General features: G+C 35.4%; 3 protein-coding genes and 1 pseudogene across 3 annotated transcripts; all 4 read left to right on the top strand.

The window, feature by feature from the left end:
- The first annotated feature begins 1,502 nt into the window (after positions 1 to 1,502).
- LOC116142915 ((-)-germacrene D synthase-like) lies at positions 1,503 to 3,172 on the top strand. Its single transcript, XM_031428332.1, has 5 exons — positions 1,503 to 1,798; positions 1,890 to 2,108; positions 2,204 to 2,342; positions 2,448 to 2,696; positions 2,795 to 3,172. The coding sequence occupies exons 1-5, from the start codon at positions 1,767 to 1,769 to the stop codon at positions 3,086 to 3,088; spliced, it is 933 nt and encodes a 310-aa protein (XP_031284192.1). The 5' UTR covers positions 1,503 to 1,766; the 3' UTR covers positions 3,089 to 3,172.
- Positions 3,173 to 4,993: 1,821 nt separating this feature from the next.
- LOC116142925 (alpha-copaene synthase-like) lies at positions 4,994 to 34,551 on the top strand. The gene is given in 8 exon segments (XM_031428342.1): positions 4,994 to 5,035; positions 5,302 to 5,566; positions 26,166 to 26,338; positions 33,138 to 33,346; positions 33,447 to 33,665; positions 33,747 to 33,889; positions 33,933 to 34,135; positions 34,261 to 34,551. Coding segments are annotated over 8 exon segments (1,545 nt in total).
- Positions 34,552 to 39,626: 5,075 nt separating this feature from the next.
- LOC116142914 lies at positions 39,627 to 42,129 on the top strand (annotated as a pseudogene).
- Positions 42,130 to 51,424: 9,295 nt separating this feature from the next.
- Positions 51,425 to 53,521, top strand: LOC116142924 (alpha-copaene synthase-like). Its single transcript, XM_031428341.1, has 6 exons — positions 51,425 to 51,587; positions 51,683 to 52,058; positions 52,138 to 52,356; positions 52,506 to 52,644; positions 52,732 to 52,980; positions 53,076 to 53,521. The coding sequence occupies exons 1-6, from the start codon at positions 51,425 to 51,427 to the stop codon at positions 53,370 to 53,372; spliced, it is 1,443 nt and encodes a 480-aa protein (XP_031284201.1). The 3' UTR covers positions 53,373 to 53,521.
- The last annotated feature ends 2,272 nt before the right edge of the window (positions 53,522 to 55,793 follow it).

The raw sequence follows: 55,793 nt of genomic DNA, 5'->3' as shown, positions 1-55,793 counted from the left end.
GAAATTTGTAGTTCAATATGTTCCCTCCAAGTTACAAATTGCAGATATTTTAACAAAAGCTTTGTCCATTTCTCAATTTCTTACTTTAAAGCAGAAATTGAATGTTGTTGATCAAGGTACAAGCACCATTGTTTGATTAAGTTGCTTTGACTGAGTAATTTAGGGTTGGTAGTTATGAAGATGAAGATTGCTGGTGTTGAGTTCTTGAGTTGTGAAAGTTGCTGTTGCAGTTATAATTTTGCTATATAGTTGAAATTTTGCAGTTGTTTTTGGTTGAGGTTTTTTTTTTTTTTTGTTTTTTTTTTTTTGTTTTTTTTTTTTTTTTTGTAGTCAGTTGAGAAATTGCAGTTTTTCTGTTTTTTGTGAAGAAATCTGTCGATTGAGCAGATGTGAAGCAATTTAAACGTGTAGATGTCAAGCTGAAAAATGTACAGTTGTATGAAAATGCAGCTGTGAAGTTGTAAGACTGAGATATTAAAGAATGTTATTGATAAAGGTACAAGCAACATTAGTTGATCAAGTTGTTTTTGGCTAAGTAATTTTGAAGATGAAGGTTGGTAGTTCTGAAGATGAAGATTGCTTGTGTTAAGTTGACTTGCTGTGAAAGTTGCAGTTGCAGTTATAACTTTTGCTATGCAGTTGGAGTTTTGCAGTTACTTTGGTTAAGTAATTTTTTGGCTTATTGAGTCGCTGAAATTTCATTTGTGAAGAAATCTGCAGTAGAGCAGATGTAAAGCTGTATCACAGTGTAAATGTCAAGTTGTGAAATGTGAAGTTATATGAAAGTGCAGAAGTGAAACTGTGAAAATGAGAAATTGCAATTTGTTGTTGAAATTGCCAAAAAACAAAAACAAAAACAAAATAATAATAATAATAATAATAATAATAATAATAATAATTGCACATTGTTGTTGAGAAGTTTGTTGTTGAAATTGCAAAGAAATTGCAGATTGTTGTTGAACAGATGTTAAACTGTATGAAAAAGTGTTGCTGTGAAGTTGTGAAATTGTGTGAAACTGTGAAATCACAGTTGTGCTGTTATGAAGCAGAAATTGGCAAGTGATCGGCAAGTTAATCTCAATTGACTTGTAGCTGAGCAGATGTGAAAGTTGTATGAAAGTGCACAAGTGAAGCTGTGAAAATAAGAAATTGTATGAAAGTGCAGTTTGCAAATAACTGATCATCTTGTTATGAGGTGTTGGTATCTTGTTATGAGGTGTTGGTCTTAGTGACAAGTTTTATTTGACGGGGGCTGTTAAGACACATTTTATCAAGATGAAAGATGAAAATGTAAATGCAGTTTAGCTTGACAGGGGCTATTGGACAAACGGTATTTGTCCAAGCTGAAACTGCAAGTAGAGAGTAAAGTTTAGCTTGACTGGAGCTGTTAGACAAACGGTGACGTTTAAGAAAGGTTAAAGTGTCGTCGTTTTTTTATGTTGAAATAATCAGCTATTAAAGCTAACTTGTAACACTGTTCACTTTATCGAAATATTAAGAAAAGTTCTAATCTCTCTTTTCTCTCTGTTTTTGCTCTCAAATCCCTAACCTTCACATTCACTACCGCTCACCTTGAGTCCATTGCAGCCCAACTTAGCCCTCCAGTTGCAGCTCAAGTTAAGCATGCCTTAAATCGTCCAATTCGCAAGGGCGTACAGAGGATCGACGCTAGACATTACATGTGCATCTTTCAAGAAGATGCTTCCCACTTCCACAATGAAGTTCTATTAGCCTTTGCAAAGTTAGATTTTAACATATTATAAAAGATGCACCAGATTGAACTCAGTCATATTGCAAAGTAAGCTTTAAAATGACAGCAGTTCTACCATTTTTAAGCTTTAGATTCACTAAATTTATCTAATGACTTCTGTTTAATATTGTTATTTTAGGTGGTGGAAAGATTTAGACTTTGCCCATAAGCTACCTTTTACAAGAGACAGAGTGATAGAATGCTACTTTTGGATAGTGGGAGTGTATTTCGAGCCTGAATATCCTCTGGCTAGAAGGATATTAACCAAAGTGATTGCAATGACTTCTGTTATTAACGATGTCTATGATGTGTATGGTACAATTGAAGAACTTGAGCTTTTTACCGAAGCAATTGAAAGGTAATTATTCAATTCTTGACCTATACATATCCATTCTCTCTAATCATCCTATTAATTTACATTTATTCATATAAGATTGCATCTTCTTTTTTCAGGTGGGATGTCGGTGCCATGAATCAACTGCCTGGGTACATGAAACTGTGCTATTGGTCTCTCCTTGATGTTTACAGTGAAACTGAGAAAGACATGGCCGATCAAGGAAGATTATACCGCCTTCATTTTGCAAAAGAAGCGGTGAGTTTGATTTCATTTGACTAATTAGTTTAAATCAGAGTCAATTGGCATTCATTCTTACTTATACTACTAATTGAAAATTTTGATGATTTTTTGATTTCTTAGATGAAGACTTTAGTTAGAAATTACTTCTATGAAGCCAAATGGTGTCATCAAAATTATGTACCATCACTGGATGAGTACATGACTGTTGCATTAGTTACCTCTGGCTACTCAATGTTAGCCACAACATCATTTGTGGGAATGGGAAATATTGTAACCAAAGAAGCCTTTGAATGGTTATTCACAAATCCCAAGATGATAAACGCTTCCTCAGTAATCTGCAGACTCATGGATGACATGGTCTCCCATAAGGTAATTACATATTTCATTACTAGTATAGTTTATTCAAATATTGGTGTGAATTTTTCTTGAATTCCTTACTAACCAATAGGTGTTTTTCTATCATACAGTTTGAACAAAAGAGAGGCCATGTTGCCTCAAGCATTGAGTGTTTCATGATACAACATGGTGCAACCGAAGAAGAAGCACGCAATGAATTTCAAAAACAAGTGATAGATGCCTGGAAGGATATAAATGAAGAATGCCTTCGCCCAACTGCGGTGTCAATGCCTCTCCTTGACCGAATTCTCAATCTTTCTCGTGTGATAGATGTTATGTACAAGGATGAAGATGGCTACACTCATGCTCACGTTGTGCTTAAGGATTCTGTTGCTTCTCTGCTTATTAATCCTGTTCCATTATAAGCATGGAATTAAGACTCGATAATTTACTTTAAAGATAATTGGAATGATGCATTTCTCTCCTGTCAAACAAAACCATCTCTTCTTGAAATGTATTCTTCATTAAGCAGAAGCTATGCATCCCCTCTCCCGATGAATAGTAAGATGCTATAATAGTTCCTTTGTTATTAGCATTACAATATTGATTTTATATGATTCTGACTATTAGAGTCTTACACTGACTAGGTATACTCAAGCCTTTTGGTTTATAAAAAGGGGTAATCCTTCCATTCAACAAGGTCTTATTGGGTGAGGAGTTAAACCCACCTCAAATTCTATCATAGTATCAAAGCTTAGGTTCAGTTGAACTGAGTGCTTGATTAGCAGGTGAGGAGTCAATAACTACCTCTATCAATAGGCATGACTCAACATATGGGCTTGACTGTGAGGGAGAGTATTAGAGTCTCACACCGATTAGGCACGCTCAAGTCAATTGGGTTATAAAATGGGGTAATCCTTCATTCAACAAGACGTTATTGGATGAAAAGTCAAACCCACTTTAAATTCTTTCACTAAATAATGAGATACAAAACAAAGGAGTTTATGTTTTTTGTGTCACGTGATAGCACAATCAATTATCGGTAATATGGACAAAGTAAATATATAATTTATCTAAAAAAGTATACATAACTTTTGTTTAACATTTTTTATTTTATTTTTTAAAATCTATAATTTTCATCTTTCATATCATTATTTTTAACTGCTATATCGTCAAATACTTTTATAATAAATTTTTTTCCCTGATTTAAATACTTATTATTATTATAATTTTAATGGAAAGAAATATATATTTTTTTTTTAATTAGAAAACAACTTTTGGATTTTTTTATATTTATTATATCTAATTTTTTTGTTTAGTTTTATTTATAATCAAATAAGATAAAATGGTTTTTGTGTCTTTTCATCTTAATTGGTTTGTTAGATAACGAATTAGGTTAACAGCAGTTATCTTTTGCATGAAAATATCACCATATTATAATAATTGGACTTATAATGTCACTTATTTAAACATCTGGATTTAATTGTCAGTTACACTAATCTTGAAGGGTGTTTATGTTTTAAAGTCATATTGCCAACTGTTCTTGCACTAATCTCAATTCTCAGCCCGTCTGAAACTAAAATGTCCAGGAACTAACATTTAATTTATTGTTGATAATTATTCAATAATACATCAATGTTTTTCATTTGTGTAGTTCCACGGTCCCAGTGCCCCATGTATTTTATTCCGTTAAATAGATTTTGTGTGATTATGGTAACCACTTGTAAATAAAAAATTCATGATGCTTATGAAAATTATGGAAATTATTATCAACTTTAGCCATTTAAAGTATAATCTAGAAACCTGTTTCTAGACAGAAAATTAAGACTATATAAATTTAATTTCTTAACTTAAATGTTGACACAATTCTTTTCACTATTGATCTATTAATTACAATCAAATAGTTTTAGTAAAGAAGTTTAAAACAGTTATTTTTTACGCCACTTCAATATCTTTTAAATTATTAGATTATAATTCATAGATAATCATGGATGAGTATAAATAATTTAAATTGATATAACCTAGTAAATTGACTCCAAAAAAAAAAAAAAAAAATCACTTTAATTGAAAATTTTGTTCTTTTCCTTCCAAATACAGCAAATACAAACGTTTTTGCTGTTTAAAAGATTAAAATTTTCAAAAGCACAGATTTCGCAGATAATAAAGCTTCACCGGGCCTGGCATAGTTTTGCTGATACTATGACTACAGTAATTTTCAAATTTATATAGATGCCGAAACACGACTCTTTGATCACACAGGCCATTGAGACAAAAAATATACCAAAAAGGCGTTAAACTATAGCCCTGTTCGCCCAACAAGAGAACAAGATATGTCTGTTCCTGCTTCAGCCCTTATTACTACAACTGCCAACGTTAACCGTCCCAGAGCTAGATTTCATCCCAGCATTTGGCGGGATCAGTTTCTCTCATTTCCTTCTGACTCTATAATATATATCTAATCTTGTATACATAATTGTTTCATGCTACGTGACTGTTTTCATCTTTCACTTCTTAATTAATTAGTACTCCTCTTCTTCGTTTTATGATGTACACTGTTGTTTATTAATTAATTTGTGTATCAAAATTTTGTCATACACTGTTGTTTATTAATTAATTTGTGTATCAAAATTTTGTCTAGACGGTTGATCCTGCAACTCGACGAGAGCACCAAGGACTCAAACAAGAAACAAGGAGGATTTTAATCTCAACGACAAATAAGGATTTCCAGAAATTGTGCTTGATCGATGATATCCAGCGCTTAGGAGTGGCCTATCATTTTGAGAAAGAGGTAGAAGATGCATTAGAAGAAATTTATCATAATTACTACAACGATGGCAGCAATCTCAGCAGTATTGCTCTTCGATTTCAGTTACTTAGACAACAAGGGTACAAAGTTCCATGTGGTAACTAATTTAAATCTCTTTAATCTTATGCTTTCTTAATTGAACCAATGCTTTTAATTATTCATATATACGCACATGCATATGACTTCAAGTTTCATCAAGTGTGTTGATGCGTGATTTTGACACCAACGAAACGCACGTGTGAAATGCTGAGCTGGCTTAAAAGGCACACGTGAATGTAAGAGAAAATGAGAGTAAATGCAATGGGAACAGCTTTTAAAGTGGTTCGGATGCTAAGGAAGCAATTTCTACGTCTACTGATGTTTGTATTAATGATAGAGGTCAGGTCGCGTTAGCGGACTGACCTACAAATGATAGTACAAGAGAGAGAATGCTATATATTCTTGAAAGAGAATAGCTAATCAAAAGTAGAATAATCGAATCCCCCAAATGAGAGAGGAGCCCTTAATCTATAGTGGGACGGACTAAGGTTATCATTACTGAATCTGTGAGTTGGTGGGATTATCTGTACAAATCTTCCTTTACGTCCCATTGCCCACCTTCCAGAGTGATTTACGCGATTTGGCATAGGAATTTGGACATGTGGAAGCTTTCCAACTCCTGGCTGGTCTGGCACGCACCCACTGCACTGACAGGAGCATGCTGCTCCTTTCCTCACGTGACTCAGCTACAGGTATACCCATGCTCTGACTTTTGCATGCTGATTGGTCCTTACGTCAGCCCTGCATTCTTTAGGCATAACAGAAGTCCCCTAGTTTTTAAGGTTAAGGATTGAACCTTGGAAACTATAATTCATGCCGTGACTGGATGCTTTTGGGAAATTCTGGTGATTCCGACCTATTTCAAAATAGGTTGGGATATCGCTTTTTGTGAACATGAACTCGCATGGTCATATATCGCTTGTTAAGGATGAGCGACCTGACTTCGTCAAGCGTTACCTGTTGCACTTTCAATATGGATGCATTTAATGAAACAGCCTCTGCTCTGATAGACGTGTCATGTGTGTAATAAGTGCCAACCAGGCGCATTAAATGCGTGGTATGCTGACACGATACCCTTTATCAGAACATTAAATGCATAACATACTGAAACGACACCCCCTATCAGAGCATTAAATGCAAATTGGGGCGCAATTAATGTTGAGGGAGAGAGTGCGTCGCTTGAGTTTTTCAATGGAAAAGGATGACGGTTTGGTTTTTTGTAATCGTGACGCTTATTCTTTCTCACTAATCTGTGACACGTGGTCGTGATCAACAGTGAGACATTTTTCTGCTCAAACATCGTTTTGATTTCAAGAAAATCAAGTGTCGTTTCCTTTGCTATAAAAACTTAGACCCATCTCAGGCAATGTCACCACACTCGTCTTTTTCAGAGAGAGCAAGAGACTTTCGCAAGCTTGGAATTTTTGCCTTCTAAGCCAGTGTGTTTCTGATACCTGAAGCAGAAGGAGCCATTTTCATATTCCGAGAGGTAATTAAGAATCATTCTTTGCTTTTATTTTCTTATTGCCCTTGGTTGGTAAATGGCGTTAGTCTTCCGGTAGTTGACCAGTGACGAGACGCTTATGACATTCTATTAGAGTTTCCTCTAGGTTTTAGGGAGTTTGTTTCTGTTAGTGTACATTAGTGTATGCCCTAGAAACCATTCGTGTTGTCGGTTTCAGAGCATTTTGTCTTGTATCTATATATATCATAAATAATAGAAGAAAGAGTTCTTCAATTCATATATGTAAATTGCTTCCTTTATTCAGTCATGCATTTAAAATAAAGTATGTATATGAATTGTCCAGATGATTCATTTAATAGGTAAATGAATTATCGAAAAGGGTTCCCTACGGAAGCAATATAAATTTGGGCAACTATATTGCACAGTAGGCATACCGGATGCTTCCGAAAGATATCATGAGTTGATATAAGTACGGATGACGATGATAGTCATGTCACTGGGGCATTGGTATGGATTAACGGTTGGTGAACTGTTTTTCGAACGTGACCGAATAACGACAAATCACTTGGAAAAGCATGTAGTCAATGATTTATCGTTTGGTTATATCAGTGCACGATGTAGTCCTTTGACCTGAGACATTGTAGTCGGATCCGATATGGATGCGTATGGTTCATACGGTGTATAAGTACGAGACTAATCATGTTTCGTACAATAAAGCCTATTTGGTCATGCGTTGTTCATATGCGGAAACGAACGATGGTCAAGAGGGGATCCATTGACTCGGAAATATGGATCAGGAGTATCGTCTGACTCCATCCGATTCGAGTTCCTAGACGAACTCGAAAAGCGAAAACAAATCTCTGGCCAGAGTCTATTATTAGTCATCAAAAGTAAGTTTGTGATGACAAGTTTCGGACATATTGATCGATAATTCGGTAGAAGTCGAGTTTAGGATTTTGACGTTCCATGAATCCATACTCGATTAGATATCTCAATGGAGACTTTACCTGCATGTACGTATGATCTGAAATGGGTTCGATGAAGTATTTCTTCATCATGGTTTAGGGACTATGGCACATTGCTAGATGTTTACCATAGCGTTGGGCCTCCGACAGGTTTTCGGATTCATCCAGAACCGACCCACGGCTAATCCACGGTGGCCTACATGTCACACCAATAGCCTTGAGAAGTTAGAGAAGATGAGAGAGAGAAATGATTATCGAAGAGGGCTAGCACCTTCCAGGCTAATAACGGGATTTCTACGGTAATAGTTACATAGAAAACTATTTGTGACATTTTAAGGATTAAATGGTCAAGCAATAATTAATTATTAATTTTTTATTATATCTTAAAGTGTTAAGATTAAATCTTAAAGTGTTAAGATTAATGAGATGAACAAAAATAACCTTTAATAGTTAAAGGGTAAAAGGGTAACTTTATGGGTTGTCATTGTAAACTAGTTTAGTTTACATGGGCCCTTGAATAATATTGATTATTCAAAGGGTAGCATATAAATTCATGGGGTCCCTTTATAAATAAGATTTTATTGGGCTTTTAAGTGAAAAATAAAATTGCAAAATTGCCCAAGTAATATATAATGCAAAAGGTTGCTTTTTTGTTCATAACACACTTGTTCACTCAAAACAAAACCAAAACTCTCTCTAAAAGCCACGACCACTCTATAAACCTCTCAAGGTGTGGTTTAAAGTGTAGAGGTTTCATCCTTTTGAAGCTAATCTTCATCAATCCAAAGCAAAGGGTAGGTATATCTCATATCCAAGCTTTGCATGTAAACCGTTTTTTTTTAATCCATGCTTTCATTCTCCATCTCCACCCTCTTGCTATGCTGATCTTTCAAATGGATCAGAGCTAAAAGCTCCTTGCATGTCGAATTTATAAGCTAAAATGGCATTTTCCATGTGTTCATATGTTCATCAAACTTGGTTGAGTTTGCATGTTAGTGATATGGTTCAAAAATGTTTTTTTCATAGTAGTCTTTACATGCATGTCTCGGCCATACATAGATCGAGGTATAGTTCATTCTTCTTCTCATTCTTATATGTTTGAATGATGATAATGGTTATAATGAGCATGCCTTAGTATTGGATGAGTTGTTTGATGATAAGCATGTTTGATGCATGTGTATGTCTCGGCCATCTCTTGATCTTTGGAAAACATGTTTTTCTTCTTCTCTAATATGATTTAAAGCATGTTGGATGATGATTATTGCATGAAATGTGTGAAAACTACATGCATGCATTATGTCATTCGGCCATGACTAGTTTTGCCATAAAAATGTCATTTCATTCATGTATTGATGAATGATGTTTTAGGAAATGTTGCATATGATTCATTTAGAAAAATGTTCATGCATGTTTTCATCCTTACTTTGATAATGGTTTATGCTTGACATGCTAAATGTGTATCTTTAATTTGATTAAGTATATTTTTGCATGAAGTGTATGCAAATGTTGCAAGTGTTTAGTGGTGGAATTTGATGTTAGCATAAAGTTATGGATTATTCATTCATATGATGAATTATGATATTATATATGATTGTGGTAAATTTAATGTAGGATGTTTAATTTGATTAAATTATCTTATATGCATCATTGCATGGCATAAATTTTATATTTTTGAAATGTAATAATTTGGTTGTTTGAATGGTTTCAAAAATGATGATGCAAGATGGCATGATTGTCTTTGAAAAGATAAATATGTCATAAAAAGTATACTTTAGTTAAAGTAACTTGTGTCATAAATATTACTCTTGGAGTAATAAAACCCACTTATCTATGCCATGCATGACTTTTTTGAAAAGTATTGAAATGATGCTAACAATTAAATAGTATATCTTTGGGGGAATAGAACAAAAGTGTTTGTGTAATGATTCCTATAAATGTGTAATTGTTGCATGGCCCAAAGTTATAATTAAATTACCACATGAATAAATATAATATCTATTATATATGAGATATATTATAATATTTATATTCATGCCTTTAAATAATTGTTTATTATATTTGGTATGAATGTTTAATATTTATTTATGTGATGAATGAATATTAGATTAGAGGGTTGATCATGGGCGCCATTTGGTTTTCAAAATATTCAAAAGTGTTTGTATATTCTTTATTAAATGCTTGTAATAATTAAATTTTATTTATTTATTTTAATCGGCCTGCGTGCCTAAGATCCATATGTAGAATCGGCTAGACGGGAACCGAAGAACATCCGGATGATGATCCAATCGAAGATATAGTATTAGGGTAAATAGTTGTCTTTAGGATGTATTTTCGAAAAGCCCCATGGTCAAACCACATGCTTTAATTTATGCATATATTGATATGTATGAATGGATAATTAAACATGGCATACTAAAATGAATTAACTAAAGGTTAAACCTAAATCTCCCCAATTTAAAATTATAAATCCAAGTCTCCCTTGTGGGATAACTAAATTCTTTGATATAATTTTAATATCCCAAGATTTCTATTATGTGAGGGATACAATCTTTATATCATAGAATTAAGTTGATCTTGTTCTTGGATGGATATTTTCATCTTGACCAAGAATTCTATTATGGAGGACATGATGAAAATGCCATCCTAAGAAAGCACAATGGTTCGGATTTAACTAGCCTAGGGTACCAAGAATTCTATTATGTGGATCCGCAACTAAGACAAGGAATGAATCAAACCTTATATAGTGATATAAAAGGAAAAGAGTTTCCTACTTATTAGACTTAATTAACCAGAATTCTATTATGTGAGGTTAATTGAATTTGATAAGAAATTGATCCCCACTAAGAAATTAATCAACGAAAATTTCGGATCCTATTTAAGGGAGTGTAGGACTCGAATAAAATAGTGGGAGCTAATTTGATTATGCATTAAAAGGTTTAAAAGATTACAAACACTAATAAAATTACTTTTCTTTGCAGTTTCATCTTTGTGATAAATAATCGAAAAATGGCCAACATGTTCTCCTAAGGATAATGGACAATAACATGTTAACCGGACCCAACCAAGATTGGCTAAGAAATCTTAGAATTGTTCTAGATTTTGAAAGAATTGCTTATGTCCTAGAAGCACCTCTTCCACTTGATATTGGACCGGATGCTCCACAAGCTGAGCTTGATGCTCTTGAAAATGGAGAGAGGATAGTAGGAGGGCTAAAAATTACATGTTAGCCTCCATGAATAGAGAACTTCAACTAAGCATGAAGAGGTTTCAAATGCTTATGATATTCCTCAAGCTCTACAAGAGTTGTATAGCGAAAATCCAAGAGTGGTGGTATGAATTGTGTGCATCCCTCTTAGCATGAAGTTAGGGAAGGGGAACCTCCAGCTGATCATACTCTTAAAATGATCAATGGATTAGATCGACTAGATGGATATGGGGTGTCATGCCAGACCGCCTCAAAGTGAATTTGATTCTACAATCCCTTTCTCCAAGTTATAAACCGTTTATAACTACTACAATCTCAATAGGATTGAGAGAAACCTCTCTGAACTGCTAAATGAGCTTAAAGAATTTCACAGACAAATGTGAAAGGGAAAGGACATAAGGATGTCTTTGCCGCCTCCACTAGCAGGGCCAATAAAAAGCCCAAAGTGCTACCAAAGAGAGGTCCAAAAGTTGGACCCAAGAATAAGAGCTTCAAGAAGCCAGTGGCAAAGGCAGAGAAGGCCGATGCAAAGGGAAAATGTTTCCACTGTGGAAAAGATGGACACTGGAAGAGGAACGTCCTCAATATGAACAGTCTGAAGAAAGGCAAAGGAAAAGCAGGTACGAACCAATGTCTTATGATTGAATATGAATTAAGTGTTAATTCAGATAGTCATTCCTGGATATTAGATTCAGCAGCAACATCACTGTTTGTATGTCTTGCAGGTACTTCAGAATAGTTCTGAGGTGACAAAGGGCGAGTCATTTTGAGATGGCAAATGGGGCACGAGTTGCAGCTGAGGCCATGGGGACTTGCCCACTAAGACTACCTTCAGGACATGTTTTGAATTTGTTTAAAGTATTGTACTTTAAAAAGCCACTAGAAAAAATCATTTCTATTTCTGCTTTGTGTAAAGCAGGTTATTATGTACTGTTTAATGGAAATGATTGTTCAATACATTTTGGAAATGTTTTAGTTGGTAAAGCTGTGAATACAAATGGTTTGTATATCTTAGAATTGAATGACTATGCTTCAATCAATACCATTTCTAATAAAAGAACTCGATCTGAATCAAATCCTAAAATTCTATGGCATCATAGATTGGGTCATATAGGAGAGAGAAGATTAATACAGCTTGGAGAAAGTGGGATCCTAAACTCATTGGGTTTCTGAACCCTATCCAACCTGTGAATCATGTCTCCAGGAAGATGACCAAGTCTCCCTTTAGAGTAAGGACAGCGAGCTAAAGAACTTTTAGAACTCATACATACAGATGTGGTTGGACCATTTAGTACTTTAGCTAGGGGAGGATTTGAATACTCATTACCTTTACAGATGATATGTCACGATAGTTTTGTATTTAAATAATACAAATCGAATCCTTTGAAAAATTCAGAGAATTCAAGAATGAAGTAGAAAATCAAACTGGAAGAGTATTAAAATACTACGATTAGATCGTGGGGTGAATACTTGAGTACATAGTTTCAAGAGTTCTTAAAAAAATGGGATCATCTCACAATTGACTCCTCTTATACACCCCAGCCTAGTGGAGTGTCTGAAAGGAGAAATCGTACCTTATTGGATATGGTACGATCGATGGTGAGTTTTACAACTTACCAATGTCTCTGTAGGGGTACGCCTCCAGACCGCTGTGCACATCCTTAACAGGGTCCCGTCTAAAACTTCTAGAAAACACCGTATGAGATATGGTATGGAAAACGTCCAAGTCTGAATTATATGAAGATTTGGGCTGCCCAGCTTATGTTAAATTGGTTAAATCTATAAGCTGGATGTTAAATCCGAGAAGAGTCGGTTCATTGGATATCCTAAAGATAGTTTAGGATATTACTTTTACTTCCCAAGTGATCAAAGAGTTTGGATCAGTAGAAATGCACGCTTCCTCGAGAACGAGTTCTTGGAGGAAGGCGGCGTTGGAAGAAATATTGAACTTAAGGAAGAGTTCGAAGAGCCAAGAACAGAGATTGCTGAAGATGGAACTCCACTCAGCGAACCTCAGTATCAGATACTATGGTTCCAGTACGAAGTCTTCTAGATGTCGAAACCTCCGAGAGATATGGGTTCCTACATGAGCAAGATTTTGAATTCTACTTAGTGGGAGTAGATGATCATGGTGATGATCCTAGAAGCTACGAAAAGCAATACTGGATAGAGATTAGGAAAATGGCTGGAAGCAATGGATTCTGAGATAGAATCAATGCATGCCAATCAAGTATGGTCGCTTGTGGATCCACCTGAGGGAATAGTTCCTATAGGTTGTAAATGGGTCTACAAGAGAAAAGTTGGCAAGGATGGGGAGGTAGAGACCTTCAAAGCTCGACTGGTGGCGAAAGGTTATACTCAGAAACAAGGATTGGATTATGAGGAAACCTTCTCGCCTGTAGCTATGTTAAATCCATCCGTATAATGCTAGCCATCGCAGCATACCATGATTATATTTGGCAGATGGATGTCAAAACAGCTGTCCTCAATGGGTTTATTGAGGAAAACACTACATGGAACAACCGATAGGTTTTGTATCCTCTACTGAAAAACATAAGGTATGCAAATTGCATCAATCCATTTTGGATTGAAGCAAGCTTCAAGAAGCTGGAACATTCGATTTGACGACATATCAAATCGTTTGGTTTTGTCAAGAATCCGGATGAGCCCTGCGTATACAAATGGGTTAAAGATCATGCCATCACGTTTCTATATTATATGTATGACATACTTTTGATGGGAAATGATATAGGCATGATGACAGAGGTTAAGGTTTGGTTGTCCAAAACCTTCTCGATGAAAGACTTAGGAGAAGCGACATATGTCCTTGGCATTCGTTCTATAGAGATAGAACGAAAAGGGTAATTGGATTATCCCAAAAATTGTACATAGAGAAAATGCTAAAAAGATTTAGCATGGAGAACTCTAAGAGAGGTCTTTTGCCCTTCACTCACGGTCTTCATCTTTCTAAGGAGATGGGTCCAAGACCGATGAAGAGCGGCAGCGGATGCGTAATGTGCCTTATGCGTCTGCCGTAGGTAGCTTAATGTACGGATGCTATGTACAGACTGATATAGCTTATGCTGTAAGTGTTACGAGCAGATATCAGTCAACCCAGGGGAGAAACATTGGTCGGTTGTAAAATCGATCCTTAAGTACTTGAGAAAAACTAAGGATCTGAGTTATGGATGTTCCGAGTTAAACATTCAAGGATACTCAATTCTGATTTCCAATCAGATATTGATGATAGAAAGTCTACGTCAGGGTACATTTTTATATTAATGAGGTGCTGTTAGTTGGAAAAGTTCCAAACAGACAACCACAGCTGACTCCACGACAAGCTGAACATGCTGCTTCGGAAGCAGCGAGGAGGCTGTTTGGATGCGAAAGTTCGTAATTGAACTTGGTGTGGTTTCCGAACATGGCTTACCCAATAAGCATGTTCTGTGACAATACTGGAGCTATTGCACGGCAAAGGAACCAAGGGCACACCAAAAATCCAAACACATTCACGCAGTATCACATTTTAGAGAATTCGTTGGAGCTGGAGAGATTTTGATTCTGAAGACTCCTTCAGCAAAAATGTAGCTGATCCACTGACTAAGGCGATGACACTGAAGCAATTGGACCATCATCTTGAGAATGTATGAGATACAACATCAAATGGCTTAGTGCAAATGGGAGTTTGTTAGTGTATATTAGTGCATGCCCTAGAAACCATTCGTGTTGTCGTTTTTCAGAGCTTTTGTCTTGATCTATATATATCATAATAATAGAAGAAAGTTCTTCAATTCATATATGTAAATGCTTCCTTTATTCAGTCAGCATTTAAAATAAAGTATGTATATGAATTGTCCAGATGATTCATTAATAGGTAAATAGTTATCGAAAAGGGTTCCTTACGAGCATATAAATTTGGGCAACTATATTGTACAGTAGGCATACCGGATGCTTCCGAAAGATATCATGAGTTGATATAAGTACGGATGACGATGATAGTCATGTCACTAGGGCATTGGTATGGATTAACGGTTGGTGAACTGTTTTTCGAACGTGACCGAATAACGACAAATCACTTGGAAAAGCATGTAGTCAATGATTTATCGTTTGGTTATATCAGTGCACGATGTAGTCCTTTGACCTGAGACATTGTAGTCGGATCCGATATGGATGCGTATGGTTCATACGGTGTATAAGTACGAGACTAATCATGTTTCGTACAATAAAGCCTATTTGGTCATGCATTGTTCATATGCGGAAACGAACGATGGTCAAGAGGGGATCCATTGACTCGGAAATATAGGATCGGGAGTACCGCTGACTCCATCAGGATTCGAGTTCCTAGACGAACATCGATAAATGTCAGATGGCTAAATGAGCCCCCTGCTTGTCGTTTTTGCAGACCAGTAGAATGGACCCCTCAACGACCAGATACGAGGAAGGAACCGGTTCATCCTCGCAAGGTGCTCCGAATGTCACTCCTGAGGTCTACTCGGTACGTACTGAGGAAGAGCTCGAGAGGGTGATCAAACAGTATGGTATCGACATGGAAGTTTTTCGCGATAAGATTCGCTCATTGCGATACCCATCAAGTGGGATGGTCGCGATCTCCGAGGAGATCATCAAGGGTGAGGGGTTGATCCCCTTCCACCCTTTTGTCAGGTCGTTACTGGATCACTTCGGGATTACGCCGATGCAACTCACGCCGAACGCGTATGTGATTACTGTTGCCATGTACATCTCGTGTCATGAGAATGGGCTGGATGAGCTAACCGCGGCGGAGCTCGGCTACTCGTATTACTTGAAAAAGACCAAGGACAAGGATTCTTATTACTTGTCCAGGTGACCTACTATAGAAGCGGGGATACACAGTTACCCTAGCAACGCGGGGGCCTATGAAATGAAGTTTTTCTTCTTTTGTTATGACAGCCATTGCCGCTTTCAAGACTCGAGTAGGTTCTTTTCCTAACGACCTGTTTCTTTTTGGCAGTTAACAAGTCAACTGACTTAGGGCTGCTCTTCGATCCGGACATGATTGTAGCTTTCAGCTTCCTGCCCGAAGCTAGTCGCGATGTGAAGAAGCTCGTTACAACCACGAATCTGTGAAAATACGGTTTCTTCAACGCAAAAGAGTCCTTAGAGCTCGATCACGTAAGTCTTGCTAACTGGGTCTTTTCTGGTCATGTAATGAATTACTTTTGTTAACGATGCTTGAATGCAGCGACCATGCCTCCGAAGGAGTCAGAGCCGCCGCGACGAAGGCAATTCAATTTTCCATGAGGAAGGACCACTAGGGCGACTGATGCTGCTCCTACCAATCCCCCAGCTGGAGGTGCCATATTGGGCCCCCCAGTGCGACCTGCTGGAACTCTCAGCATCAACCTTCAGAGGATGCACCAATCCGACCTACAAAGGCTTCCCAGCCATCGGCTGTTCACCCAAGGCTAAAGACAACGGCTCAACGAGCAAAGAAAAAGAGAAGGAAAATTCATGTCAAAGAGTCAGAGACTGAATCCGAGGGCGATCAATCTGGGAGGTCGCAACTAGACATCAGGAGGAGGTTGGGTAAGGAACCGACGGGTGATGCGACTCCTGCTGAAGGCGGAAGAAGGAAACTCTAGTGCTAGACTTGCTGGGGAACCTGTCAGAGTATCTGCAGCTGATAGTCTACACCTTGCTGGAGTGTGGACTCTCGGAAGCATTCGAGCAGTTTGTAGGTTCCAGTGACATGGATCTAATGTCCACATCGCTCTAGCACTTAAGCAAGGTAAATGAACTATCCTCAGCGAGGACTTCCCTTAGTTCCTTTTGATAAACTAACTTGCTATTTTTTCTTGTTCGCAGGCCCTGCTTTCCATGCAACTATCCCTGGGGCTGGGAGCTGGAAAGTGGGAGGTTGCATTGAAGGAAGAGAACGAATAGCTCAAGCGAGGCCTGGAAGCTGCCGAAGTAGAAAGAAACCTATCCTCTAAGTCAGCGACCTGGTACCTGAGTGAAAGGGACGCGGCTCTTCGTACGGTGGACTTCCAAAAAGCTGAGCTTGAGAACATGGCGAGGAAGTAAAGGAGCTCCAAAGGACCATAGCCAGACTCTCCAAGGAGGTCGGAGAGAGGGACCAGGAGCTCAAAATGACCTCTCTGCGGGTCTTCCGAGGAAAACAAGAAAGGGATGCCTCCGAGAAGCAAAGGCAAGCTCTCGAGGCCAAACTCCAAGCAAGTCAGGGAAAAGTTGCTTCCCTGACTGAAGAGATGTAGAATCAGGCAGCGAAGGTCGATGAAAAGTTGTCGAATGGGTGATCGAGTCTATCTATGCCTTGCAGCCGAAGAGTCTGCGCATTGATATGTCTGACCTCCCAAAGGACTGGCGGGAAACTCTCATGTCCATGGCGTGGCAGGATGATGAAGCAGTAGCAGCCCAAAAATCTGATCAGACAGGGGGTTCAAGACACGCCTCGGAGAAGCCCCCAGCCAACCAGCCTTAGGATGATGAGGTCGGTCCTCCAGGAGTCAGATTAGGGCTAACAATTGTATCTTCTTGCCTGCTGTACTTTTTACATGAATGAAATATATTTTGCTTTTACAGTTTCTGTTCGCTTTATTACATAAGTTCACATTCTAAGTTCTTATAAGATTGGAACAAGTTTATGAGAACATGATAACACGTTTATACGAACAAAATTACATGCGAAGATTATTACAAGCGAACAGAACTTATTTACATTTACAAAGATCAAAAAATAACCTTTACAAGGAAAATTGAGTTTGGAATTACTGATAATATGGTCAAAGGTGTTCAGCATTCCAAGCTCGTGGTACTATAGAACTATTTAGCCTTTTTAGGTGGTAAGTCCCCAGTCTTATCACTTTGGTGATGCGGTATAGGCCTTCCCAGTTTGGTCCCAAAACACCTGCACTTGGTTCCCTAGTACCGAGAAAAACTTCCTTTAATACAAGGTCGCCAACGTGGAAGTCTCTTCGTCTGACCTTAGAATCGAAGAACTTTTTCGCGCATTGCTGATAGGCTGCTATTCTTAACGAAGCCTTGCTGCAATGTTCTTCAACTAGGTCCAAACTTGCACGCATAAGGGCATCATTGTCGGCTTTGTTGTATAGGTCCCTCCAAAGTGAACCAGTTCCTACCTCAACAGGGATCATCGCTTTGGAACTGTATGCTAGCGAAAAAGGGGTTTCTGAGGTAAAGGGTCTCGAAATTGTCCTGTATGCCCATAGGACTTCGGGGAGGTTGTCGGCCTAATTCCCCTTGGCTGTGCCAAGCTTTACCTTCAGAGTGTGCTTGATGGTTTTGTTGACTGCTTCAACTTGACCATTCGCTTGCGGTCTTGCGACTGAGGCAAATTTTTTGTGAATACCCAGCTCATCGCAAAATTGTTTGAACTCCTCATTGTCGAACTGTTTACCATTGTCTGAGATAAGGGTATGAGGAATCCCATAGCAGCACTTGATGTTCTTGAAGACGAAGTCCTTAAGCTTTTTGGTTGTGATCGCGGCCAGTGGTTCTGCCTCGACCCACTTGGTGAAGTAATCCACCGCGACCACGGCATACTTTAATCCCCCTGTACCAGCTTGGATGGGACCGATGAGATCGATTCCCCACATGGAGAATGGCCAAGGGCTGTCATGGTTATCTGTTAGTGGGAAGGAGCTCGCGGTATGTTCATGAACCACTGGCACTTGTCACACCTCTTGACAAAGTTGTAGGCGTCTTCTTGGATTAGGGGCCAGTAGTACCCTTGGCGAACAACTTTGTTAGCAAGGGATCATGCGGCGGTGTGATTACCGCAGATCCCTTCATGTATCTCCCTCATGATGTAGTCTGCTTCTTCGCTGTTTACAAATTAGAGGAGAGTGGCACTAAAACCCCGCCTATACCGCTAGTCTCTGATGAGGGTGTAACGAGCAGATCTTATTCGGATGGTCCTCGCTTCGACCTTATCGTTAGGCAAGGTCCCATCCTTGAGGTACTGGTTAATGGGGGTCATCCAGGAATCTGATTCTGTAACATTCACGGCCTATTCGATCAGGCTGATACTAGGGATTTCGATGAATCAAACAGGAATGCTCTCCGGTGCATCTGAGTCTAATGACGAGGCTATCCTTGCTAAGGCATCTGCCACAGAGTTGCTATCTCTAGGAATCTGTGTGATCGTAAAGGGCTTGAGTGGCTCGAGTGTGGCCTTTGCTGTTTTCAGGTAACTGATCATGTTTTCTTCCTTAGCTACTCCCCCAAAATCTGGTTGATGAACAGCATGGAGTCGCTATGGATACTGATCGCGGTTGCACCCATGTCTCTGGCCAACTGCAAACCAGCGAGCAGAGCTTCATACTCGGCCTCATTATTGGTTGCCTTGAATCCGAGCCAGAGAATGCCATGAATGCGAACCCCTTCGGGACTCAAAAGGAGAAGACCTACCCCGGCCCTCTTTCTGTTTGATGATCCATCGACGTAGAGGCTCCAGGTTGATAGATTTTGGATAGTTTCCTAAATGACTTCGCTGGGTTATTGCTCCAACTCATCCGTCAGATGATGTGAAAATTCTGATATGAAGTCAGCAACAGCCTGGCTTTTTATCACTGCTTTCGGTCTGTACTTCAGATCGAACTGACTTAATTCCATGGTCCATTTAAGTAATTTACTCGATGCCTCCGGCTTCTGGAGGACCTGCCTGAGTGGGTAATTAGTCATTACATGCATTGTATAGGCGTGGAAGTAAGGTCGCAACTTTCTTGAAGCTCACATAATACACTGGCCATTGGACTTTCTCCTCTTCCCGAACTAAGGCTGCACTGATTGCGAACTAAGAGACGGATAGGTATAGGAGGAGGATTTCTTGCGGGAGAGGCTTGGACAAGAGAGGTGGCTTCCCGAGGTGTTCTTTAATACTTCGGAATGCCTATTCGCACTTGGTAGTCCACTCAAACTTTTTATTGGCTTTTAGAACATTGAAGAATGGCAAACAGCAATCTGTTAACCTCCATATGAAACGACTCAGTGCCACTATTCGCCCATTAAGGCTCATGACTTGTTTTTTGCTGGTCGAACTTGCCATGTCGAGGAGACATTGAATTTTCTTGTGGTTGATCTCTATTCCCCGTTGGTTAACCATGCATCCCAGGAATTTTCCCGAGGATACTTCGAATGAGCACTTGAGGGGGTTTAGCTTAATTCTGTATAGTCAGAGGATATCAAACATCTCGGTGAGGTGCGCTATGTGATCTGAAGCGACATGGGATTTGACCAGCATGTCATCTACATAGACCGCCATTAACTTATCGATCTGTTCGGAGAACATCCGGTTAACCAACCGCTAGTAGGTCACACCAGCATTTTTAAGGCCGAAAGGCATAACTCTGTAGTAGTACAGTCTCCAATCTGTAACAAAGGATGTATGCTCTTCGTCCAACGAGTACATCAGAATTTGATTATATCCCGAGTACGCGTCCATAAAACTTAGCAGCTCCTGCCCCGATGTGGCATCCACGAGCTGGTCGATTCTTGGCAAGGGAAAGCTATCTTTTGGGCATGTTTTGTTGAGGTCGATGAAGTCGACACAGGTTTGCCATTTTCCATTGGGCTTCTTTACTAGAACAGGGTTGGCAATCCAGGTCGGGTAGAGTGCTTCTCGGATGGACTCATTTCGAAGGAGGTTATCTACCTCTAGCTTTAAGGCGGCATATCGCTCCGGATCCATTGCTCTTCTTTTTTGGCAAACTGGCTTGGCTTCGCTGTCAATGTTTTACGCATGGCAAATGATATTCGGGCTGATCCCGACCATATCTGCGTGCGACCAGGCGAACACATCGATATTTTTCATGAGGAAGTTGGTCAACTCGGAGGCGAGTTGGGGATTGAGATTGCTCCCAATCCTTAACACTCGGCTCAGTTCATCCAAGTCGACCAACACTTTGGACAGATCCCTAACTAGACTAGTAGAAGGGCTTTCTTGAATTCGAGGATCCATATTATCCTCGGCTGGACCAGGCTATGGCTCGATCCGGCTTATCACCATAGCCTGGCGGGGAATGCCACGCGAGATACCCTTCCCTTTGCACGCCATCTGCACTACTTTCATATAACAGTTGCGAGATACGCACTGAGATCTGCTGACTTCCCCTATCCCCATCGGGGTAGGGAACTTCATCTTCAGATGGTATATCGGAGTGATTGCCTTGAAGCTTCTTAGCAGAGGTCGCCCCAAGATACCATTAAAAGCGGATGGGCAATCCACTACCAAGAATTCAGTTACCTTGGTCACTTCATCAAAGTCACACAGCGTGACTGGAAGCAAGATCATTCCTTTGGAGATCAAGTGGTCCCTTGTAAAACTGTATAGAGGGAATGAGGCAGGTTTCAGGTCAGCCTCATCTAGGTTCATTCTTTCGAAAGTTGTCTGCAACAAGATGTTCACAGCACTTCCGTTATCCACCAACATTTTGTAGGTGTTATGGCGCCCTATCAGGGGTGTGATTACAAGAGCGTCATCATGGGGATGATGTAGTCGGACTGCATCCTTTTCAGAGAAAGGAATTTCCTCCTCCCTGCGAACCTTCAATGGTTGCCGTGACGTGCTCATCACATTGATAGGGTCGTGATGAGCTGCGCGAGCATACCTTTCCTAGGCGCCTCGAGAGTTCCCCGCAAAGTGCAATCCTTTGAAGATCATATTGAGGGTGCATACCCCTTTGCGATCACGTCGCTTCTTTCCAGGTTCCCCTTGACTTTTCTCTTGCGTAGGAGTGGAGTCATCAATATATTCCTTGAAATGCCCCTGCTTGATGAGGTCTTCGATTGAGACACTCATCGATGTGATGCCCATTATCCCGATGGTAACGATAGTACTTTTTACTGTTTCTAGCTGACGGGGGATTTTTCATGGGCTCAGGTTATTCGAGCAGGCTGGCTTCTTCTGATTTGTCAAGAATAGCGGATACAGACCCATTCAGAGGCGTATATTGATTTCTGTTGTGATCGCGATGAGGAACAGGAGCATAAGACTTTTTGGGCTCGTAGTGCGGTTTCTTTCCTTTTCTTGATCGTCAATAGCCCATCTGTGATCAACTCTCTTGTCCTCCTGACTAGACGCACTAACCGACGCGCTGTGGTCGCAGTGGCAAAGTGTCGGCACTGAACTTTTAGTACGGAGGTACTTCTCCGCAAGGTTATAGAAAGGGGTGAGGGAAACATCATCCTCAGCCTGTAGCTCTTTCCACAGGTCGGTCTATGGGTGAACTCCCACTATGATGAGAGTCCGAATAGACTCCTCGGGAGTGTGAGCTACCTTGTTAAGCTTGTTAGACCAGTCGTCACGGTCACAAAATTAAACCTAAATACCGTAGTTAGCAGTAAGCAGGATCGAATCCACAGGGAGCAAGACTAACAACCTAATATATTTTAAGTAGAGGAAATGAAATTGGCAATTGATTAAAGAAACTAAATAGACTAAATGCAAATAATGAAATAGTGCAATTAAAACTAATAAAGACTATAATAAAAATGTTGCCGTTACGGTTTTGGTTCGACACGAGACCGATTCACACAATTCTTCTCCACCCTCTACGATCCCCTAAACCTACAAGGCAAGGTAAATCAATGAAATGGCCTCCCTGCACTCTAGGTATAATCTATCCTGTCTCACCCGATCACTCAAGTTCTATTGGTTAAAGACTATCATTAAACGCCGAAAAACACTACAAGGCAATACCACTAGTTGGTACGCGATTAACAAATAGAATTTGTCAACACGTAAAATCCAATCAACCAACTTCACAATAAACGCAATAATAGTAGAAATTAAATTAAATCCGAACACAACTCAATTACAATCGATGCGAAGTAATGAAAAGCAATATTCATCATTTAATTATTTCAAACCAACGTTTATCATTCAGCAAGTTCTATGAAAACATTAAATCATAATGGACAACAATATTCATCACAAGTTATGCTCAAATCATATTAAAGTATCAAAATCAAACATGAAACGAAAACAAATATAATCTGAAGCACAATCTACCAAATGTCCTATAATCAGGCTCATCCAACTAGTTGAGAGTTGATGAGGAGAGTCGTGGAGTCAATCCCGATCTCGCCTATGCCGTAATAGACAACCGGGAACTTAGCCGCTCATGGTGGTGATGACGGAGGCCGAAACAGTGGAAACGAAGTTGACCATGGCAGAGAGGAGGTAACCGACAGCGATATGATGCAAAGAAGGGGCAAAAATGACCAACGGATAGCACAGAATACGAACAGCCGCACTTCACTAGAACACGTTAATTTTCCGACAGGTCTTCCAGAAAACGGTGGCAGAAATGGGATCCGAACGTACCGATGGAAAGCTCTGGTGATGGGGAGTTTAGATCAGGTCCTAGGGAGGTGAGAAGTCACCGGAAATTAGCAGGATCTGGGCTAGAAGATGAAGAGGCGCGGTGGCAAAATCGCGGATTCCAGCGGTTTTCGCGGTGGCTGAAGCTAGGAAAGTGTAGATCCGGCTGTGGGGAAGGGAGATCGACCCTTGGGGAGCTTAAACGTCACCGAAAAATAGCCAAATCTAGCCGGGAAGATGAAACATCACAGTGGTTGGAAGACAAAACATCGCGGCAGCCCTTGGTTCGCGGTGGTGGCTTGCGGTGGAGGCTCGCCAACGGAAGGTGAAGGGTCGCTGGCCTGGAAGATGAAACGTCGTCGGTCGACGACCAAATTTCGGTGGAAGGCTAGGGTTTTTGGGTTTGGGTTTGCGCCCTCTTTTCACGATGGTCACCTGGAAATTTATACCCATTATGGCAAATATCCATTTGGTCCCTGCATATTAAAATATGACAAAATTAGCCCCTTAAAACATGACATTTTACCCCCTAAACAGCATAAATGAGACAAAATCACCCTTAATCCATACACCACAACCTAATATCAACTCATATACTTTCCAAAATCATTTCAAACACGTTAAATTCATAAGAAAAATATTAGGAAGCGATTTTCGTGAATAAATTCATAAATTCTTTAATTGTCTCAATATACTTCAATTTAATCACACATGGGGTATTTTTATCACCAAAATAGAGCCACTTTCATGACTCTAACAAAGCTCTTTGTGGAATCGATCAATGTACGATTGGAGGGATTCATCCCTTTTTTGCCTTATATTGCTAAGGTAGCTCAAAGGCATTGAGAACTTTCGATTTGCTTGGAAATGCCTCAGGAATGTCGCACTCATTTGGGGCCACGAGCTGATCGATCCCACTGGGAGCGACATGAACCATCGTTTGGCGTGAGAGGCCAGAGTTACTGCCAAACAACGGCACTTCGCTAGATCTGAGACTTGGTGAAGCTCCATCAGGTCGTGGAATTCATATAAATGATCCTGCGGATCAAAATTTCCATCGAACACCCGCATGTTGGGCGTTCTAAATCTTGATGGGAGTGGGGCGGCTAACACTGCCGGAGAAAAAGGGGACGCGGATGCGATCTGCCCCTACTCTTTTTGCTGAGCTCTTAGTTGGTCTAGAGTTCACTATAACTCCTCAATCTGAGGCAATGGAGCTATATGGGGATTGCTTTCCCATGCGAGTCTGACCTTTGTAGTTGCGGTTGAGAAAAGTCCAAAGGTAGGATTCCGTTTCGCCTCGGCCAGCAACTCCAGCCACCCTCGACACATGCTGGCTAGAGACGTGTGATGGCGATGAATGGTGCGGGGAACTGTCATGACCTTCACGGTGGTACGAACCACCCCGTGAAGTGTGGGAACCTCCCGCACGATGACGATTAAGGTCGTTTTGCGGGCGGTGATAAGAATAGCCCTGTCTAGCACTTTTATGGGGGTGTGCATGCGACGTGGCATGGGACAGCTCGACTTGTGACTTTTCACCGAGTCTCAACGCCATGGGTATTCTACTCGGGGCGTGGTCAGTGTTCACTAGCCCTTTGGAGCCCTTAGGCCCATTCTTCCCCACTTGCTTGCCCTTTCTCCAACGCGCTGCAGTGCCTGCGGCATGGGCTATCTCCCTTTGCTGCGCTTTCACATGACCTATAGGCATTTTTGGCAGTTGCATCGCCCCAGCTGATTTGGTTGGCATGCTTTGGTCCAAACAGTCTAACCTTTGGTTGACCGTCTAGAGAGTGTTGTCAAACCTCTCCAGGTAGCTTCTAATGGTAGGGTCAAGTTGTGAACTTGATGGGATATCCCCCACGGCATTTTTCAGAACAAAAGGTATTTTGGAAGAGGTGTCCCCCTGGACTTGGGGAATCCCCTCAACACCGTGGTTGGTTCGCTTAAGTTCAGGTTGGTGGGCCATTTGCTGTTATAGGACCAGTAAGTTAGAGATTCTCCTGATGAAGGATGAACACTAAATTAGGCCCTCCTTCTAGTGCCAAACTGTTGATGCGTGATTTTGACACCAACGAAACACACATGTGAAATATTGAGCTGGCTCAGAAGGCACACGTGAATGTAAGAGAAAATGATAGTAAATGCAATGGGAACAGCTTTTAAAGTGGTTCGGATGCTAAGGAAGCAAGTCCTACGTCCGCTGATATTTGTATTAATGATAGAGGTCAAGTCGCGTTAGCAAACTAACCTACAAATGATAGTACAAGAGAGAGAATGATATATATTCTTGAGAGAGAATAGGTAATCAAAAGTAGAATAATCGAATCCCCCAAATGAGAGAGGAGCCCTCAATTTATAATGGGACGGATTAAGGTTATCATTACTGAATCTGTGAGTTTGTGGGATTATCCATACAAATCTTTCTTTACATCCCATTGCCCACCATCCAGAGTGATTTACGCGATTTGGCACAGGAATTTGGACATGTGGAAGCTTTCCAGCTCCTGGCTAGTCTGGCATGCACCCACTGCACTGACAGGAGTATGCTGCTCCTTTCCTCACGTGACTCAGCTGCGGGTATACCCATGCTCTTACTTTTGCATGTTGACTGGACCTTACGTCAGCCCTGCATTCTTTAGGCATAACAAAGTGTTTGATTGTAAATTAATTAAGCAGATGTGTTTGAAAAATTCAAAGATGAAAAAGGAAAATTCAAGACATCCTTAATTAATGATATTTCGGGCATGCTAAATCTGTATGAATTTGCACATCTTGGCATACGAGGTGAGAATGTCCTCGATGAAGCTATAGCTTTCACTAAAGCTCACCTTGAGCCAATTGTTACTCAAGTAAGTCCTGAGTGTTGGACAAATGTCAAAGTGCAAAGTCATTGAAGGAAACGCTGCCATTTTAGCTCAACTAATAAACATTCAAAACACTGTCGTTTAGAGTACTAAAGTCTACTGAAATTGTATATGTAACACAGTAGCTCATTTTTCTTTGTTATTAACGAAAAAGTGAAGTAAGAAGGAATGTAAGTTTTCCTCTGTTCTTACTCTCTATTTACAGTTCTCTGTTCTTTAGTTGTAATCTCACATGGTATTAGAGTTGTGACTTGCGTCAGTGGAGAATTTTAGAAAATCTTCTGGTGTGCTCAACGACTCAAATGAGATATTGAAGCAACAAGCAAATCAAGCTACTCCAGCTCTTGCTACTAGCCTTCAGGTCATAAATCCGAAGCTAACTCAAAGTAATTATCATTTTTGGAGCTCTCAGGTGTTGTCCACAGTTGGCTCTCACGAGCTTGAAGATCATCTACTTGGTAGGGTTTCTTGTCCCTCACCTCTTATAATTTTTTATTCAGCAATTGATCATGATTTAGGTCAAACTAGTGGAGAAGTTAGGGTAAGTAGTGTTTCAATTAATGAGTAAGTGAATCTTACTTATATAATGTGGAAAAGAACTGATAAGTTCTTAGTTAGTTGGTTATTGGCATCGATTTCAGAAAGCATGTTTAGGTATGTGTCAAACTATAGAAGCTCCACTGAGATATGGTTTGCGTTAGAACATGAGTTCATTATTGATTCAAAACCTAGAGTGTTACATCTCAAGAATTTACTTCAGACAACACAAAAAGGAAATTTAAATGCAGAAGATTATGTCAAAAAGATGAAGGAAATTTCAGAGAGTATGTCTACTAGTGGACTGATAATCACTTATGAGGATTTACTGCAGTACATCTTAGATGGACTTGGTCCTGAGTTTGATGCTGTTGTAGTGAACTTAACCTCAAGAATTGAGTCAAAATTTGATTTTGTTACATTGCAAGAAGCTAGATTTTTACTGCAAAAATATGAACTTAGGCTTGAAAAGTTCAATGTTGTTGATCTATGCAATTGTTCAGCTCACGTAGCTTCTACTGGCAACTCTATTGGTGATTCAAATAGTTCAAACAATGTGCCAAACATTCCCTCCAAACCAGACCTAGTTAGCCAACAATCTGACAAAATGACAGGACCATGTTATATAGTAGCTCCCACTCTGATGTCTCTTGGCAATCCTCATTATCCTCCATATCCCATAATACATAGCTCTCAAACTATCCCTCAAACCTACAATCAGCCTTTGTATAACAACAGACCACCTTATTTTGGGGGAGTATCATATGGTAGAGGAAAAGGACACAGTGCTGGAAAAGGAAAACTAATTTGTCAATTATGCAGTAAAGCAAGGCATTCAACTGGGCAATGTTATCATAAGTATAACTTTGCTTTTACTAGAATGCCTTAGAATCCCATTAGCTACCCATCACAACCATTTAGTCCATATCATGAACGATTATCATCTCAGCCACATATCAATCAGCATTCATACAACCATCATCAATACAACAATGGTGGCAATCATTATCCATCCAGCACTCCTCAGTTTAATGGTCCTGCAGGAGATTCTTATTATCCATTAGCTTATCCACAACTAGCTTATAATACTCAAGTTGGTACTCAACATGGGAACTTCAAAAATGGCACAAATCATTCTGACAATGTGGCTGCTACTGCTTATAATTTTCCTAGTCAACATATAACTGGTCAGAATCAAGCACATTTTTTTGGCTATGAGGTCTAATTTTCACTCAGCACAACCTTTTCAATCTTCTTTAGTGCGGTCCTCTTCACAAGCACAACAGCAATTTGCAATGGCTACGTCTCTTACACCCACTAATCTAATGTGGTATATGGATTCAGGGCAACTGACCATGTAACTTCAGACCTCAATCATCTCAATGTCAGCAAAAACTATAGTGGAGTGGATCAACTTCAGGTTGGAAATGGTGAGTACCTCAATATTTCTCATACTAGTCATTCTTTTTTGCCTAGTACTTTTCATTCTAAATCTTTGCATCTAAAGAACATTCTTTGTGTCCCTAAGATTATAAAAAACCTATGAAGCATCTCTAAATTTACTAAAGATAACAACGTCCTTGTTGAATTTGATGCTCACTGTTGTGTTGTCAAGGACAAATTCACAAGGGCAATACTACTGCAAGGGGATCTTATAATGAGCATGTACTAGCTGAATTTCTCTTCCAACAAACCTTCCACTCATGTTTCTTCCCCAAATAATTTTTCTTCCTATATAGCCTCTATTAGCTCTATTCAGCCACTTGTTTCTCAACTGTCAAATACTTGTAATGACATTAGGTATTCAATCCAGTTAAATGAAGGTCAGTCCAATAATACTAGTCAGTTCTATGATAAAGGTCAGTCATCTTTAGGTCAGATTTTTTCTGATTTCAGTGACAATATTGATCAGGTCTCTCATATTTTAAATAATAGCAATTGTACATCTTCGGTTACTGAAAATTGTAAGTGTACTACTTGCTTGAAAAATAATGAAATTTCTGATTCTGACAATAGTTCTGTATCTAAAACAGTTTTTATATCTTATAATTTTGATCAGAAACACAATAATACTGGTGTTCATTGTTTAATTGCCAACACACAATCTGATGAATACATGCTTTGGCATAAACGGTTAGGTCATCCTCATTCACAAACTCAACATCAAATTTTAACTGATTTGCATTTAAAATTTCCATAAAAAATTAGGACCTTTGTCAGTTCTAGTGTTACCTACTATGATGCTTGCCAATTAGGTAAATTACATCAGTCTAGTTTTCTAGCATCCCAATCTCATGCCATAGCCCCATTAGAACTGATTCATAGTGATGTTTGAGGCCCTGCCCCTTGTACCTCAGTAGAAGGTTTTAAATACTATGTGCAATTTTTGGATGATTATAGTAGATTTACATGGTTGTTTCCTCTTAAGACCAAAACTGAAGCCAGATCAGTTTTTATCAAATTTCAGCATCTTACTGAAAGGCAATTTGGATGTAAACTAAAATCCCTATAGTCTAATCAAGGTGAGGAATACAAAGCCCTTTTACCATACTTAGTTGATCAAAGTATTCAGGTTAGACAGTCTTGTGCTTATGCTCACTAACAAAATAGTAGGAGTGAGAGGAAACATAGACACATTGTAGAGTCTGGTCTTACACTTTTAGCCCATGCATTTATGCCACTACAATACTGGTGGCTAGTATTTGAAACTGTTGTTTACTTAATAAATAGACTGCCTACTCCTGTCCTAAATAATGTATGTCCTTATAAAAGTTTTTTAATCAAACTCCTATCTATGAAGGCTTAAAAGTTTTTGGTTGTTCCTGTTTTCTTTACACTAGGCATTATAATAGGCACAAATTTGATTTCCATACCACAAAGTGTGTGTTTGTTGGTTACAGCTTAGTACACAAAGGTTATAAATGTCTAAAACCTGATGGAACAGTAATTACCATCCCTAATGTACAATTCAATGAATGTGAATTTCCTTTTTCAATCAATAATATGTTCTCTTTCCCACATACAAATTTAAACTCTTCATCTCAGACTAGTGTTGACACTTGTACAAGTCCACAAGTTTTACATTTTCCTTGTGGTTCTAATCCTAGTCATTATCACCCTTCAGCTCCCCTTGGTTCTCCTGCAGTAATTGACTTTACTGATCAGCCTTCTTTAGACAATGCAGCAGTAGGTAAGACTTCTCAATTCGTTGTGTCTTCTCCACACACTATACCAGCTTCTACAATACCAATTTCTTCCTTAAATACTCCTACTATATCTCATTTTGATCACGATCAAACGACAATAGATACTCTCCCTATTTTTCCTGCAAACCACAATCAAACCACAGTAGATACCCTTCCTATTATTCCTGCAGATTGCTTTTTCTCACCATGTCAACTTGTTGTTGATCTCACTTCATCACAAGTGGCTGCTGACTTAGATGACAGTCATCTTGGTGAGACCCTTTGTTCCAATACAGTATCATCATATCAAGTTGCTGCTGAACCAACTGATAAGTTAGTTTGTGAGAATATTCATCCAATGGTGCCCAGGTCTAAGTCAGCTGCCTAGTCCCATATGGTTTCTTGTAGTCAAACTGGTGATGATAATCATTTTGCACTTCACATTGGTGGGTCTGGCAGTACTGAAACTGCTGAAACAGAACCTGGTACAGTCTCTGAAGTACTTCAGAGCAGCAATTGGAAAGCTGCCATGCAGAGTGAGTATGATGCACTTATAGCTAATAACACTTAGACACTTGTTGATCCTACTTCTGACATGAACATAGTGGGAAACAAATGGTTTTTCACCAAATTTAATGCTGATGGAATCCTACAGAAATATAAGGCCCGGTTAGTTGCAAAGGGTTTTCAGCAAACTCTCAGTCTTGATTATTTTGAGACTTTTAGTCCTTTCATTAAGCCAGCTAATATACGTATTGTTCTCACTCTAGCTGTGACAGATGGATGGGATATTCAACAGATAGATGTTAACAATGCATTTCTCAATGGAGTTTTAACTGAAACAGTCTTCATGAAGCAGCCACCTGGTTTTGAGAGTTTTGTTTTTCCTAATGCAGTTTGCAAGCTAAACAAAGCACTTTATGGTCTCAAGCAGGCTCTAAGAGCTTGGTTTGATCGATTGAAGGCTTTTTTACAACTTAAAGGCATTCAAAACTCAATATCAGATTCAAGTTTGTTTATCCTAAAGCAAGACACTGGTTCTATTTATGTTTTAGTATATGTCGATGACATACTGATCACAGGTTCTGATAAGATCTTTATTAAGCAGTTGATGAAAGATCTCAATGATAATTTTGCCTTAAAGACACTTGGCTCACTCAAATATTTTCTGGGCTTGGAAGCAACAAGAGATTCAGCAGGTATTCACTTAAAACAGTCTAAGTATGCTTCAGATTTGTTAGTTCGAACCAAAATGATGGAGGCACATGCATGCTCAACTCCAATGACTGTTGGTATCAAACTTAGCTCAATTGACAGTGAGTTGTTTCAGAATCCCAGCGTGTACAAAAGTACTATAGGAGCACTACAATACTTAACTCTTACAAGACCAAATATCAACTACACTCTAAAAAAGTTAAGTTGGTTTTTACAAGCACCTACTGATTTTCAATGGCAAACCTGTACGAGGGTGATAAGGTCCATTAAAGATACTCTGGATTTTGGCCTATGTTCAAACCAGCAAGCACTCTTCATGTTGAGTGCTATGCTGATGCTGATTAGGGAGGAAGTACAGAGGATCGAAGATCTACTAGTGGCTTTTGTGTGTACTTAGGACCAAACTTAATTCAGTGGAGTTCTAGGAAACATAAAGTTGCTGCTTTTTCCTCCACTGAAGACGAATATAAAGCCCTTGTTCACACAGCCACAGAGATAGCCTGGCTTGAAAATATGTTTACTGAGCTTGGTCTAACCTTTCACACTATACCAGTAATCTGGTGTGATAATGTTAGTGCTGGTGCTCTTGCATCTAATCCTGTATTTCATGCTTGAACCAAACATATTGAGATTGATGCTCATTATGTTCGAGAACAAGTCCTAGCAAAAAAGCTAGCCATCCAATATGTGCCCTCCAAGCTACAAATTGCGGATCTTCTTACAAAAGCACTCTCAGTTTCTCAGTTTACTGAGTTAAGAGCCAAACTGAATGTGGTGTCATTAGGAAATGTTAGTTGATCTGGAGTGTTATCTCTGATTGTTCTGTTCTGATGATTGGTCTGAATTATTGATCTGCAGTGCTTGTTCTGGAGTGTTATCCCTGATTGTTCTGGAGTTCTGATGATTGGTGTGGGTTATTGATCTGCAGTGCTTGTTCTGGAGTTATTTCTGGTTTTTCTGTTTTTTTTTTTTTTTTTTTTTTTTTTGGTGTTCTTTGAAGAATCTAATAATAGATTATGTTGGTGCTCTTTGAAGGTTCTGATCAGATTTTTTTTTAGTTGGTGGATATGTTCTGGTATTACTGGTGGATGTGTTCTGGTATTGAAGATCAGATGTTTTTTTTCCAGTTCAGTTGATTGATGTTGGTTCAATCCAAACATTTGGTTTGTCTTGCAGTTTTGTTATTGCAGACTTGATACAGATTTGAAGTTGAAGTTTCTTGTGTTGTTCTGCTTCTGCAGTTTTGAAGTTTCAGATTTGAAGTTTTCTTTACTGAGAAAATGCAGTTCAGCTATTTGGTTCTTTACTGAGAAAATGCAGATTTGAAGTTGAAGTTTCTTGTGTTGTTCTGCTTCTGCAGATTTGAAGTTTCAGATTTGAAGTCTTCTTTAGTGAGAAAATGCAGCTCAGCTATTTGGTTCTTTAGTGAGAAAATGCAGTCCAGCCGTTTGGTTCAATGCAGTTAGTTCTTTAGTTTGAACAATGGGATGAATTAAATGTAGCTGAGTTAAATTGCGTGATGATCAAATGCAGCTGAGCTAAGTTGCACTTTTCAGCAACTTATGCAGTCCATTTTTCCAGCAGCTTGTGCAGTCCAGTTTGAGGGGCAATGTTGGACAAATGTCAAAGTGCAAAGTCATTGAAGGAAATGCTGCCGTTTTAGCTCAAATAATAAACATTCAAAACACTGTCGTTTAGAGTACTAAAGTCTACTGAATTACGAAATTGTATATGTAAAACAGTTGCTCACTCTTCTTTGTTATTAAAGAAAAAGTGAAGTAAAAGGAATGTGTGTTTTCCTCAGTTCTTACTCTCTCTTTCTCTGTTTACAGTACTCTGTTCTTCAGTTGTAATCTCACACTGAGCTGGCAGAACAAATAACTCATGCTTTGAACAGGCCTATCCGTAAAGGCTTACCAAGGTTAGAGACAAGACATTCCGTTGAGATCTACTCAAAAGATATTAATCCACAGATTAAAACACTACTAAAGTTTGCAAAATTAGATTTTAACATGTTACAGCTACAATATCAGAAAGAGGTTAGTAGCATCGCCAGGCAAGTTCAACTTCTTAAACTATTGCAAGCTCACAAAATAGTTTCTTCGATCTTATTAAATCTTAAGGATTATTAATAATGAGATATACTTGCATCCCAGGTGGTGGAAAGGTTTAGATGTTGAAACAAATTTGCCATATGATAGAGATAGAGTGGTAGAACTATATTTCTGGATAGTGGGAGTGTACTTTGAGCGCCAATACTCCTTAGCAAGAAGGATAATGACCAAAGTAATCTCTATGACGTCCATTTTAGATGATACTTACGATGCCTATGGAACCTATGAAGAACTTGAGCGGTTTACTGATGCTATCAAAAGGTCAATTTTAGAAATATTAACTACACTCTTTTAATCAGGACTAGAATTTCCTTTTCTTATAATTCATCACTTGATTTTCAGGTGGGATACGAGCACTGTAGATGTACTTCCAGAGTACATGAAACTGATTTATCAAGCACTTTTAGACGTTTACAGTGAAGCGGAGGAGGAGATTTCGAAGGAAAGGAGATCATTTTGTATGGACTGTGCAATAGAAGAGGCCAGCCATTTCTATATTTAATCACTTTAATTTATACATATAAGCAGACTTCACTTTAATTAATACACTGGAGGAGTATTTGCAGATTTCACTTGTTACCACTCCATTTAAAATGCTGGCAATTGCTTCTTTCCTCGGCATGGGACAGATGGCTAACAAATCGGCCTTCGATTGGATCGCCAATGACCCTAAAATTGTTACAGCTTCAACAATTATAAGCAGACTCATGGATGATATAGTGTCCCATGAGGTGCAATTAATGCTGAATATTTTACATCCTTCAGCCCCATAATGATAAATAGTACACCACTTGAAAAAAAAAGATCTTAATTACAAAATTTCTTATTCAAATATTATGCATATCTAAATTTGCAGTTTGAGCAAAAGAGAGAACATGTTGCCTCAGCAGTGGAGTGCTACATGAAACAGCATGGCGTTACTGAGGAAGAAGTAAGAAAATTGTTCCGAAAAGAAATTTCAAATGCATGGAAAGATATAAATCAAGAGTTCCTTAAACCAACAGCAGTTCCAGTTCCCCTCCTTGGGCGTATTCTCAATCTTTCACGGTCTATGGATGTTATACACAAGGAGGAAGATACCTACACTAATTCTTACAAGCTGAAAGACGACGTCGCTTCCGTACTTGTGAACCCAGTTCCCCTATGAGCAGCTCTCCCTGCTCCAGCCTCCATACTCATCCTGCTACTGTGCTACTAATTAAAGTTCAAGTTTTTATTCTGCCAATTAAAACACTTTATGAATAAACTTTTCTTCGGTCTCATCCTCACTCCCCATAGTGTTGGCAAATGGATCAGTTAAGTTAAAAACCCAATTCAACCGGTAAGTAATTTAGCTTAACCCAATTTTGAAGTTTGGAAGTTGTAGATTGGGTTAAATGGTTTAGCATCGTTACATTCTTCATTTTTTTTTTTTTTTTAAATATAAAATTTCGTATATACTAGATTAAAAATGCACATAATATTCATTGTCTATAAATTAAAGGCCCTAAATAAATTTTAATGAAAATATAATTGTACTAAAATTATTCCATATATAAAACAGAAAAACCATACTGTATATACAAAATTATCAAAAAGAATTATTCATATAAAAAAAAAAAGAATTTTACAAGTTTTTCAAGCTTTTGAAACTTTTAAACATCCTGAAATTCCAATATTAGAATCTATTTATTTAATTTAATTATAGGGGTTTGATCTAGACCCTGTGAGATTTAATTAAATAACAAATTTCTCTCTAAAATTTTAAAAATAACATTAATTCCCTTACTATTAGTATACCATTAAAATTTATAATATGATAGGTTAATGAAGATTTATCTGATTGGCCATTTTCCATTTATTTTATCACAAGAGGAGGATTTTTTTTATTTAATTATACCTAAAAGACATTATTTGTTATTAACCCTTAATTATTGTGTTTCCTTTATTACTAAATAAATTTCTTGAAAATTTTAAGAAACTATTTTAAAACTCTTTACCTTTGGTTGTACCACCTTTGTCTAATACTTTTAGTTTAAACAAACCATTTCAAAAATTGACAACGATGAAATACCTAATCCTTAGGCTTTGAAAGTCCAATGATCTACGAGTAAGCCCTTTCTTAACTAATTAAGCTTGTTAATATTATAGTTAAAAAAAGAGGTTCTCATGTTGTAAAATTTATGTAACCAATATTAAAATAAATGGACTAAAATTAAAAATGAAGAATAATGGGACTAGAATTCTATTTTCCTTCTCTTTTAGATGTCTCTGGAATCAGTACAACAAACTGGAAGAAGGGATGGAGGGCCGCACACCATAGCAATAGAATGGCATGCAACAGTGTTAGAAGAAGGCAAGAGAGGCAACTAAGTAGCTGAAGTATGCCAAAAAGAGAAAGAGAAAGAAAGTCTTTTAGCTTATGAATTGTATTTTTCACTTGTGTATTTCTCTGTACAGAAGTTGTCAATTTATACAAGAATTATGTACTATGTAAGGAAAGAACTAATTACACAATCATAGGATTAATTGTAGGATCACATCAATCAAGGAGAAGATTGTGTGATCTATCTTTTCTAATTGTTCTTGTAATTGAGCTAAACATTTATTCACATATCAACATTCCCCCTCAAGTTGGAGGTTCATATATGTCATTAACTCCGAGCTTGTTCTAAAGATATGAATGTTGTTTGTGACTTAGAGGTTTTGTGAAGATGTCAGCTGGCTGATCTATGGTTTGAATGTACTTAGTCTTGATCATCCCTTCTTGTATTTTGTCTCTGATAAAGTAGCAGTCAATTTCTATGTGTTTTGTTCTCATTTGCTGCTTAATTCAACCGGTCTTTCTATCTGAATATCTAGATCTTTTAACAACCCAAGAATCTAGGTGATCTTGCATATGGTTTTGGTCATTACTCTATATTCGGCTTCTGCTAATGAAAGAGAGACCGTTGATTGTTTTTTTGTCCTCCATGAGATCAACGATCCCTCGAGTTTGATGCAGAAACCAGTGAGGGATCTTCTTATCATAGGGCATGATCGCCAATCTAAATCACAATATGCCTCTAGACTCAAGTTTTCCCCTCGAGGCAAGAGAAGTCCTAGCCATGGGCATCCTTTCAAGTATTTGAGGACTTTAATTGCTGCTTTCATATGTGATTGTTTTGATGCATGCATAAACTGGCTGAGAATCTGGACTTCATAACAGATATCTAGTCGTGTCATCGTCAAGTAAATGAGACAATCAACCAGACGTTAATAACTAGAACTATCTTCAAGTAGTGGGTCTGTTTTTGAATCTTAAGCGATAAGCTTCATGTTTTGTTTCACGGGAATAATACTTGGTCTACAAGCTGATAACACTGAAACTGAGATTAGTTCTAGTATGTATTTATGTTGACTGAGAGATGTTCCTACTGAGGATCTTGCAATTTCCATGCCCATAAAATATTTTGGTGCTCCCAGATCCTTGATGTGAAACGACTTGTGCAATTGCTCTTTTAATGCCTTGGTGGCAATTTCATCATTTCTTGTGATAAGAATATCATTGACATGTATTATAAGACTAATGAAAGATTTATCTTGATGTCAAGTGAAAAGAGCATAGTCATGTTTAGACTGTATGAAGCCTATGGTAGTAAAAGCCTCTGTAAATTGGGTCTTGAGGATTGGGCTGTGAGCCTGGTTGACCAGTTGGGCCTTGAGAATTGGGCCATGGGCCTGGTGGCTATGTGGTCAATTAAGGAGTGGGTTGTAGGCCTGTTTGAGTGGGTTATGTGATTTGCGGCTCTGGTTGAATGGGTTGTGTGTTTCATTGGTTGTTTGGCTAATTGGGATTCATTTTGGTTGTTTGTTGGTTTTGACTAATTGTTGTGGGTTTGCACTAATCCAACTGCCTTTTGTAGGTGAAGCAACCTGGAGGCTTGAGAGGATGTAGGCAAGAAGAAGAGAACAAAAACTTGAAATGCAAAGAAGATGTGAACAAGAAGAAGAGAGGCAGAAGGTTGATTAAGCAACCATCTCTGATACTATGTCAGAAGAAGACAAGAGAGGCAACCAAGTAGCCGAAGTATGCGAAAAACAGAAAGAGAAAGAAACCCTTTTAGCTTATGAATTGTATTTTTCACTTGTGTATTTCTCTATACAGAAGTTGTCAATTTATACAAGAATTATGTCCTATGTAAAGAAGGAACTAATTACACAATCATATGACACATCAATCAAGGAGAAGATTGCTTGATCTGTCTTTTGTAACTGTTCATGTAATTGAGCTAAACCTTTATTCACATATCAACGATTAGAATGCAGGTGTCAGAGTAGTGGAGATCCACAAGAACTAAAAATTAAGAACCGTGTTGCAAACAATGATCTTCAAACATTTTTATTTTATTGCAGGATAATGAGTTTTTGAATGAAAAATGAGTTTGTTGATGATTCCATAGCCACTTCACCATGTTTCTCTTCAAAAATATTCCAGCCTTAGACTATTTGTAAAAGTAGTTCAATTTTTTATATTCTGATAGTTCCAAATTTTCTGAATATTATAAGTCTTGAGTAATCAGTATCCTACTCCTCATTATTGGAGTTCACAGTTCACATCCTTCGAAGCTTCATCGTTTTCTTTATTACAGTACTTGGCAGTGGAAGAATCTTTTTTATTTGGGCTAGTTAAAATGCCTTTATTTTAAAATTCTCGTTCTTTAGAATGATAGGATCAACTGTTGGGCTGCTACTAGTCAGGTTTCCTTATGATAAATTTTCTCACAACCTTTAATTACAAATCTTGAAGGTTTTAATTGATAGGACACGATTGTACAATTCGTATTAAGTTAAAATTTCCCAGTTTTTAAAATTAAATATTAGTTAAAAAACAGAACATTTTTTGGTTAATTGGCATTATTTGTCGAAGTATAGGTTTTCCAGATGGTTATATATTAAATCATTAGTGACTAACTGGTGACCACAAAATGGGTTGGTTGATGATTATAGATTAAATTATTTAACCACCTCGTGTTAAGAATGATTTTCATAGTTTTTGTTAGCATAGTGAATTATTGACTAGAAAATGGGTTTCCTCGTGCTCTATTTAATTAAATAATCAAGGGTATTACACTTAATTACATAAATATCATTGCTTCTCCATTCAAGATTGAAATGTAGAATATTATATTTTTTGGTTAATTTTTTTAGAGAATTTAGTGTTTAAAGATGTATTAAATGCTCGAAAATATGTTTAATATTACTGTTATTATTATTAAAAGTTGTGTTAATTCAAATTGGGTTGAAAATTCATTTTTCCAAAAAAATTGATGAAGAAACTGAAAATTTTGAATAAACTCGAGTCACTCGAGCTAGTCACTTAAGTCACTTGAGTACAATCACTCGACTAGGGTATATAATATTAATCTAACTTAAGTTAACTATTTTGATATTTTATGTGTTATATCAACATTTTTCATATAATCTTTAACGTAACATATCAGTATTACCTATATAAAATATAAAAGATCCACTCAAGCAGGGTTAGTATCATTATACCCCACTCGACTAAACTCAAGCGACTTGAGATTTTACAATTTTTATGGAAATCATTTATTCCGATTCAAGTTTCAAGAAGTGAAATTTTTTTTTTTTTTTCCCTTAAATATACAATATTTTACTTATATTAAATACATAGGAACATAACATACACCCCTAAGCATATACAAATAATAGTAAGTCTAAAAACATCAAGGAGAATAAAGAAGAGAAAAAGGAGAAAAGAGGTGAAAGAAAGCGAAGTGAATTGAAAGAGGAGTAAAATCACCCATAATTTATCTCAAAGGTCTTATTTACAAAGACAATTAGAGATGTATTATTTTTTAATTTGACTCTTAAAATAGTCATATAAATTGTAATTATTTTTTCAAGTGAATATACAGATTAATATATCTAAAATAAAACTAATGATTAAAACTTTCATACCATAAACACAGCATGTCATGTTAACTTAAACGTGGGAGATCGTTTTATGAAATTTTCTTAATTCTAATTATATAATTTAAACCTAAAATCCATTGTATTTTAAAGAACTAGCTTACTCTTGGCCACCGAGGCCTATAGGTGGCCAAAGGGAAAAAGATTTAAATGAAAAACATGTTTCTTACTATTCTCTGCTACGTCTATATAACATGAGCTTGAAGACTCTATGATCTCACCATCTCTTCAAGCACAAAGCTATATTCAGCATTCTACACCATTTATTGTTTTTTCTTGAAAACAAATTTATAATGTCTCTTCACGTTTCAGCCGTTCCTTCTTCAGTCAAAAACAATGCTAAGGAAGAAACTAAACGTCGCTCGGCAGATTATCATCCTAGCATCTGGGGGCACCATTTCCTCTCATATGCTACTGATTCTATGGTAAATTGTTTCTTCTAATTTAATTTCCATGTACTTAGTGACTGCTTATGAGAAAAAAATGCTTTTGAGCAGGTACAAAAATAGCTAATTAAATAATTATGTAATAAATTTCATTTGAGTAATATTATATATACAAACTATTCTTTGCAAACTGATATGATAATCTTACATATTTGACGAGTAAATTTTACAAATTACCCCTGAGTTATCTGGAACCTAACTCTCTTCAATAACAACTAAGTCTTACATGTTTTCTCACCAATTTATTTTGCTTGTTCAGGAAAGTGATGATGATAACGCAAAACTACTGAAGCTGAAGGAGGAACTTAAAAGCATGCTAATGGATGACGCAAATAAGTCTCTGCAAAAACTTGACTTGGTTAATGTAATCCAACGCTTAGGGGTCTCTTATCATTTTGAAAGTGAGGTTAATGAAATCTTAGAAGACGTCTATAAGGCTCACAATGAAAGTGATTCGGGAGATGACACTGATGACTTGTATTCCATCTCTCTTAAATTCCGCTTGCTTAGACAACATGGTTATAAAATCTCATGCGGTATATATTATATATTCTTTATCCTCGGAAATTACTTTTTTTTTTTATTTTGTAAATAAATTCCTTAATTACGTTATGTAGATGTGGTGTGTTGTGTCGTGAATAAGCAGATGTGTTCAACGAATTCAAGGACAATAATGGCAGCTTCAAGGCATCTCTTGCAGAAGATGTTCGAGGAATGTTAAGCTTGTACGAAGCCTCAAATCTCAGGGTTCATGGAGAAAATATACTAGATGAAGCCCTTACTTTCACTACCAATCACCTTGAGTCGCGGGTAGCAACTCAACCCAGCTCTCCACTTGCAGGGCAAGTTAAGCATGCCTTAACTCGACCTCTTCGCAAGAGTTTACCAAGGCTGGAGGCAAGATATTACATGAGTATCTATCACGAAGAAGCTTCGCACAATGAAGTTATATTAACTTTTGCAAAGTTAGATTTCAACATATTACAGAAGTTGCATCAGAAGGAACTCAGTGCTATTACAAAGTAAGTTAATAAAATTTAATCATGATTAATTTCAAGCAGTTTTTCATTCTACTGAACTATCTAATGGTATAGCATTTCCCATTAGATACATGGTATAGCAAATTTTACATTCTCCATGATTAACTTAATTCTCCATTTATGTGATTAGGTGGTGGAAGGATTTAAACTTCGCCCAGGAGCTACCTTTTGCAAGAGACAGAATTGTTGAGTGTTACTTCTGGATATTGGGAGTGTATTTTGAGCCGGAATATTTAATGGGTAGAAGATTTTTAACCAAAGTGATCTCCATAACTTCCATTATAGACGATATCTATGATGTGTATGGTACAATTGATGAACTTGAGCTGTTGACCTCAGCAGTTGAGAGGTAATTTGTTCATAATCTTGATGACCTTCAGTCATCCAAAATTTATCATTATCCTTTTTTGGTTTAATAAGCTAGCCATTTCTCTGTTTCAGGTGGAATATCAGTGCCATAGATCAACTGCCTGACTACATGAAACTATGTTATAAGGCTCTTCTTGATATTTACAGTGAAATTGAACAGAAATGGCGGATCAAGGAAAATTATACCGCCTTGATTTTGCAAAAGAAGCGGTGATGCTTTCATTTCAAGCCTTTAATTTGTGTAGTTTAAAACCACTTACTATTGGATTCTTAGTACTGTACTAATAATTTCGAATTGGATTTTTGGTTTCACAGATGAAGAGTATAGTTAGAAATTATCACCTGAAGCCAAATGGTGTCATAAAATATTTTCCAACACTGATGAGTACATGAGTGTAGCATTGGTTACCAGTGCGTACCAATTGTTAACCACACATCTTTTGTAGGAATGGAGATGTTGCAACCAAAGAAGCCTTTGAATGGTTTTCGCTACCCAAGGTTTTGAAGGCTGCCTCAATAATTTGCAGACTCTGGATGACATAGTGGGTCACAGGTACATACTGAACTAAATTAATTAATTAATTAGAAATGATCAATATATATTTTTAACGATTGACTTTGCATATAAATGGATAGCTGAGCAAAAGAAGGACATGTTGCCTCAGCATTGAATGTTACATGAAGGACCATGGTGTTTCGGAAAAGAGACACATAAAGTGTTTCGTGAGCAATTGCAATGCATGGAAAGATATAAATGAAGCTTTCCTTAAATCAACTGCTTTTCCACTGCCTCTGCTTGAACGGATTAATTTTACACGTGTATAGACCTTCTCTACAAAGATGATGACTGCTACACCATTCTTATTTGACAAAAGACATGTTGCCTCATTGCTCAGGGACCCCGTACAGCTCTAAGTTTACTACTATTCATCAATTATCTTCTACACGAATCTACTGTGTTTTCAAGCAATAATAAAATAAACTTGTTCTGTTTAAAACATTTATATATAATGCTATCATCAAGCATCCAGTTATTTAATTTCTACTGTTAGCTAGTTGACCATTTGCTCTGCCTATAAATACCTCTTTACAAGAGATATATTCCAAGTATAAACTAATTGCAATACAATAAAGATTAGCTCACAATCTAATCTCACTAACTCTTTCTCACAACCCTTACATATAAAGACATAGTCAAAAATAAAACGTAAGGGAGTCAAAGTTGGAAGAATAATACAATTTTAAATTAAAATAAACACAAATTTTATATTTATAAAATTCTCATTAACTAATACATTTATAATTATCCTTGATGAGATTTCATCTTTTGAAAGTATTGTATAATGATTTTATTATCAATACTATCAAATACATATTTTTCTATATACACAACAATACATTATTACTTAATAAAGAAAAATACAACAAAATAAGTTAGATACTCAATATAAACCAAACAATAACAATAATCTATGTATACAATAATAATTATTAATATAAGTGAAATCACAACTACTATACAAATTTATAAAGCTAATAAGTTAAAGTACTCTAACGACACATACACACACAAGTATATCTCTTTCTTTTTTTAATTTTTAAATACTTTAACAAAAATTAAATTAAAGTAAATTGAAATAGATTTTAATATAATATTTTTTTTTAAATTGATCTTACATTATATAAATGGGCTTAAATGGAATTGATATGTGTATAAAAATTAACCAAATACTTGTACAATTAAATCCACTTTTTCATAATACTTGTAAAACAATTAAAGTTAACTCTCATTTGAATCAAACATTTTTTTTATAACAAATATAAAAATGGATAAAATAATGTAGTCCCTTTAACCCATCTTCTCCATATAAAAAAAAAAATAAAAAAAAACATAAAACCGTCCAAAATTGATAAAACAATGTGGTCTCAAGGCCAACTTCAAAATAACTTTAAAAATTATCTTCTTGCTTCCTCTAACTTCAATATATCATAACAAATAAATAAAAAATGGATACAATTTGCGGTCCAAATGGCAATTTCATCTTCTTAAATCTTAATCTATATTTTAACCTTAAACTTTCAAAATAAAAGAATACAAATATAAAATGTATTACCTAAAAAATTGAAGAAAAAAGGGGCTTGTTGGCTTGATAGGGGGGAGAAAACCATACTTGTATTTTGGCATTTTACTTTTAATATAAGAACAATTTTTTTAAAACTTAGCAAAAAAAATTAAAACTCAAGGAGGGTCCCCCCCTCCCTCCGTCCCTGCCTATGTAACAACTACCGGATTTTTATTTGAATTTTGAATTTGAGAAATTCAAAGCAAAAATCTAGGAGCTAACCAGTAGGTTGTGAGAAAAAAAATGTGAAATTGAGTTGTAAATGTAATATTGTCCATTGCATAATAAACATGTAATATTTTCAGTCATTTCAAAGCCATGGACAATAATGTATACATATATACATTATTACCCTCAGCATATCTGAATCACAAATAAAGAATATTGTATTGTTGTATAAACCTTTATTTTCTTGGAATCTTACCATGTGGCTTAAAAGGATATATGGGCCAAGAGCCCAAGATATATAGAATTTCACCAACACGTCACTTTATTTCTAAGTACAGACCAATAATAAGAAAACATATGTTTATCAAGGGAATCATCACCCTCTAAATATTTTTATCTTTTAAGAGATTGATTAAAGGGATATCTTCTGATGAAATCAACACCTTATAATATCTATACAGAAACACTTTAACAGGCAAAAGCAAATTAATTAAAATATATGTACATTACATGCAACAAATTGGTTACTAAATAGTAAAAACAAATACAAATACAAATAAATAAATAGAACAGTGGGTTAGGTAGAAGGGGACAAGTGGAAGTGAGATTTCGTAAAAGGAAGGACAATAATAAAAGGAATAAACTAATAAAAGAGTAAAGAGTGGCAACTCATTGTTATTTCCTTCTTCCGTTCTTTTGTTTTCGAATGTAAACGCACAAATCCTTCTCACACACATTTTATAATTACAATTTATAAAGGGCAGGCTAAACACTCTCGTCTCATACTGCTTTTGTCTTGTTATAAGTCTATGACTATAGCGTAAATGACTTTTTTCCACTTCATAATAGTTTAGTGATATTTTCTATTTATAAATTTTTTAATATCACTTTATTACTAAATTATATTTATTTCTGATTCGGTATCGTATAATCCACATACCACCATTCTCTTCATTGATCATCACTCACCAAAACCCCTCAAACCCATTATGTCGACCTCGTTAATCATCAGCAATTGAGCAATTAAAGTTTGCGTAGCCGCTCCTCCCGAATCAAATTCGATCAATCCCAACTCAAAATCCAACCTTCCACCACTAAAAAACTTACCGACCTCCCTCTCAAAAGCGCTAATAGTCTTAACCGAGGTTACTCTTTATTCGCTGTTGAATATAAATTTAATAGTAAAATTGTATTTAAAAGTTTGTAGATGAAAAGTATCATTAAATCTTTTTTTTTGGGGGGGGGGGGGGGAGGGGGAGTATTAAATAAAGTTGGATTTAATTAGAATTTTATATAATAATAATATGGATCAAGTTGAATGCGGGTGTCCTGAGGACAGACCCATATATATATATATGTGGTGTGTGTGTGTGTGTGTGTGTGTGTGTGTGTGTTGGTGTCATATTCCCAATTCTTTCCATAATTAAAACGTTTTCTTTCAACATGAGGATGATTGTAAACATTATGTTAATTACCTGCATTGTATATATTATCAATGTACTTTATTTGGACCCATGATTTATTTATTATGTGGAGTAATTATAATTTAACCATTGCATTGCAAGTCTCTATCACCATACTTATCTGCTTACATATGAAAATTTAGTGATATCAGCACTGTATTGGATTTGTTCAGTCATTCATCATGTTGATGATATAATTATAAAATGTTAGTGCATTTTGCTTTAAGGTAATCGGCCTAAATCTTCTCCAAAATCCAAATTTCTATATGCTATCTTTTACATTATAAAATCAGGTATATATCATCAACATGTAATTCTCCTGCAATAAACGGAAGCCCCGCTTCAGAATTAACCCAGGCGTTGTGTTAATTTGTTCCAGTGTGAAATGGCTTAAAATTTGAATGTGCAAAATTTTTGAGTTTATGTACACATAATATAGAATTTAAGATTGAGAATTTCCTGAAAAAAAAGATATTGACAATTACATGAAAGATAAGTGATTGAAGCAAATTATAGGTAAGGGACTTCAATGATGAGAAATTTGATTTTTTTTTTTTTTTTTTTTTTTGGAAGAATAAAGCACATGTAAAAGCCCCCGACTTGTATATTTACTCTATTGGGTTATTTATTATAAGGTAAGCTATCCTTACAAAAAGTTTACAAAATAGCTTACAAAGTGAAGGAAAAAACAAAAGAAAAACGGAAAAAGAGAAAGAGAGAGAGAGAGAAATGATGAAGATGAAGGGTAGAGATTAACTTTGTATGCCTCTTTGTAAGCTTCTTGTAAGAATAGCAACTCCTTATTATAAAGCCTTATGTGTTTGATCTTTTTGTAGTTAGTGGTCGGTTGGTTTCAGAATTGAGAGTCTAATCATGTGTGCGTGTCTTGGTTATAGTAAGTGCTACCGGTTTCAAAATTATGACCTTCACCCTCGCGTGTTTTTTTTTTTTTTTTTTTTTTTTTATAAGCACCTGCTAGTTTCAGAAATGTCATCAATTCAACCTTTAAATTTATCAATAATTTCATAATTTCAACCATTAAACAATACATTAGACTTCTCCTCTTATTACCGGATGAAAATCCTTTAACCATTAGGGTTATATACAAAGAGATCTTATGTTCAAGTTACAGAAGAAATTATCATATTTGTTAGTCTTTTAACATTGTTAGAAAATTTTGGATATTGATAGATTAAATTTTAACAATAAAAATAACGCCACTAATTTCGTTCAAACTTGAACAAAATAACTTAACACTCCATTAAAAAGTGGGTTTAAGGTCGATTTCCGGAAACAGCGGGTGCTCACTAAAAAAAGTCAAACCAGTTAGATATTGGCAAGTTGCAGGCATGTGTCCCATCATTATTTAGTACTTCGAATAATTAAAAAAGTTTGAGCACCTTTACATATGTTAGAGCACGTTTGCTTTACATATTGCTTTACATATTTAGAGTTAGGGGTGAGCGGTTTCGGGTATCCTGTACTTTTTTGAAAAATCAGATCGGAACCGCACAATATAGGTTTCCAAAAAAGGAACCGAAACCGGAACCGTATATATACAGGTTCTTCATTCAAGAACGGAACCTAAAATGCAGGTTCCGGTTCCTTTCCAGGGTATCCTGTAAAAAATCAATTACCCCCTATTAGTTTAAAAAATAACAAAAACACCTTATAAGTTTACAAATACACCCCTACAAATTTTTATTCATTCATTTGCAATGAACTCAAACCTGTAATCTCTAAGCAACGCTTGAATTCAACCAATTCATCACAATTCACATAAAATTCGTCAATCAAAACCAACACAAACAATTATTCATCACAATTCACATAAATACTCACCAAAATCATTTAAATAAACAACAATTCTTAATACTAATTACTAACATTGCCATTTGCTAGGGGTCTATTTGATAAGTAATAAATATTAATGTTTATAAATTTATCAATTTAATGATAATGGTAATTGGGTATTTAAAAATATCAAATATAATTTAGTAAATTAATATTAGAAACAAGTAATGTTATATTAAATAAGTGATCATACTACAAGTAAATTGTAATGTTATATTAATTAAGTGATCATACTACAATGTAATTGTAATGTTATAATTAATAAGTATATATTATTTAATTAAAATGTAATATTATAATAATTAAATTGTTAATCATTTAATTAGTATTATAATATTGTTTATAATAAAATGTTATAATTATTAAATAATCATACCATAATTTATATATAAGTTATAATAATAAATTATAATAATTCGATTAATATTGTGCAAATTAGTAAATTACTAATGTATATTAATGTCATAATCATTAAGTAATCATTTAATTATGTAAATTATATTAATTATATGATCACACTATATAGTATAATGTAATGTATAATGAATTAAGTAATCATACTACAAATCTATAATATATTATAATAATTAAATTTCAAATCATTTAAAATACTAATGTTATAATGGAATGTTATAATTGATTAAGTAATTAATTACAAATATTAAAGAATGTAAATAATTAAATTTTTAATCGTTTAATTAAAAGTAATAGTATAGTAAATTACTAAGTTTATAATGTAATGTTATAAATTCATAACTAATTAAGTAATTATGTAATCATTTAACTATATAATGCTATAATTAAGTAAGTTTATAATATAATGTAATATAATAATAATAATTTAATGAGTAATTATTTAACTATAATGTAATGCTTAATTAATGTTATAAGGTAATGTTATAAATAATAAATTTCTTATCATTTAATTAAGTATTGTGCTAATGATGTAGTAAATTAGTATTACTAATATTTAAAATTAATATCATAACTATAATCAATAATCATTAATTAGTAATGTTTAATTAATTATATGATCATAATAAATAGTATAAGTATGTTATAATGAATTAAATAATCATACTACAAATCTATAATTTAATATTAATTAATTAAATTCAAATCAGTAATTTAAATACTAGTTTATAATGGAATGTTATAATTGATTAAGTAATATTACAAATATATAAAGTAATGTTATAATTAATTAAATTTTTAATCGTTTAATTAAGTAAATATAGTATAGTAGATTACTAATGTTTATAATGTAAGTTTAAATTCAACTAATTAAGTATTATGTAATCATTTAACTATATAATGTTATAATAAGTAAGTGATCATATATAATGTAAATAATAATATTAAATTAATTGAGTAATTATTTAACTTAATGTAATGCTTAATTAATGTTTATAAGGTAATCTTATATTAATAAATTTCTTCATTTAATTAAGTATTGGCTAAGTTTATGTAGTAATTAGTAATTACTAATGTTTAAAATATAATATCATAACTCAAATCAATTAAGTAATTATTTAATTATGTAATGTTATATTAATTATATGATCATACTATAAATAGTATAATGTAATGTTATAATGAATTAAGTAATCATACTACAAATCTATAATTTAATATTATAATAATTAATTTCAAATCATTTAATTAATATACTAATGTTTATAATGGAATGTTATAATTGATTAAGTAATCATATTATAAATATATAAGTAATTTTAAATTAATTAAATTTTTAATCGTTAATTAAGTAATGTATAGTTAGTAAATTACTAATGTTTATAATGTAATGTTATAAATTCATAACTAATTAAGTAATTATGTAATCATTTAACTATATAATGCTATAATTAAGTAAGTAATCATAATATAATATAATATAATAATAATAATTTAATTGAGTAATTATTTAACTATATATAATGCTTAATTAATGTTTATAATGAAATGTTTATAAGAATGTTATAATAATTAATTTCTTATCATTCAATTAAGTATTGTGCTAATGTTATATAGTAAATTACTAATACTAATGTTTAAAATATAATATCATAACTCATAATCAATTAAGAATATTTTAATATGTAATGTTATATATTATATGATACTATAATAGTATATGTAATGTTCTAATGAATTAATATCATACTATAAATCTATAATTTATATTATAATTAATTAAATTTCAAATCATTTGATTAATTACTAATGTTTATAATAGAATGTTATAATTGTAAGTAATATATTATAAATATATAAGTAATGTTATAATAATTAATTTTTAATCGTTTAATTAAGTAATGTAATAATATAGTAAATTAGTAAATTACTAATGTTTATAATGTAATGTATAAATTCAAACTAATTATGTAATTATGTAATCATTTAACATGATTGCTATAATTAAGTAAGTGATCATAATATATAATGTAATATGATAATATATAATTTAATGAGTATATTTAACTATAATGTAATGTTTAATTAATGTTATAATGAATGTTTTAAGGTAATGTTATAATAATTAAATTTCTTATCATTTAATTAAGTATTGTGCTAATGTTTATGTAGCAAATTAGTAATTACTAATGTTTAAAAAATAATATCATAACTCATAATCAATTAAGTAATATTTAATTATGTAATGTTATAATTAATTATAATCATACTATAATGTAATGTTATAGTGAATTAACTATTAATAATATACTATAAATTTTAATGTAATATTATAATTAATTAAATTTTTAATCTTAATTAAGTTTGCACAAATGTTTATAATAAAGTCAATTAATTAAGTGTAATCAATTAATGTAATGCTATAATTAATTATACTTAAATCATAAGTAATGTTATAAAATTATAATTAATTAAGTAATCATTTACATATAAGTAATGTTATAATTGATTAAGTATGATATTTAACTAGAATTAAATTTATTAAGTTTATCAATTTAATATATAATATTAATTATTAATTTATTATAAATATAACTTAGAACTTGTAATTGAAGTAAATAACTAAATTATTTACTCAATCAAATATACTATTTTATTCAAAAATAATTCTTATAATAACATTAAAAATGTAAAACACTTTAATTGGATCAAATTCCAATTATTCACTTAATTAATCAAAACTTTAATATTAAGTATTATAAATATTAAAGCTTTTAATATGGTGTAATTTATATGTAATAAGTATATTGTATTCGTATATTTATTTAATTAGGTTATTCTAAAAATTTAACTTTTCTATTTTAAATTTTTTTTATGTAATAATAGAAACTCCCCATTATTTACTTTCACAAATTTTATTATAGTCAGGTTCAAAAATGGTTCTAAACAGGTTCCAAAAACAGTTCCAAAACAGGTTCTAAAAAGGTTCCAAACAGGGTACCCTACAGGTCCAAACAGGGTACCCTTTTACAGGTTCCGGTTCCGGTTCCGATTCCTCCGGGGGTAAGAACGGAACCGGAACCGCACAGTAGTGGTTCCAAAATTGGAACCGGAACCACCCGCACAGTGCAGGTTCTGGGTAGGTCGATTCCGATTTCGATTCTTACCCTCGATTCAGTTCTATCCGTTACCGTGCTCACCCCTAGTCAGAGCACTGACATATTGCTTTGATGAAAACAAAAGTTTATTAGTCATAGCGGTTAATATCCGTGCAACCTTCTAAATTTCCTATAAATACCTCAACAAACATTATCACAAAACCCTTAGGCACAAAAACCAAACTCATTAAATGCACCTCATTTTTCCAAAAAAAATCATTAAACTCATTAAGCTCCATCATTTTACATAATAACCCTACTCAATATTCATATAGATATTGGCAATTTGCATGTATGTGTCACCCAAGATTAGTATTACTTCAATAATTCAAAAAGTTAGAGCATGTTTTACATATTTACTTTGATGCGAACAATATTATTAGTATATTACTGTTGCATGATGTGAACTTTTCTCTATTCTTTCCTTTGTCCATAGATGACGATTTTTCTTTGATGACTAGTTATCCATGCAACCTTCGAAATCCTATATATATACCTCATAAACATTACTCTTCGCTCACACAACCCCTTAAGCACAAAAATCAAACTCTTTAGCTCACCTTATTTCTAACAAATTGCAAGAGAAGAAGAAATTAATGGATGCTCATGCAGAAGTTTAGCAGTCGTTGCTACAAATAATATTAACCGTCCTACAACTACATATCATCCAGCATTTGGGGGAGTCATTTCCTCTCATATGCTTCTGATTTTGTGGTATACTAATTCATCATTTAGTCTTGAGTATTGAAATATTGGTTTTTATGATCTTTCTAGTATCAAATTAATATGTTGCTATTAGTTTACCAAGTTAAAGTAGATAAGATCAGTATTTGTATTAATTCATGGTTCATTTAGTTATGAAGTTACTTAATCTTTGTTTTATGTTCGTACTTTTTTCCTTTTTTTTTTTTAATTTCTCTGTCAAATTCTTGTTTAGACCATGAGCTACAACTGAACAAGAATTCCAAAGACTGAAACAAGAGGTTAGAAGGATGTTAATCTCAACCACCGATAAGACTTTTCAGAAATTATGCTTGATGATGTTGTCCAACGCTTGGGAGTAGATTATCATTTCGAGAAAGAGATGAGAGCATTAGAAGAACTATATCATGAACACTGCGCTGATGATAGGAATCTATGCAATGGTCTCTGCGATTTCGGTTGCTTAGACAGCAAGGATACATGTTCCTGTGGTTATATACTTTCATATATATATATATATATATATTAATTTTTGCCTGAATTGAACCTATGCTCTTTGGATAATAAAATTTTCATCATTAAACAGATATATTTATCAAATTTAAAGATGAACGAGGAAAGTTCAAGGAATCCTTAATCAATGATGTATCGGGCATGCTAAGTCTGTATGAGGCTGCGCATATTGGCATACGTGGAGAGGATGTCCTGGATGAAGCTATAGCTTTCACAAAAGCTCACCTTGAGTCAATGGTTACTCAAGTAAGTGCTGAGCTTGCAGAACAAATAACTCGTGCCTTGAACAGGCCCATCCGCAAAGGATTACCAAGAATGGAGGCAAGGCATTACATCAATATCTACTCAGGAGATGCGAATCCACAGAATCGAACAATACTGAAGTTTGCTACATTAGATTTCAACATGTTACAGGTACAGCACCAGAAGGAGCTAAGCAGTATCACCAAGTAAGTTCTTAAACTACTTCAAAACACCAAAGGTTTATGGAATTAATTACTAGAAATTAAGCATTGACTTGCATCCCAGGTGGTGGAAAAGTTTAGATGTTGAAACAAAGCTGCCATATGCCAGAGACAGAATTGTAGAACTCTATTTCTGGATAATGGGTGTGTACTTTGAGCCTCAATATGCCTTAGCAAGAAGGATTCTGACCAAAGTAATAGCCATTGCATCCCTTCTAGACGATACTTACGATGCCTATGGCACCCGTGAAGAACTTGAGCTTTTTACTGATGCTATCAAAAGGTCAAATATTAGAGAAAAATATTCTTCATATACAATAGTTATAACTTTTACCTTTTAATTAATCACTATTTTCTTTCTAGCTAATCAACTCCTAACTAATTTCCACTTATATAAGAATAAGAATGGCAATGTTTTTACTTGATATTCAGGTGGGACAATAGTACTATAGATGTACTTCCAGAATACATGAAACTGATTTATCAGGCACTCTTAGACGTTTACACTGAAGCTGAGGAGGAGATTTCAAAGGAAGGAAGATCATATTGTATTGATTATGCAATAGAAGAGGCAAGCTATTTGTATATTTAATGACCCTAATTTACTTAACTAATAAGAGGTTGTTTTGCCTGAATATAACAACTTTTTGAGTTCCAGATGAAGACATTGGTCCAAGCATACTTTGTTGAAGCCAAGTGGTGCAATGAAGGCTATATTCCAACAGTGGAGGAATATTTGAAGGTTTCACTTGTAACTACTACATACAAAATGTTGGCAACAACTTCTTTCCTCGGCATGGGCCAGATTGCTGATAAGAAGGCCTTTGATTGGCTCGCCAATGACCCTAAAATTATCACAGCTTCAACAATTATTTGCAGACTCATGGATGACATAGTGTCCCATAAGGTACAATCTAACATTACTTAATTTTGAATTCCGTTGGGTTTCTCGGATAAGGTCCAACTTATTCTAAATTAAACTGAATATATCTATATTTGCAGTTTGAGCAAAAGAGAAAACATGTCGCCTCAGGTGTGGAATGTTACATGATACAGCATGGAGTTTCCGAGGAAGAAGTAATTAAACTGTTCAGCAAAGAAATTTCAAATGCTTGGAAAGATACAAATCAAGAGTTCCTGAAACCAACAGCGGTACCAGCGCCCCTTCTAAAGCGCATTCTAAATCTTTCAAGGGCCATGGATATTATATACAAGGATGATGATACCTACACCAACTCTTATAAACTAAAAAAGGACATCGCTTCCTTGCTTGTGAACCCAATTTCCCTTGAAGTATGAACCAGCTGCATATATAGCTCTTTTGTTTGCCTAAATAAATCTGTGCTTCACTTTCAGTGAAGATACATTTAGCACGTTATTCTCTAGATATGTTTTGTTGTTAGCCTAAATAAATCTGTACTTCAATTTCAGTGAACATATATTTTTCACGTTATTCTCTACTAGATAATCTATCTCAATCTGTAATGGTGTTCACGATTGAATGTTATTGTTAAAATTTTCTGATTTGTGCTTCAATAGTTCTATTGATCATATAATTTAAAATTATAATCAGTAACACCTCATTATTTACAAACCATTTAGTATTAATTCATAGTATAAACTACCACATAATTACGAGGACGTTAGGCCTTGAACAGCGCAATTGAATTTGATTGTATCAAACTAATAAAAATACAATTCTAAACTATATAATTCAATGATAATAAGTTATCCTTGAATGAGTTCGAAGATTACTGTATCATCTTTGACAAAAAATAGGAAAGAAGTCTCTTAATGTTGATTAATCCTAATTGTAATAGTAATCGAAAAGCAAAAACAAATCCAATCTTAATTCTTTGATGGTAGTGAATGAATTAAAAGTTAAGTTATATAATATGATATTATATCGTACGTAACAGTGATGGCATAGATTATAGGAAAAATGGAAAGGAGTTCAAGAAAACAATTAATGCGTATTAAGGTTTTTAAGGCAATGAAGAATAAAGTTGAAGATATCCTCCACATGTTAATTGTTGAGAGAGATGAGAAGTGAAGATGATGACGATAGACGATAGGTGCATAAATAAATATCAAAGATTTGTGATTGTGGACTAGACAATTAGACATGATTCCAGGAAATATCATTATGTTCATTTCTCTTTGCCGTGTCTTAAGGGTTCTTCATACTGAACTATTGACAAATTTCAGTTTCTAATTAGCTCATTAATTTAATCACCACCCATCTGCTCTATGAAATACTCCAATATTTTTTTCCAATAATCTTAATTCATTGTTTCTCCTCCCATTCTTAACCATGTTGGCTTTTTCAAAATTTTCTTCTTTTTTCTTTAATTTGTGATTCCTGTTCAAATTAAATGCGGACACTAGCCATCATCATTCAACAACTATTCTCTTCCTTTACTCAGCTGTTAAAAATTAGAGAAGAATAGATAACCCGTATTTCTCAAAGTCATTTGCTAGGTTGTGATCTGTACCTGGTATAAGCTGGAAGAAGCTTTTTTTTTTTTTTTCCCAAAAACAATCTGGAAAATCAGCTCTAGTAGTGGATTCTGAGTTCACCAAAAGATGGGCAGAAGAATAGGGATTAGACTGATGATAATATATCAAACTTTTACAGAAGAAATCAAGAAATTTCAGAAAAATTGTATGGCAGGAGTGTAGTACTTCTGCTGTGAACAAAAGGTTATAGCAGCCTTAAAAATTGATAGAATAATTGCAGTGAATTTTTTCGGGAAATAAATCATTTTTCCTTTCTAATTTCCAATTTCATGCTCGGAAAAAATCTTTTCCTTTCTAATTTCGGGAAATAATCAAAAGAGTGAGGACCAACTGAAGCAACTTATCAGAAAATGCTCGGATACCACTTGTTAAGGAGAGAGTTGGAGATTTAACTCACGTTAGTGAGTGTGGTTACCCATTTTAGTACAGCGGAAAATTTATCAAATAGATTAAGCATTTCCAATTTGAACATATCAAACACAAGTGCGGAAATATAATAACCCAGTCATATACATGATTCGGCTAAATCCACTTTTAACTACATCCCTGGGACCTTGTCCAGATCAAAGCAATCCACTAAGTTAAAAAACATTAGAAGATATGGTTCTAAGCTGTCAAAGTTACAGTAAAATGAACTCTATTCAACTTACACTTAGCACCACATTCTGAATCCTTAACGTGTAGCAACTCCTTTTGATCTCTTCACACCGGGAACCACACGTGAACAGCTTGTGAACACCAAGCTTCAAATGTCACGCACCCTCATCAGCAAATAAACCACATTCCAAAAGCCATCAATAACGTGTTTGATATGGTGAGATTTTCACATAAAATATGGAATTGAACCTTAACCTTGAGAGAGAAAAATACTCTAAGAAAATCATAGTACAATGAAACAAAAAGTCATAAGGTTAGATTATATACACAGAAGGGTATTATATAATGAATGATTTATTGCTCAACAATGTAGTGTCAATTCGCTAACCGAACTGCCGCATGTTTGTTCAAATAAGAAAAGTTTCCTTCTTTTTGGTTTGGCCACAAAGCAAATTGGAAAAAGTACTTTATTCCCTATGACCACTTAAGGTATTATGACATATGTAAAAAAAATCTTAAAAAGTGGAGACAAAGATAAACATATTTTTTTCACTTTTCAGTTACAAATATATGAACAAGAGTAAGAGTACAAACTATTGTACA

The sequence above is a fragment of the Pistacia vera genome, unplaced genomic scaffold (genome assembly GCF_008641045.1).
Source record: "Pistacia vera cultivar Batoury unplaced genomic scaffold, PisVer_v2 Contig421, whole genome shotgun sequence".
Lineage (NCBI taxonomy): Eukaryota > Viridiplantae > Streptophyta > Magnoliopsida > Sapindales > Anacardiaceae > Pistacia > Pistacia vera.
The sequence above is the reverse complement of the archived record's forward strand: the minus strand, read 5'-3'. Positions and strand labels throughout refer to the sequence as shown.

What these genes read in the sequence shown, in the direction of transcription:
- LOC116142915 (XM_031428332.1), top strand. Translation starts at nt 1,767, where the DNA reads ATGCACCAGATTGAACTCAGTCATATTGCAAA. An exon ending in TTCATTTTGCAAAAGAAGCG is followed by an intron (nt 2,343 to 2,447) that starts GTGAGTTTGATT and finishes TTGATTTCTTAG; the next exon opens with ATGAAGACTTTAGTTAGAAA. An exon ending in ATGACATGGTCTCCCATAAG is followed by an intron (nt 2,697 to 2,794) that starts GTAATTACATAT and finishes TCTATCATACAG; the next exon opens with TTTGAACAAAAGAGAGGCCA.
- LOC116142924 (XM_031428341.1), top strand. Translation starts at nt 51,425, where the DNA reads ATGCTTGATGATGTTGTCCAACGCTTGGGAGTAGATTATCATTTCGAG. An exon ending in CAAGGATACATGTTCCTGTG is followed by an intron (nt 51,588 to 51,682) that starts GTTATATACTTT and finishes ATCATTAAACAG; the next exon opens with ATATATTTATCAAATTTAAA. An exon ending in GAGCTAAGCAGTATCACCAA is followed by an intron (nt 52,059 to 52,137) that starts GTAAGTTCTTAA and finishes CTTGCATCCCAG; the next exon opens with GTGGTGGAAAAGTTTAGATG.